Consider the following 60948-nt stretch of genomic DNA (forward strand, 5'->3'; position numbering starts at 1 on the left):
GAAATTTGTTTACAAGGATGATAGATAACAATCACTTCATGTGACGTTTCAATTAGGTAACTATTAACATGATACATCAAATATATAATAATACCCTGTAAAAAAAAGTGGCATAAATTACATTTACAAAAATAGCATAAATAACATGGAAAAACTTGTTTATATAATATCCTCAAAAAAGAATTAGCGTAAATTACAGTAGAAAGAAAGTAGCATAAATTACCACTTCAAGCAGCTTAATTCCCTTAAAGCCCAACCCCAAATTGACCAATCATGCACGCATTCCTCGCTCCGGCCTACAATGCCTGGATAAATTCCTTGGTCCCAAACCTCGCAATTGCACCCAAATTGTTCACCAAATCTAGAACCCAAAAACCAGAAAAAGTGTTAGCAATCTAAAATTACATTAAATATTACATTATTGGACCAAAATAGATAAAAATAATATATAAGTACCTACACGCATAAGTAGAGAGAGTCTTGTTGAATCAAATCATGCACAATGAGCTACACACGTAAATGCAAAACCAAGCCGTCTTAATTCTCATCCAAGTAGCTTAATTCCCTTAATAAAATACCGTAAATTCCAAAAAAATTAAAAAACACTACAAAAATTACTTTACTAGTATTATTTTTCAAGAAGCCATTTCAGGCACAAACCCTCCTATTTAAAATCTTGAAGTCAACCACGATAATAAGCCACCATGAAAAGATAGAACCTAAAAACTTGTTGAAGCCTTTGACAATAAATGTCTTCAATCTAAATAAAAATAAAGGAGGATGTAGAGCTAAATTAAATGTCTTCAATCTGAAGAAGAGTGAGAGATAGAAAGTGAGATAGAAATTAGTAGTGTACGTGAGTTTGTGGGTCTTAAAGTGTAGGAATTTTAATTTACATATTTATCCACATTACTTGAAAACTTGTAGGTGAGTATGATGAGGGTATTTTGGGCAATGTATTAGTGAGAGTTACAGTTGCATTGTTACCAGATTGTCTCTTAGTTTTTTCTCTACTTAAACATAAGACTGTGAGGGCATTTTTGAACTAAAATATGAGGAATCCAAACAGGGGGAGGTTGTATGCATAATAGTATAGATAACAGTGAGCTGAAGATAATAAACACCGTGATAATAAATACCATGAAGTTTAATGTTTTGTGAAGGACCAAGCACAATTAAACAGATATAACAGTGACCTCAAGCCACCAACATCAAAGCTAAAACACTTTTCAAAGTCAGTTCCAGTTGGGCTACACATGAAACTAGCGAGTCTTTGATTTAACTGCCGTAATCGAATGTATATGACCACGAGCTTTGATCGAACAGTCGAGTAAATGTGTATTCCAAATTTGCAGTGTCACATTAATTAGCTACGATTACAAGAGATATTTCAGTGTTTCAGGCTGTAGGGTTGCGTAATTTGTAAGAGTGATGGTTCTAAGAGCAAAGTGATGCTTTTAACCTCTAAATGTTTAATGACCAAAGATAATAAACACTGTGATGTTTACACACCGTGATGTTTAAACACCTTGAAAATGACCAAAAATAATAAACACTGTGATCTTCAGGATCTATTTTCTGAAATACCAAACACAATTAATAAATTAATATAGTGTAATTTTAGCGTGACAGACAAAACAGAATTAATATAGCGAAGTTTCAAGATGACCAAGTTCGAACTTTGAGGGCACGTCACTAGCCTGTTGCTGTAGCACCAACTGTAGTCAACTCAAATTCCTTCAATCACAGCACATGAGCCAATAGACGCGGCTGTTTAGCGAAGTCATGTTCGCAATTCTACACGTGCTGCTCAACAGCTCAGCACTATTTCACATCGACACTCACGTGAATACACAATTGTCAAATTGGATGCACAGATGTCCCATTTACATTTAATGTTGCAACTACTGCCCACCTTTGATGTGACATTGGGAACATTTAAAATCCTGTTGATATAGTGTTTTTCTAGCCTGGTTGTTCATTGACAAGCCTTAATAACTGAAATTGTAATGCTTGGACCTTGAAATTAGGTTATAAATGCACCACAATAATGATCTTCTATCTACCCCACTAACTTGGTAGATTGATTCAGCTATGAGTCGCAACGCCTCAACATCAAATCGTACAATGCAAAACAAGTTTGAATCTACTTCAACAAATGAATTATCACAAGTTCCAACAGATCAACAACTACAGACATACACAGACCACTATGGAGGGAAATGGGTTGGAAAGAAGAGAGATTTGATTAATATGTCAATATACATGTACGAGAGTCTTGGAAGTGTCGAGCACATCATGGTCAGCAAACCTCCAAAACTAAGTACAAATACCACCGCAATAGAGTTCACCATAGCAGAACCACCATGGTCAACCCTATACGAGAAGAGGTGTGAGTTAGAGGTGTATCGTCGATGGCACGGGTTACGAGTTCCTAAGGCACGCTCAGCCGAGTTACTTAGAGATGAACCTGCCAACGTACTTGCTCGTCTTGAACAAGAGAACAATCAAATGCAAAGACGACTAGACCGTTTTCACGCAATCCAAAAAGCTAGGAAGCAACTAAAGGGGAAGGCACAAAAGCGAGCCATCAAGTCTATTAATGAAATTACTGTGTTAGATGATGAAAGAGATATTTCAAACTTCTCAGATTCAAGCAATGATAATTTCCAAAAATTTCTACCTACGAACATTAAACGTTGTTATTAATGTCTACACATTCTGTGCAATACAGAATGTTGTTGTTAATGTTTGACAAATGATGATTATGTACATTCAACTTTTGCAACTCTATAGATTAACTGTTTATTAGTTTTGGCTAAGTTTATATGAAATCAGTTTCTCTTGTTTTCCCTACTGTTCTTTGTTGCTACATATGATTCTTCTGCTTTAGTTGGACAATGTCCTCTGCTTTGTAATGTAGGAAAAACCTTAGGAAGTGAAATGCCTCCAGTTAGATATGTTGATGTTTCCAATATTCTGTCTATGTAACTTGAAATGTTACACACATAAATTCCTTTCACCCAAATTAGATTTATTGCACATTACTTGTAGGAAAATTTAATAGATTCAATACATACAGACTCATCCAAACCACACAGACCAACCACACATATGATTCAATAATACGAATAATTCATTTATATGAGCTGTTTGAGTCGCTATATCATATACACATATCCGTGTATCTTACTTCTGCTAGTGTACTACTTTATATAGATACATTACATACAGGTCCTCAGGTCCCTAATGAAACATTGGTTTGTTGTAGCATTGTTCCACAGGTCCCTAATGTTGCAATTGTTATGATCGGAAGTCATTGATGTAAACCTTGGAAGCATAGTTGCACTCGTGTAATTTTACATTGATGTTGAGAAAATGTAACTACATCTTATACCCGTGAAGACTTGCTGAAAAGTTTGTAAAGGAATATGGGGATAAAACTCTCCAGTGTTGCTACACTCGCTAATCATAATACAATACAATGGTCAAGTGAGGTTGGAGAAGGCTGACACAACTCGGCGCTGTTCAGCCAAGTCATGTTCGCAGTTCTGCATGTGCTACTCAACAGCTCGGCACTGTTGAACCCTGTTCAGTCATATCATCGATGCTCACGTGAATACACAGATATGCAACCTTTTGCAATGCACTATTTTCAATGATGTAAAGGATCCCTCAAAAGTGTAAGCAAAATTTTGGGGGTGAGCTATCCACCATTGCTACACTGATGTTCGTAGTTCTACACGTGATGCTCAATAGCTCGGCACTGTTGAACCCTGACCACAAGTACCCATCCCCACTCACGTGAATACACAGATGTGCAACCCTTTGTAATGCACCGTTTTCAAGGAGGCAGAGCATCCTCGAATTCATTCATTATAATTTTGGGGGTGAGCTATCCACCGTTGCTACACTGATGTTCGCAGTGCTACATATGCTGCTCAATAGCTTCACACTGTTGAACCCTATCCAGTCATATCACCTACACGCACGTCAATACACAGATATGCATCCTTTTGCAATGCACCGTTTTCAAGGATGCAGAGCATCCCTGAAAATTTTATGATACATTTAACACAGCTTAGCACTATCTCGTCAAGTCATGTCAGATGAAGCACAGGAATGCTGAATAGTCTTCAACAAGACATACCAAACTCATAAGAGAAAAGTATTAAAACCACATCCATCAAATATAAGCATAAACATCACTAGTTTAAAATTTAAACAAGTTATCCTAGTATGAACTCTGATGGTCAACCACGTGAAATATTGAGACATTAAGCACAACAGGCTTCCTCTCGATCACCTCAAAGACACCGACATCTCCTTCTTCTAAATGATTGTCTTTCAAAAAATGCAACCCATCCCTTCTCGAAACTCATTGCTGAATAAGTTTTGATGGGGGTAATAGCACAAGACATTGAAGTGTGACAAATTGCTTCCTAATAATATACTTGGTAGAAAATTTAGCAAGTACATATTGCACAAGAAGGAGAAACAACTAAGCATTAAAGCATATATGTTTCAAGGCCATATTTAAGAGAACATCATGATCACATTATGTATAAAAGCTCACCATATTATGCGGCCGCGAGATATCCATGAAAGAAGGATTTTTAGGCTTGAACTTTTCGACTGCTTGGATTGCTCTCTCTTCCTCTAGACATGCTAGAAAATATTTCTGTAACAAACTTTTCTCTGACTTCATGTTTTGTGGGCAAATCATCTGAGGGAGATATGTTTGTATCATCTTCATCTAGTCTATTATTTCTACCTGATGATCCTCCAATTTACAGTTCTTGCTGGGTGGATATTGAATCCTAGTGGCAGTCTTATCAAATATAAGAACATCGAAGCTTGAATTTCCTTCATATTTGAAGACTAAAAATTAACCATAACAGATAGAATGGTATTCAACGAAATCCTCCCAACCAAGTTTCTAGTTTACAATGTTCTTATCAGCTTTCTTCAATCCCACTTGCCAAATACCACCACAGGGAGCAATGACTGTAGTGACAATGGATAGCTTAGCACTGTTGAACCCTGACCACAAGTACCCATCCACACTCATGTGAATACACAGAGCATCCCTAGAAAGTTTATGCATCAATTTTGGGAGTGAGCTGCCCACCATTGCTACACTGATGTTCGCAGTGCTGCATGTGCTATTCAACAGCTTTACACTGTTGAACCATGTCTAGTCATATCACCTACACGCATGTCAATACACAGTATGCAGCATTTTGCAATGCACCACTTTCAAGGATGCAGAGAATCCCTGAAAAGTTAATGATACATTTAACGGAGCTCAGCACTGTCTCGTCAAATCATGTCAAATGAAGCATAAGAATGCTGAATAGTCTTCACGTGAATAAATACACAACCTTCTTTGCAGTACACATCACCAACCCGCTGCTGTAGCACAAGCTATAGCCATATCAAACAGCTGCCTCAACGAACCACATGCACCAATAGGTGCCATTGTATACCCAAGTCATGTTTGTGGCTTTGCATATGCTCCTCAACACCTCACTGAACAATACACTGTCGAGTCATATCATCTTTATTCACGTGAATACTTACCCTTACATATAGTCACATCCACGTGAATATTTGCCCTTACAAAACTCCTATATAAAGTCTCATTTACATCTACCCTTACAAAACATCTACACATCTACCCTTGCAAAACATCTACACATATCGATTAGAAGTCACATTTTCCAATGTCAATGCGCAATTGGATGCTATCTCGTTTTTCAGATAACTATAGAAGGGAGAGAGATTCTGACAAGAGGGAATACTATGCTGGACTGCGACGAGAGTGAGATTTTCGTGTGAACGAGTCCAACGCTCTGCACGATGATCTCATGCGACTAGGAGTGCCTCTTGTTGATCGTGTCTCGCTTACACTATTGCGGCGAAACATGCACCAATATGAGCATGCAGTGACAACAATAAAAAAAGAGAACAATTTGATGATACTCCGTAGGTCCAGGTATCACATGCTACAACTGGCGGAAGAGCTAGCCGCCGTAACGAATAGGCAACTCACTCCAACAGAACGTAACAATGTCCTCAACTACGAGGACTACCTGTCAGAGTGAATGCCTATGTGGTATGTGTGTTATGTATAGGGTTAAGTTAATAATGTTAGTAGCATTAGTGTTCAATATGCAATGCATGCATATTGGTGACATCGTGTAAGTTATTTTAAGTTTTCTGTGTTATGTTGTAGGTGGTTATTGAAAAACATCATGTGTGGGAATATTTAACTTTTATGCGTTATGTGGGAATAAACTAGTTTACGAATAATGTGCATGCTCATAATGTTTACATAATACAAATGCAACAACAGTGACACACATACATTTAAAACATAGTTAAACAAAATAGTTCAACAACAAAGTCTAATTACACCACGACACGATTACTTTTCATCTGACATCTCCACGTCTAACTGATAAATGGGATCAGCAAGAAGTGATTGCATGAATTGTGCATGCTCGTACACCCTCCCTCCACTGACTGTCGAATCTCGACTTAGGTCCGATATCGATTAAAACGTATCTTCATTCGATTATTTTCTTCTCTTATGCGGTTCAATGCTTTACGAAGTTCGTCGATCGTGTCTTTGGGCATCTGCGATGCGAGTTGTCGAGGCACTAGCAACTTAAAATCAACCAACTCATCATAAAACATTTGTTGTTCATGAAATAACCAATCTCACTCCTATCTCATGGTATTGTGAACGTAAGCACTATTTCGCAGATTCGGATTGATTGAATAGCTGAACTCATCTTCCAATACCCAGCAACGACCCATAACAGTGAACACATCGTGAGGCCTATAGAGTTGTGTGTTGCCAGAACCAAACATTGACGCTGAATACAATAACAGCAAATGATCAAGATAACAGTGTGCATCAACTGTTGGTAAATAATGTGATGCTGCATAAAATGGTACATGACAAAGACAGTCATAAATTTGTGTACTATTACATGCTAAAAATGAAATACTAATACTAAGATTTGACCATATACATTAAACGTTGTTGTTAATGTCTACACGTTGTGTGCAATACAAAATGTTGTTGTTAATGTCTAACCAATGATGATTATGTACACTGCCTATATGATTATGACCAATGATGATTATGTGCGATACAAAATGTTGCTATAGTAAAGATTTCATTCTCTTGTGACCAACGTTTACTACAACAAACAACTAAAATCACACCAATGTACTTGCTTCACACTCATTCAACCAAAAAAAAAAAAAAAAAATTAGTAACTACAACAAACAACCAAAATCACACCAATGTACTTACTTCACACTCATTCAACCAAAAAAAATAAAAATTCAGTACAATATCAAATGAAAATCCCATTGCCATAAAATTTTGGTGTGAGTTTTTTACCTGAGGTGATACAAATTTTAGTTCAGTCCGGAAGCAGCTGTGCGAAGCAGATTGGAACTCAGTTCAGATAGAAAGCAAGACACTGTGAATGGGAGGAGAAGAAATATACGAGAATAACTCGATTTTACGGAGTTCGAGTATGCTTTATAACTCGACATGCATTTAATCGAGTTATATTAAATGACTTGAACTCGTACGCCTGACACCAAGACAACGCGAAACAGCTTTAACAAGAGCATAACTCGAGATCTACATAGTCGGTTATATAACTCGTTTTCTTTATAATCAAGTTATGTAGGGATTAAAGAAAGCAAATGCCACACTGGACAACCAGTGTGGCAAAAAGCTGAAGATAACTCGATTATAGTGTGATCGAGTTCTTCACATAACTCGATTTTACAATTATCGAGTTACAAAACAGGGACATTTTCCTAATTAGTTTGAGAAAGAGGGCACAACGCTGCTTATTTTGCCCAAAAAGGGCATTTGCCCATTTTCCAGTTTTCTAATCAAGTGGTCGTACCACCTCAAAACCAACAATAATTTACTGGAAACTCTCTTTACAAAAATCCAGATATGAGTTGAAGAGAACCACATTTGAGGATACAAAGTCTTTTACGTAACTCTTTCTCTCTCTAATCTAAATTGATTGGGTACAAATCCTCTCTTGTTAACGAGAGTAGTCTAATCTCAGGAGCAAGAAACCAACAAATATTTTGAGTGCAACAAAAGTGATAGGCAACAAAGATTCCCACAGTGACTACCATTGGTTCATGGCAGAGAAAGAAAAATGACCAATTTTTTTTTTTTTAATTTTTTTTTAGGAAAAAAATGTTTAATACAATACTTCAAATATTTGAAGATTTATAATGAAACAAATTTAAACATTTTTTCATGCTATTTATGGAACCATTGGAAACAAATCTGAACAAAGAAACATAAAGTTCTTTAGGAGATTAGCAGTTGATGGACATTCATGGAGATTGGTGAAGGACAAAGCTTGTGTTGGCTAATGCAGTGACAACAAAGACCATTTGGAGGAGTCGATACGGTAGAAGAAGAGCGGTGATGATAGCGAAGGCAGCTGCAGCCACAACGGTTGGGAGAATGGTAGGAGAGGAAGATGAAGTGTCATAGGAAGATATTGGAGAGTCTAAGATTTTTTTAGCAAAATAATAAAAAATAACGACTCACATGCAACTCATAATTTTGTAAAAGCACTTGTAAACTGTAAAAGATGTACCGGTTGTAAATAATTTTGTAATCTTTTTTATTAAAAATGCCACATCATTAAAAAAAATGACACCAAAGAACTAGTACCATTCATTTTTTAAACTTGTGGGATTAATAGCGCTCGCTTAAAACTTGAGGGACCGATTATGCTTACAAGATAAATTTTAGGAACCAATAATGTAGTTTCACTAAAAAAATTTCAAAAAATACTTTTTAAACCAATGCATTAGAGTATCTATTAATTTTTTCCATAGGGCAAGACTTAGGTACAGTACTTAGGTACTGTTCCTTAGGTTATCCTCTTAAGATTCTGCCATGTAGCTACTTAACTAAATGCCATGTAGCTACTTAACTAAAAAATACACTTCTATCTCATGAGAGTAACTAAAAAATACACTTCTATCTCATGAGAAAAAAGCCACATGATAGAATTTTAAGAAAAAAACCTAAAAAACAACACTTATGTGGCGTTTGGTACAGAGGAATCCACATTCCTAGGAATGTGATTTCTTACAATCTGGATGCTTAGGAATATAGCTATTTCTATGTTTGGTTTCATTAGGAATCTCTTAAGATTCCTAGGAATGTGAAATGATAATATTTGGTTTATTCCTAAAATCTTAAATAAATTATTTATTTTTCTCATTCTATCCTTAGATTTGAATGTGAACTATCAAGTCTTTAAAAAAAAAAATTCCTCTAAATAAATTATGAAAAACAAAATATAAATTATTAATTATGACAAATTCATTAAAATTGTAGTCTAACATTTTAAAATGACAAGTACAATACAAAAACAACTATTTAAATTCTCAAATTTTTTATTCTTAATAATAATTTATAAAAGAGCTTAATCCATAACAAAAACAACTTGACAACGTTTCGGTTTATAAGACAAGAGAAAAGATATTGATAATTTGTTTATATTTTATTTTAATTGCTTAAATGATAAGGAAAAAGGGTTAAAATTATCAATTTATAAAAAATACAATTTCCTTTAAACTTGAGAATCTGGATACCCACCTGTTTTAAAGGGAATCCACATTCCTACTGATAGGGGTTTAAAGGGGAATCCAGATTCCCCTAACATTTGATTTCCTAGCGTAATATGCAACTAAATATAGGAATTTTTAAACATTCTTGAAAATCCTAAAATATTACCATGTACAAAACGCCACGTTAAGATGTGTATTTGGCAAAAATTAAAAAGCCAACTTATTTTACTATTCATTTATTTTTGCTATTATTCATGATCCCCACTACACTTTTGGGTACTATTCATGAGTCTCACAGTAATATTTCAACTAACTTTTACCTTTATCTATAGTATTTACAGAAAAAAAAAATTCAATTTTATTAAAATAAGTGAATCTCAAATAGACCAAGGGTATGTTTGGATACCACATATTTTCTTAAAACTAAAAATACTATAGTAAAATAATTTTAAATAAATAAATAATATCGTAAGAACTATTTTTAATAAACAAAATTTAAAAAAAAGAAATTAATAAGTCTCGTAACTGTGTACTAGACCCACTGAAAATAATACACAGCCACAAAACGCGCATACTAAAAAAAAAGGAAAGAAGAACACGCACGCAAGTCGCTGCTTTTCATGAGTATAACCTAACGGGTACCAAGTGTCCATAATTTTTGACATTTTCCGTATACTTGACATTGTCAGTATCACTAGGCATGCTAACGGAAGAGGTCATAAAGTTTCACGATCATAGAAACATTGTGGCCAGAGTTTGATAGGATCTTTGTTCTTTCAAAAACACAGAGTAAAGCTTCTCTCTCTCTCTCTCTCTCTCTCTCTCTCTTGATATTGCTCATGAAAGATTTGTAAGACAGATCTTGATAATAATAAAAAAAAAAATAACCCCAGTTCTTTTCCTTAACGATTACATCTTTCTTCGCATGACAGTAGTCTCTCATTCCCTCTAAGTTTGGAACATTAGCACGGCACTTGAAGTCAACTTCGGAGTGAGCACAGCAGTAATATAGAAGCATAAACAATGATAAAATAGTTGATAAGGAAGATAATAGCAAAATAGATATAGTCAAAATAGATTAAAACAGAGTATGGAATATAAAACTGAAACAAATAAAATCTTACTTGAAAATACTTCTGTCTTTGATTAAACTTGAAAACAAACTGTCTTTCTTACAAGCTTTGAAAATAAGAACTGTCTGAAGAGTTACAAGATTACAAAGTAAAGGCTGTAAAGGGTTACAAGATTATCTGTCTGGGAAGGTAAGGTTACAAGCTGTCTGGCTATAAGATTACAAAAGAAAGTAAAGTACAAAAGGGAGAGTACAAAAGTCTTTCGGGGAAGGGAAAAGGAAAGCTAAAAGTCTTTCTGAGGATTGGACCTTGGAATGGAAACTAAAATTTGAACCTTAATTCTGGACCTAAAACTTTTGAACCTGTCTTCTGTCTTCGGAGTCTATCTATTTATAGATAAAGTGAACCATGGTAAGTCTTCAAAAGTAACCTGAGTTAGGTAAAGTGAACTCAAGTTATTCTGTCGGTAGAATCTTGAACAGTAAAAGGCAATCTGTCTTCTGTCTTTTTTTGTCTTTTCTGTCACGGGTCTGTCGTCTGGAAGCTATCCATGCATGTCGGTGAATAGTGATCTGTCTCTAGTGAATAGTGATCTGTCGCTGGTGAATAGTGATCTGTCGCCGCTGTCTGTCGGAAGAGTATTCTATCTGTCTGTGCCGTCTGTCTATCTGTCTTTCAATCTGTCTATCTGTCTATCAATCTGTATCCGCGTAGTTATCATAATCTAGCGGATCAGTGTTATCCTCATACTGCTCATGCTCGTGAAGCACTCCATAATCATTACATAGGGCACAATATGAAATAGGAATGAAAACAGGAACATGATCTTTGGCTGTCATCAATCTGGGATCTTTAACAATCCTTCTCTTCCCAATGAGCCTTCCTGCTGAAGGTTTTGGGCCATACACAGCTATCCTGTCGGTGTAGCCATATAAATGAAAACCTCTGTCTAATTCTTTCTGTTCTTCATAAATCTCATTACTCATGAAATTGGACCATTCTTGAGCCAGAGCACCTGGATCATCAAGTGGTAAGTAAGTATCACCTGTATACCAGTTATATTCAAGGATACCACACCAATCATGAATAAGGACTAAAATGTGTGCTGGTTGAGCTTCCATATAATAGCTAGTGTCCCAAACTGGAAGAGTACTCCAGATTTCTATCTTCATATAATTAAGTCCTCCAATCTGCGCTGCTGCTTCTTGGATGACTCTGGGAAATAGACTAATCTGATTTGCAGAAGTAATGATTAATTTTCTGATAAACCCTGCTTCTAGCATTTCAGATAACCATAAGGGATCACAGATTACTGGATCTTCTGTCTCTGTGTTGATGAGTAATCCCGGGTAGGGATCAAATCTGTCTCCTGTTCTTTCATACACTCTGTCTGAATTTCCAAAACTTTCATACCATTTAGCCTTATGAGATAGCCATATATCATCTGTCATGTCTTCTGTTCTGATAAATGCTGTAGAGACTAATAATTTAAAAAGATACATCCATCTGTCATAAGAACCTGTTATAGCTTTATGAGTTAATATATTCTGTTGGATTTCAGGGGGTAAGGTTCTAATAGCAAGTCTCGTTTTTTGCTGAATCTTAGGGTGGAGCTTTGAAAAGCTTGTTCCCATAAGATAGCTTTTTAGAGACTGTAGTTCTGTCTTTGTGGAGCTTGAATCTCCATCCTCCTTGCTAGGGAGTTGACAACCGAGTGCTTCAATAAATGCCCCGGTGCTAACAAGATGTAATTCCAAAGCCTGAAGGGTCATTTGGAATAAGGGTTTCTGTCTGAGGGTAAATGCTGCCTGTAAATTATCAAGAAGTAGTTTAATATGAAGGGGAAGGTCTGTAAATTCTCCGTCTTGAAACATAAGATCTCTGTCGGGTACTTTTTGCAGAATCACACTTTTATCACCACATGAATACATTGCCTCTGCTAGCAGCGTATCCTGAAGGGATATTGTCTCTATCGAGACGCCTTCATGCATATCCGAAATTTTGACTGAGGGCTTTCGGAAACCTCTGGGTTGCACCGCTGGTGCCTTGCCCTTGTCTGTCTGAGAGAATCTTTTACTCATGGTAGTCTGCAATTGGGTTTTTGGAAAAGGATTATATTTGGGACAAATAAAAACTTCTTTTGGAATTCTTCTGTCAATGTCTTTTTGTGAAATTATTTTGAAATATTTTAAAATAATAAAAACATTTATAAAACAAACAGAATTTATAAAACAAACTTTTCTTTGTACACTTTTGTGCTCTCGCTGAGTAGCAACAATATTAGAAAAGTCATGTTGGAATCTGTCAAGGTAAGTGAGATTCAGAATATTTAAATCTAGTATGATTCTATCTTCATAAAGTCTTTCATTAATAGGAGAATCTGTCAAGGGATTATAATTAATTCTACTTGTTGGGAATTTAAATCTGTCATTATTCAAGAAGTTACCATAATTAATTTTTTCTTTAATGATTAATAAAAGAAAGTCTGTCAAAGCTTCTTTTATTAAAATATCTGTTATATGAATATTTAAATATGCTATAAAGGGTGTGTATCTGTCATTTAGTGCTTTTATCAGTCTATTAGTATGTCTGTCATTAAAAGAAATAATAATTTTACTATCTATATTTTGTGTGGGGGCAATAGTCTCAAATTGCCATCTGTCAGTACATATACTATTATTAGTCCATGTAATCATATTTCCGTCTTTCATGGATTCTTCTGTAGATTGGACTTTATGTAAGAAAGGAGAACAAAAACAAGGAGAATAAAAACATATCTCTGTCATTCTGTCTTGTTTAAATTCTTTCTTGTCATTTTCTGTTAATTGATTGATAAATAGTGTTTCTGTCTTTAAAGATGACAAACTTCTTTCAGTTCTGTAGATTCCTCTATCGTTGATATCTATTAAAATAGTAATCTTTTTGGAAGGGTGTATTTCTGTCAGGACAAGTGGTAGAATCAATTTAAATAATATATCTTTTTCTAACACATTAGTTTTAATTCCTTTATCTGTCATTAAAAAAGGATAAATTAAAGCCATAAAAGGAGTTCTTAAAATAATTTTAAAAAGAAAGTCTTTAATTAAAACAAAGGCTGTCTCAAAATATATTCTATCATGGCATATATGAACATTAATTATTAGTCTTTCTCCACTGGACTGAATTAATCTTTCAGATGATTTTTCATAATACTTTAAGGGTATTAATCTTTCTTGTATATAATTCATATCAGCACCTGAATCTGTCAAAGCAATTTCTGTCAGGGAAAACTGTAAAGTAATTTCTGTATGCCATTTTTTGAGAATTACTCTGTCAGTTATACTTAAGAAATTCTGTCTATCAAATTTATTACTATTGTTTGAAATATTAATATCTATAACTTCTTTATCTGTAGGAGGAACAAGGGGGTCTATTATGGGATTAGAAAATTCTTTTATAATATTATATTCATTTCTGTCTGTCAGATTTTCTTCTTTAATTTGTTTAATTTCCTTTTTTACCATTTCTTCTTCTGTCAGTAGAGCTATTGGTTTTATCTTTACACCATGTTGTTTTAATTTTATTTTTACCTTTTCTTTCTTGGCTTTTTCTTTCTTGGCTTTTTCTTCCTTTCTACAATCCGTGACATGGTGACCATCTTTCCTGCACCTAATGCAAGCAATAGGTATTTCTATAGTGTCTTTCAATTTTAATAAATATTCTTTCTTGTTTTTATAGTGATTTGGTAGATTTTTTATCAGTTTTATCATTATGTCTTTTTGTTTTCTTTTTCTCTTATTAATTTTAAGTGGGTTGGTTGATTTTAACTCTTTCTTAGCTTGATCTATCTCTTTTTGACTAACATTAAATATTTCCATTAATTCATTTATAATATCTTTCTTAAATTCTAATTTACTAATTTGTTTAGTAATTATATTATGTCTGTCACATTGTTTTTTAGTATGTCCATATCTTTTGCATTTATGACAAATAATATTATTAACATGTCTATCAGTTTTCTCATTATCTGATAATTCTGTAGTATTTAAAACTGTTAAGTCTCTTAATCTGTCTGTTTCTATTGGTAAACTTAAAACTTCTATCTTTTTAGCCAATTCTATTAAACTGTGGTTTTCAGTTCTGTCAATTGTTTTAAGTCTCTCATCAATTTCTTCTTTAAAACTATTATTCTTTCTGTCTTTTACTTCCATTTTTGCTTTTACTACACTTTCACTATTTGGTTTTTCTTTTAAATTTCCATTATTATTTTCCCTACCATTGTTGACTTCATCTCTTTCATGTTTTATCTTTTCTTCTATTTCTATCTTCTTACGTAGTGATTCCTTACTACTATTATCTTTAGGCATGTCTTTCTCTACATTTTTAGTTTTTTGTCTTTCATGCAATTCTTTCAAGCTATCATCATGAATTATTAAACTATCATTTTTCTTCTCTTTCTTTATCATGTGTCTTTGTTTTACTATGTCTTTTCCTATATCTAAGTCTTTTAAATTAGTTTGTTCATTATTCTGTCTTTCATATATTTCCTTTATCTCTTTTACTATTCCTTTTTTTATTTTTTCTTTTCCATTATCTATCAATTTCTTATGCAGAGATTCTTTCTTTTCTGTCTCTATTAGGTTCTTTTGTCTATCTGTGTCTAGTACTGAACTAGAAATTTCTTTTAGTCTGCCATTTTCTATTGTACTTCTACGTGTTACTCTTTCGTTAATAGGGCCAATATCTCTATCAACTAATCTGTCAGTTGCTTGTAAATTCTTATCTTCAATTTCTTTTGAATTACTATTTATAAACCAATTATCTGTCATAGTTTCTGTAAAAGATGATCTTAGATGGGGTTCAAATTCTATATCTTTTTCAAAATGTGAATTTAAAGCTTTCGTTCTTTCATAGAGGTCCAAAAAGCTATCATTTTTCTTTTCAACTCTAGTATATATAGTAGATCTGTCAATATTTTCCAAGGACTTCATCTTTCTATTAATTCTGTCTAAAAAACTATTATTGTGGTTATTAGTCTGTCGGTTGATTTTATCATTTGTGAAATTATACCAATTATTTGTTTTACCATTATAGTTATAATTATCCATTTCACTGTCAGAATCAGAATCACTTTCATAATCCATATCACTATTAGACCAATTATCATCTATATCTGTCATGCTATAGCCTTCATCATAATCTATATCATCATAGTCCATGTTTCAATTAGTGTGTGCCTAGCCTAAGTGTGAACAAGCAAACAGATGATGAGCTGATAAATGTATTTATTCTCTTTCTAAACAATTAATAATTACTGGCGGAACTATTACTAACCACTGGTATCCTTGTCATCGGGACCACCTCCTCGGGAAAACACCATTGCGGGACCACCCAAACAACGCCTGTCCGTCGGCTACAACAAAGGGGCTGACCAACGCGAAACTATGGTTTGCCAACGAGTCTGTAGGCTGACCAACGCTAACAAGGAGCAAGTAGTGGCTGAAGTAGTAATATCGGTTCCTAGTAACTTCTTAATTGCAAAGAAATAAAACTCATACACCTACCATCCATGGCTCTGATACCATTGACTACCCAGGAGTGAGCACAGCAGTAATAGTATGTATGAGTTTTATTTCTTTGCAATTAAGAAGTTACTAGGAACCGATATTACTACTTTAGCCACTACTTGCTCCTTGTTAGCGTTGGTCAGCCTACAGACTCGTTGGCAAACCATAGTTTCGCGTTGGTCAGCCCCTTTGTTGTAGCCGACGGACAGGCGTTGTTTGGGTGGTCCCGCAATGGTGTTTTCCCGAGGAGGTGGTCCCGATGACAAGGATACCAGTGGTTAGTAATAGTTCCGCCAGTAATTATTAATTGTTTAGAAAGAGAATAAATACATTTATCAGCTCATCATCTGTTTGCTTGTTCACACTTAGGCTAGGCACACACTAATTGAAACATGGACTATGATGATATAGATTATGATGAAGGTTATAGCATGAAAGATATAGATGATAATTGGTCAAATAGTGATATGGAATATGAGACAGATTCTGATTCTGACAGTGAAATGGATAATTATAATTATAATGGTAACACAAATAATTGGTATAATTTCACAAATGATAAAATCAACCGACAGACTAATAACCACAATAATAGTTTTTTAGACAGAATTAATAGAAAGATGGAGTCCTTGGAAAATATTGACAGATCTACTATATATACTAAAGTTGAAAAGAAAAATGATAGCTTTTTGGACCTCTATGAAAGAACGAAAGCTTTAAATTCACATTTTGAAAAAGATATAGAATTTGAACCCCATCATAGATCATCTTTTACAGAAACTATGACAGATAATTGGTATATAAATAGTACTAAGAATTTACAGATGTTAAAAACAATTGACAGAGGAGCTGATACAGAAATTAGCCCTATTAAGGAAAAAGCAACACGTATAAAAGATACTATAGAAAGTGTCAGAGATATAATAAATGAAGATAAAGAAAGAAGTAAGATAAGGAAAGGCATAGTAAAAGAAATGATAGAAAACATAGAAAGACAAAACAGTAAAGAAAATAACTCCCTTAAAGAATCTCTAAGTCAGAAGTTAAAAGATGAAAAGACTAATACTATAGTACAAGACAGAACGAAAGAAATGTTTGAAAGACAGAATAGTGAATTAAAAAATGGAACTATACATAAAGGATTAGATATAGACAATCTAAAGAAAGATGATAGCTCAAAAAATTATGATGATAGTTTGAAAGACTTACATGAAAGACAAAATAGTAAAGGTGTAGGGAAAGTAAAGGACATGCAAAAACCAAAAACAAATAGTAGCAAAGAATCCCTACGTAGGAAGATAGAAATAGAAAAGATGAGACATAAAAGAGAAAAAGTCAAAGTCTACAAAGATAGGAAAAATGATAATGGTAATCTAAAAGAAAATAATGATAGTATAGTAAAAGTGGAAGTAAAAAACAAAAAATGTAATAGTGTAAAAGAAATGGTAGATGAAAGACTAAAATTAATTAAAAGATCTATAATAAAAACCCAAAATGATAGTTTGACAGAATTAACTAAAAAAATGAAAATTTTAAATACACCCTTACAGACAGACAGAAATAAAGATATAACAGTTTTAAATATTACTGAGTTATCAGATAATGAGAAAACTGACAGACATGTTAGCAATACTATTTGTCATAAATGTAAAAAATATGGACACCATGTTACGGATTATAGAAAGAAAAAAAAGACAAGAAAGAAAAGATAAAAATGAAAATGAAAGAAATAAATTTACAAGACTTAATGACAGAAGCGAAAATAGTAAAAGAGGAAATTAAAGAAATTAAGAAAGAAAAATCCACAGACATAAATGAGCAAAATATTGCAGAATTAATAAACTTAAAAGGATTCTCTAATCCCACAGGCAGAAAATTTGATAATAATAACAATAGACAGAATTTCTTAAGTTTAATTGACAGAATGATTTTCCAAAAATGGCATACAGAAATTACTTTGGTAATTAATAAAGAGTTTTCTTTGACAGAAATTGCTTTAATAGATTCAGGTGCTGACATGAACTGTATACAAGAAGGATTAATACCTTTAAAGTATTATGAAAAATCATCTGAAAGACTAGCTCAAGCTAATGGAGAAAAATTAATAATTAATTATAAAATACCTAGTGCTCACATATGTAATGATGGAGTTTGCTTTGAAACAGTTTTTGTTTTAATTAAAGACCTTTCTTCTAAAATCATTCTAGGAAACCCCTTTATGACTTTACTTTACCCCTTTTTAACGACAGAAGAAGGTATCAAAACCAATGTGTTAGGAAAAGATATCCTTTTTAAATTTATTTTACCACCAATTCCAAAAGATATTTATTCACTTAATACCATAGTAAAAGAAATTGATAAAAAAAAGAATTGACAGAAAGAATAGACATTTGGAATCTTTAAAGACAGAAATAAAATATAAAAGGATAACTGATCAATTAACTGACCCCATATTAAATATTAAAATAAATTCATTTAGACGACAGATTGAGACAGATATTTGTTCTAGTCTACCTACTGCCTTTTGGCACAGGCATCGACATATAGTACAGTTACCTTATGAGAAAGATTTTAATGAAAGACAGATACCCACTAAAGCTAGGCCAATACAAATGAATAATGAATTATTGGAACATTGTAAGAAAGAAATTGAAGACCTTTTAACTAAAGGATTAATCAGAAAAAGCAAGTCTCCTTGGAGTTGTGCTGCTTTTTATGTTAATAAACAGGCAGAATTGGAGCGAGGAGTTCCAAGATTAGTTATAAATTATAAACCTTTAAATAAAGCATTACAGTGGATAAGATATCCTATTCCCAATAAGAAAGATCTTCTTGACAGACTTCATGAAGCAACTATATTTTCTAAATTTGACATGAAAAGTGGATTTTGGCAGATACAGATAAATGAGACAGATAGATACAAAACTGCTTTTACAGTTCCTTTTGGTCATTATGAATGGAATGTTATGCCTTTTGGTTTGAAAAATGCACCCAGTGAATTTCAAAATATAATGAATGACATATTTACACCTTTCACAGAATTTTCCATTGTTTATATAGATGATGTTTTAATCTTTTCTAAAACAATAGATGACCATTGGAAACATTTAGATATATTTGTTAGAGTAATCAAACAAAATGGTTTAGTTGTTTCAGCCTCTAAAATAAGTCTTTTTCAAGATAAAATTCGATTTTTAGGCCATAATATTTATAAGGGAACTTTAAGCCCTATTGACAGAGCTATTCAATTTGCAGATAAATTCCCAGATGAGATAAAAGATAAAAATCAATTACAGAGATTTCTCGGCAGTTTAAATTATGTTTCAGATTATTTTCAAGGATTAAGAAAAATATGCAGACCCTTGTATAAAAGATTAGAAAAGAATCCTCCACCTTGGACAGACAGACATACTATGATAGTCAGACAGATTAAAAAATATGTTAAGCAACTTCCTTGTATTGTTATTCCCTCTCCTAATACTTTTAAAATTGTTGAGACAGATGCTTCTGACATAGGATATGGTGGAATCCTAAAACAGGAAGCAAAAATTGATGCTAAAAAACAAATTGTTAAAGAACAAATTGTTAGATTCCATTCTGGCTCTTGGTCAGCTACTCAGCAGAATTACAGCACTATTAAGAAAGAGATTTTATCTATCATACTATGTATTTCAAAATTCCAAAATGATCTTTTTAATCAAAAGTTTTTAATTAGAGTTGATTGTAAAAGTGCTAAAGAAGTTTTACAGAAAGATGTTCAAAATCTTGTTTCCAAACAGAGTTTTGCTCGATGGCAGGCTATTTTAAGTGTTTTTGACTTTGACATTGAATATATTAAAGGAGAAACTAATTCAATTCCTGATTTTTTGACCCGTGAATTTCTACAGGGAAGATGAGTTCCCCTGCAGATAAGAGCAAATCCCCAAAACCCAGAACCAGACAGTCTTATGCTGCTCCCCCAATTCCTCCTCCCCCTAGCAGATTCCTCCCTTGCCCCTCTTTCACCTCACCCACTTTCTCTTCAAATAAATCTCTAGACAGATCCCCATTAATCTGTAGCCCAAACCCTTTCCAACCACTCTCCCCTAGCCCCAATCCAACATCCAAACAGTCTTATGCCATACCCTCAACCTCCTCAACCCCTCCTTTAAAGAAACCATTTAATGTAGTTGCATCTTCTTTTCCTCCTCTGACCTCTCCTTCCAACCAACCAAAATATAGATCCTCTACCTCTCCAGAAACCCAAACCCAAATCCCAAAAGAAGATCACAGTGTTGAAATCCCAAAAGACTCTTGGAATTTTATTTTGTGGATTGAACCAGAATACCAGCACATGAAAGACACCCTCTCCCTAGTCAGACAGCTCATACCCCCAGGATGGGAACATCCTAAGACAGAAACTTTTAAGACCCAAACATTTTATGAGCATATTTTAGTGGATACAGACTCAATTATAGTTACACATATGCCTTGTTCCCAGGAACCAAACAGAATTGGTTATTCTAAAGTTGTTATAAAACAGATTCTCACCCCTTCTCAGTGGAAAGCACAACCCTGGATCACCAAGAACTTTTCTGTACTTTTTGAGCCCCAGTTTTATAATTATTATGACTATATGGAAGCTTGGGATAGATTCCTTTTATTTCAAAACAATATTAACAGGCATACTTGGTTTTTCCGGTTTGATATGTACAGAAAGAAAGACATGATGATTCCAAGATGGTTCATTGACTGGTGGAATTCCTATGGCCCTGAAGCTAGGATTCTTCCCCCTGATCTTTTAAAGGCTTATGAAACTTTCAAGAAAGAACCTAACATAATGCATCTTAGGGATTTCCCACATCTTTTACAGTTCTTTTACAGGTTTCCAGATCTCCCATGGATCATTAGATGGGAATACAAGATAGAAAAGCATCCTCAGTATCCTTTTCCCATGCTCACCAGAAAGTTTAAATTAAAATGGTGGAATAAGTTTAATTTTGATCATATTTGCCAAGAATTACAGAAAAAGACCCCTTCCTCCCAGACAGAAACTTCTAATTTCTTTTTGGAAAAGAGTCAGGTTCAGTGCCAGCTTGCCTCTGTTTCAGACAGAAGACAGCTTAAAAAGCAACTGCTTGAAGCTGCATCCCAAATATCAGATGATGAAGATGACACAGTAATGGAATCCTCTTCTCCAAACTATAGAACTCATCCGGAAGCATTCCAGGATTCCCAAGACCCCTATGACATGTGACAGAAAAAGACAAAAGAAGACAGAAGACAGACCCGTGACAGAAAAAGACAAAAGAAGACAGAAGACAGACCCGTGACAGAAAAAGACAAAAGAAGACAGAAGACAGACCCGTGACAGATAGACTTTTACTATTCAAGATTCTACCGACAGATTAACTTGAGTTCACCTTACTCAACTCAGGTTACTTTTGAAGACTTACCATGGTTCACTTTATCTATAAATAGACAGACTCCGAAGACAGAAGACAGGTTCAAATTTTCAAGTTCAAATTTTAAAGGTCCATTCCAAGGTCCAATCCTCAGAAAGACTTTTAGCTTTCCTTTTCCCTTTCCCCGAAAGACTTTGTACTCCCCTTTTGTACTTTACTTTCTTTTGTAATCTTATAGCTTTACCTTCAGACAGATAAGCTTGTAGCCTTACCTTTCCAGACAGACAATCTTGTAACCCTTACAGATTTTACTTTGTAATCTTGTAACTCTTCAGACAGCTCTTATTTTCAAAGCTTGTAAGAAAGACAGTTTGTTTTCAAGTATAATCAAAGACAGAAGTATTTTCAAGTAAGATTTTATTTGTTTCAGTTTTATATTCCATACCCTGTTTTAATCTATTTTGACTATATCTATTTTGCTATTCTCTTCCTTATCAACTATTTTATCATTGTTTATGCTTCTATATTACTGCTGTGCTCACTCCTGGGTAGCACAGCAGTAATATAGAAGCATAAACAATGATAAAATAGTTGATAAGGAAGAGAATAGCAAAATAGATATAGTCAAAATAGATTAAAACAGGGTATGGAACATAAAACTGAAACAAATAAAATCTTACTTGAAAATACTTCTGTCTTTGATTAAACTTGAAAACAAACTGTCTTTCTTACAAGCTTTGAAAATAAGAGCTGTCTGAAGAGTTACAAGATTACAAAGTAAAGGCTGTAAAGGGTTACAAGATTATCTGTCTGGAAAGGTAAGGTTACAAGCTGTCTGAAGGTAAAGCTATAAGATTACAAAAGAAAGTAAAGTACAAAAGGGGAGTACAAAGTCTTTCGGGGAAAGGGAAAAGGAAAGCTAAAAGTCTTTCTGAGGATTGGACCTTGGAATGGACCTTTAAAATTTGAACTTGAAAATTTGAACCTGTCTTCTGTCTTCGGAGTCTGTCTTATTTATAGATAAAGTGAACCATGGTAAGTCTTCAAAAGTAACCTGAGTTGAGTAAAGTGAACTCAAGTTAATCTGTCGGTAGAATCTTGAATAGTAAAAGTCTTTTCTGTCACGTGTCTGTCTTCTGTCTTCTTTTGTCTTTTCTGTCACGTGTCTGTCTCTTGTCTTCTTTTGTCTTTTCTGTCACGGGTCTGTCTTCTGTATTCTGACATCTTATCTTTTGGCAATCTGTCTTCTGTCTTCTTTTGTCTTTTCTGTCTCTTGTCTTCTTTTTGTCTCCTTCTGTCACATGAGTCCTGTAGTTTGGAGAGGATAAAGGAGGATGGAGGATTTCATCTGTCTGTATCTGTCGGAAACTAATCTAGCGCAAGGAGATAGGGACCTGGCGCAGTGTTTACCTTGTCTGTTATTCTGTCTAACCATTTGAATACACTGTCATTTCTGACCCTGTATTCTGAAGGGATATTATCTCTATTGAGACGCCTTCATGCTTTAATTGAAATCTGTAATAAAGATTTCTATTTTGGCAGGATTTGGTCTGAGATTTTAGCCTTAGAATGGCTATCTTGCTTGCTAGGCAATTGACCGTTAATTTTAAAATTAACTATTTGAAGGTTATTATGGAATGGTAGAATATATGATGAGAAAGGACAAGAATAAACTAAAAGTCATGAACCTATAGTACAAGACAAAATCCTAGCAAAGAGATAGGAGATACGTAGGAACAAAAGAAGGACTTAGAATAGTTAATAAAAGTAGGGATTTTTTTTTTTTTTTTTTTTTTTTTATATATATATATATATACACACATATATATACATGCTTAAGTATATATATACTTAAGTACTACTGCTACTGGGTAGAATAGTATTATCTACCATTGTAGGAATCTCATCATCATCTATCACTAAGTCTGCCATCGTAGGAATCTCATCATCACTCTTATCTTTTGAGATGGAAATTTCTCTCAATAAGTGTATATCTTTGGGGAATGGGGGTAGGAGGAACTTAAAGAAAACTTCTGTCTTTAAAATATTAGTACATATTCCATTATCTGTCGTGAAAAAAGGGTAGATTAAAGCCAAAAAAGGATTTCCTAATATAACTTTAGAGGACAACTTATCTGTCAAGAAAAAAGGTGTTCTGAACTTAATTCCATTATTATATATGTATGCCTTAGTTAGCTTATTACTTATTTTAAGTCTATCACCATTAGCCTGAGTCAATCTGTCTGTCGTTGATTCATAATACTTAGAGGGTATTAATCCTTCTTGTAAGCAATTCATATCAGCACCTGAATCAACAAGGGCAATAACAGTTAATGAAAATTCTTTATGAATTACCAAAGTTATCTCTGTGTACCACTTTTGAAATATCATTCTGTCAATTATATTTAAAAATTCATCTCTATCATCTTTTTTATGAGAACTTTCACCAATGTAATTATGTCTGTCAAGAAGAGAGGAGTCTGTTAGAGGTTCATTACAATATTTAATTCTATCTTTTATGCTAATTACCTGTGCAGTTATCTGTTCAACCATGCCTTTTAATATGAAATTTTCTGATTTTAATTTTCTCAGTTCATTTTTTAGGTTATTAATGTCTGTTTGCAGGTCTGCCACAGTTATGGGTTTATTGGGTTTAAATCTTTCAGTAATTTCAGTAAAATTATAAGTTGACTTATAATCTTTTAGATCTATTTCAAATCTATCAATTTCAGTTAAAGATTCTTTTAATTTAGATAAATAATCTTTTTTAGATTGTAGGTCTGGAAGTTTATCTATCAAATCCATTATTATGTCTTCTTGGTTTGTTAAGACACATATTTTTAATTTTCTTTTACAATAACAATTATCAGGATTGTTACAGTTACATAATTGAACATTTCTATCATGTGAAGAAACATCTGTAGAGGAGGAAGAAGTACTGTTAATATTATCTATCTGGTGAATTTCATTATCTGTTTCATCACTATCTGTCAGTTCCATTATACTTATTAATTTATCCTTTAATTTTCCTGATATATCAAGTTTATTTATCTGTCTTTGAAAGTTACAGTATCTGCTAGTGTGGCCTTTTTTTCCACATTTGAAGCAAGTAATGTCACTTTCCCTACGTCTATCATAATTCTTTCTTTTGGATTCTTCTTTCTTGTCTTTAGGCTTACTTTTATAATATCTTCTATTATTGTTCTTATATCTATCACTTCTGTCATCTTTCTTATATCTATCACTTCTGTCATCTTTCTTATCTTTTCTTTGTTTCCTAGAGGGAGCAATTAATGGATCAAAGCCATATTGCTCACAAAAAGTTCCTAACTCTTTTTTAGCAAATCTTTTTTCTTTTTCTATCTGGTTTTTTAGTCTTAAATCATTACATAGCCATAAACCTGTTTTATTAATTGAAGATATTATGTCTCCATATGTTAGGCTAGGATAGTCTATAGTTCCGTCATTATTAACTATATCAAGTCTAACTTTCTGAGCAAAGAAATAGGGTAAACCAGCAATAAATTTTTCTTTCCAATAGGACTGTTGACAATCATTCCTACTTAAAACTTTTGAAATAAAAACATCTTTATACCATCTAAAATCTGAAAGTTGTGGACATCTTAAATTAATTAAAACATCTGAAGCTCTTTCTTTATATTGATTGGGATCACCAACAAAATGTTTGGTTATAGTAAAAATTAAAGTATTAACTGCATCTTGTGAAGGCTGTCTATCTGTCATTATAACACTTCCATCTGTTTCTCTTTTAACGGCTGTCAATATTCCATTTCTGTCATCATTATTTAAATAATGATCCCACCAGCCTTTCAACTGGCCAGTAAAACCAGTGACAATTAAATGAGCTATCTGATGATCCTGTTTTCCATGATTTTTATAAACATTAGTGAGCAAAGTCATTTCATGTAAAAGGTTTATTATTTCATATTCTGACATTCCATCAATATTCCATTCATAAATTAAGTCCGGCGAATAAGATGAATTAACATAAGTATGTCTTTCTTCAAATTGTAAATCAGGGGGAGTAGGTTTAGGATACCAATTCTTTCTGGGGTATAGATCGTCAATCTTTCCTTTTTTACGATCTTGTGATGAAGATGCTAAAGTTAATTTATTAATTCGTAATTTATCTGTAAATTGTGATTCCAAATTATTTATATCTGTCAAATTCAAATTATTTGTATCTGTCAAATCTGTCAATTGATTGTCTTCTGATTCTTCATCCTCTGAAGAGTCAGTTCTTCTTTTTAATGTTATAATATTCTTATTTTTTAATGGCTCCATATCCTTTGATGATTCTAATTTCATTAAGTCTAATTTTTTATTTATCTCATTAAGTAAATTATCAGTTTTTTCTGCCATGGGTTTCTTTAAAGGTGCTCTAAGGTGAGGAGGTATCTCATGAGGGATAAATAAAGGGGTATTGGACGTGTTTTCTTTTTTTATGGAAGTAGAAGGGGGTATTAGTCTGTCTTCTATATCTTGTAGCTTTTGGCCAATAGTTTTTAGATAAGTTTTGGTGTAATTGTTCTGTTGAATTATACTGTCTAGATTCTTATTATCATCACTTAGACTGGGTCTTTTAATAGGTGTAGCCAAAACTTGGATTCCACTATTTTGACTCAATATAATTGATTCAAATGGTGGATAAGTCTGATACACTTTCTCATGATTTTCTGTCTTTGTCCATGATAATATTTTCTCTATTACACTTATCTTTTTGTTATGATAGTCCAAAAAGTCAAAGAAACTAAAGTGTGTCTGTAAGTCTGTCATCATTTCAAAATACTTAGTTCTTAAATTGGTTCTTTCATATTCATTATATTCTTCAAAAAATTGGTTCTTTCTGTCATTATTTTCAGGTTTTAAATAATCATATTTTAGTAGTTCTTTATCTAAAACAAATTCTTTAGATAACACATTAATTTGTCTATCATCTGCAAATCCTAATATATCTGTGTGGGTAGGAGAATCAGGTTGAGGTTGGGGCTGATAAAGAGGTTGGTGAACATTAAGGGTGGGTTGTGTGGTATCTGTCGGATAATAAGCTGGCTCTGTCTGAATAGGGGTTTTCTTAGTATTTATAGGGGGAAGGTGTATTACTGGAGGAAGAATCTGAGGAGGTAAAGGCCTGGAATCAGAGAAAGGTGTCCTAGAGGAAAAGGAGCTTCTAGGGGTAAACATCATTGGGGTCTTTCTGCCTGTAGAGCTACTAGTTCTTATGAGACTATCAGTATGTCTGTCATTATTATTGAAAGAAATAATAACTGTACCATCTGTATTTTGGGCTATAAAGTCTGGTTCAGTGTTTTCTATTTTTGGTGTGGGGGCAATAGTTTCAAGTTGCCATCTTTCAGGAAGGGTTATATCTTTCCACTGTATTTGTTGAGGTACCCGCAATCTAGTATTCCGGGTTGAGGCTTGCAAAAGGAGAGTCTGTCCTTTAGGGGAAGGGTCAACTATGGAGTCAGGGTCTAAAGTGGTTTTCATTTGTTTATAATAAATCCTATAAATAATAGCTAAAGGTTCTGAGCCTTCTTTCATGTAATAACCATTTGTTTTTACATTTAAAGTTAAAGCATCCATAATATTTCTGTCAGAAAGGCTTAAAGCAAAGTTAGGATAACAATTAAAATATACTGGTCCTTTATGTAAACTTGTTTCCATCATCCCAAGAAGTGAGTCATCAAATCTTAAATGTCTGTCATCTCTTAAGCAAAGTAAAACACTTGCATTTAAAGCTTCTCTTGTTAATGGTTTAACAGCTACTTGGACTAAACCAACATGTAAAAATGCATATTTCTGTCTATGTCTGTCAATTGAATCTATTGAGAATAACTGAATTGTTTCATATTCATTAAATAAAGAGTAAGTTCTTTCAACAGTTTTTATGGTATAATCTGTCAAGAAAGATAATTTAGAAAAAGTAGTCTGTCTGTAGATTTTATCAGTTCTTTCAGTTGGTATATTCCATTTATTCCATTCTAATAAATTTCTGTCTATATCTCTCATACTAAATTCTTCAGAATTAACTATCTTATCACTTTCCATGTTCAGATTAGTGTGTGCCTGACCTAAATGTGTCTTAGCAACAGATGATGAGTGACTAAATATATTCATTTTATCTCTAAACAATTAATAATTACTGGCGGAACTATTACTAACCACTGGTATCCTTGCCATCGGGACCACCTCCTCGGGAAAACACCATTGCGGGACCACCCAAACAACGCCTGTCCGTCGGCTACAACAAAGGGGCTGACCAACGCGAAACTATGGTTTGCCAACGAGTCTGTAGGCTGACCAACGCTAACAAGGAGCAAGTAGTGGCTAAAGTAGTAATATCGGTTCCTAGTAACTTCCTAAAAATACAATTTCCTTTAAACTTGAGAATCTGGATACCCACCTATTTTAAAGGGAATCCACATTCCTACTGATAGGGGTTTAAAGGGGAATCCAGATTCCCCTAACATTTGATTTCCTAGCGTAATATGCAACTAAATATAGGAATTTTTAAACATTCTTGAAAATCCTAAAATATTACCATGTACAAAACGCCACGTTAAGATGTGTATTTGGCAAAAATTAAAAAGCCAACTTATTTTACTATTCATTTATTTTTGCTATTATTCATGATCCCCACTACACTTTTGGGTACTATTCATGAGTCTCACAGTAATATTTCAACTAACTTTTACCTTTATCTATAGTATTTACAGAAAAAAAAAATTCAATTTTATCAAAATAAGTGAATCTCAAATAGACCAAGGGTATGTTTGGATACCACATATTTTCTTAAAACTAAAAATACTATAGTAAAATAATTTTAAATAAATAAATAATATCGTAAGAACTATTTTTAATAAACAAAATTTAAAAAAAAGAAATTAATAAGTCTCGTAACTGTGTACTAGACCCACTGAAAACAATACACAGCCACAAAACGCGCATACTAAAAAAAAAGGAAAGAAGAACACGCACGCAAGTCGCTGCTTTTCATGAGTATAACCTAACGGGTACCAAGTGTCCATAATTTTTGACATTTTCCGTATACTTGACATTGTCAGTATCACTAGGCATGCTAACGGAAGAGGTCATAAAGTTTCACGATCATAGAAACATTGTGGCCAGAGTTTGATAGGATCTTTGTTCTTTCAAAAACACAGAGTAAAGCTTCTCTCTCTCTCTCTCTCTCTCTCTCTCTTGATATTGCTCATGAAAGATTTGTAAGACAGATCTTGATAATAATAAAAAAAAAAATAACCCCAGTTCTTCTCCTTAACGATTACATCTTTCTTCGCATGACAGTAGTCTCTCATTCCCTCTAAGTTTGGAACATTAGCACGACACTTGAAGTCAACTTCGGTTCACTCTCTCTAAAGGCAGCAATCTATATATAAGGCCAAGGTATGCTATCTATTGTCTCTCTTCTTTTAGTTTACAAGTTACAATGTTGCACTGCTATATCTCTGAAGTTCAAGTGAACGTTTGAACTCACTGTACTGCTCTAAGTTGTAAGGATTCAATCAGAGCACAATACCTTGCTTAGTTGAAGAATATATAATAGTAGTATCTATATATATGGTAGCTAAACAATCAAGATTGATTATTGAAAAAACACTGCAGCTACCACATTAAGATTGATTTTAGAACAAGACCCCCTTTTTAATTCTGCATCTTTTTTTTATGAATCTTTTTAATTCCACATCTTAATCATACTATATTTATGTCATTTAAGTTGTTTAATTTAGTGAATATTATTCCTTTGCCTATTGTCCATCCTCATTTACTTACAAATAAGGTAGGAAAAGCTGTACTTAGCTTATTAAGATTCTAATAAAAAAATATTATAAAAAATAAAAATAAATAAATAAAAGCTTATTAAGGTGGCTACACCTACACACAGTTTTCTCTTATTTTCTAAGCCGTACAGTGGTTGATTTTTTTTTTTTTTGGATGAATAATACAGTGGTTGATTTTAATGTTCTGGCTTCTGGCCGAGTAGAAACTAGAAAGTATAGGTCAACAAAAAAATATATATATATTCTTTTTCTTTATTCAATTTGTAACTACCAGTCATAGGGACCCTGGGCTGGTAGTTGAGACTTGATTAGACTTCTATTTCTTTTTCCTTTGGGTAATGATCCACATCCACGTTTCATTTCACTTTATTTATTTCATTACATCCTTTTGGTTTGATATAACTTAATTTTTATATTTTATTTTGTTTAGAAAATAAATTGTAAAAAGTCAAAAAAGTACAATTGATTTTTTTTTTAGGAAGAGAGTACAATTGAATTTGAAATATATATATATATATATATATATGATTTTAAAACATGCATAAACAAATACCAAATTAAGCGCATAATATTTTCTTTTTTGAAAGAAGTGCATAAATAATTTATATTTTCTTTTTGTATTCCAAAATTTTAAACATATAATTTCAACCTAAAAATTTTAAAACACATAGATTTCATTGTAATTTCTATCAATTATTCAAAAAGAAAAAAATTTATGAACACAACAAAATCTCATAACATTTTTACAACGCCCTTATTTTGAATTATATATAGTAAGTTCAAGTATGTATATGTATGCATGTATGTATGTATTTTTTTTTTTTGAAAGAAGCACATAAATAATTTATATTCCCTTTTTGTATTCCAAAATTTTAAACTTATAATTTCAACCTAAAAATTTTAAAACACATAGATTTCATTGTAATATCCATCAATTATTCAAAAAAGAAAAAAATTTATAGACACAACAAAATCTCATAACATTTTTACAACGCCCTTATTTTGAATTATATATGGTAAGTCCAAGTATGTATATGTATATCATTATATGTATGTATGTGTGTATATATATATATATATATATATTTTTTTTTTTTTTTGAAAGAAGCACATAAATAATTTATATTCCCTTTTTGTATTCCAAAATTTTAAACTTATAATTTCACCTTAAAATTTTAAAACACATAGATTTCATTGTAATTTCCATCAATTATTCAAAAAAGAAAAAAACTTACGGACACAATAAAATCTCATAACATTTTTACAACGCCCTTATTTTGAATTATATATGGTAAGTCCAAATATGTATATGTATATGTATGTATGTGTGTGTGTATATATATATCATTTTATTTTAACCTATGATAGATCATCAATTCAACTTGTTATGTAATAGTTTTGAATTTATTATGCCCATAAAAGAATTCCTTAAAAAAATTACAAACATTACAAGTTAAATGAATAGTTGAAAGGATAAAATTATAGTATTTTAAATCATTTTAATACTCAATTAATAAGATGAAATGTTGAGATTTTATGATTCAATAAATAATTTGTTCTCATTTATTAAGAATTAGGGTTCAAATCTCCCTTATAATCATTGTAATTATCAAATTATTTTATAAAATTATGAAATGAGGTTGCATATACAAATTTAATCAAATTAAACTATCAAAAAAATGAATTTCTTTAGGGTTTTTGCCCCTTTAATTATGCACAAAATTTGTAGGGTGTTAGTGTCTGGAACTAATAATAAAATAATAATATTATTATAGAACAGAAGCAAAAAAATTTAAAATTCTGTCATAATTATCATATAATATACAGTCACAAGAAGACAGAGTAGAGTCAAGATCATGAGACAACGTAGTGCTTGGAAGCCTCGAACCATGCTAAGCGTGGATATCATATCACGAGATTCCCGACTGTGGAGGCCTTTGATTTGGGTCATGTTATGTTATAAAATACTAATGTAATTAATTAGTTTTAGACTTTTTTTTTTTTTTTTTTGAGAAAGAGTTTTAGACTTATTAGTTGCTTAGAAAATCGAATTATAGTATATATTATAGTATTATAGAACTCATCGATGCTCATTCTCGAGTAATATTATATTATACTAGCAAATTTAATTATTTTGAATATATATATATATATATATCGAGCTGGTTGGTCATGGGATTTTCGATTTTGACTGTTTGTTAAGCTTGGATATCACGAGATTCCAGACTGCGGAGGCCTTTGATTTGGGTCATGTTATGTTATAAAATACTAATACAATTAGTTTTAGACTTATTAGTTGCTTAGAAAATCGAATTATAGTATATATTGTAGTATTATAGAACTCATCGATGCTCATTCTCGAGTAATATTATATTATACTAGCAATTTTTTTTTTTTTTTTGAAAGCAGCAAATTTAATTATTTTGAATATATATATCGAGCTGGTTGGTCATGGGATTTTCGATTTTGACTGATTGTTTAGATACTTTTAGAAGTTAGAACCAACAATTTGTGGAAGGGACCACTTTAGATACTTTTAGAAGTTAGAAATTAGAACCAACAATTTGTGGAAGGGACCACTTTAGATACTTTTAGAAGTTAGAACCAACAATTTGTGGAAGGGACCACCTGCAGAAAACTTCTATAGTTCTGTTGTCTCTATATTCTACGTCGTGGCGCTTGCTTATTCACAAGTGCCAACTGCCCCCGACACTCTCCAGTCCGCGGCGTTCGTTCCAAAAAATTCAAAGCTCTTTATTACGAAAATTTATTACAGCATTCGTACTAAAAAAAATTAGGTTAGGTTTCAACAACAGTTTTGGTGGTTTCAACCATTAAAAACGTATTTTTACCATACATTTTTACTCACAATTATTTTTACAATATTTAAACAAAATTATTAGAACAATATTACTAAACCGGCCTTATTGTCCAAGTCCAACAACGATGCTATGCTTTTTATTTTAAACCCGAAATAATATATATATTTAGTTTTAGATGTTATTTTTAAAATGACAAAGTTAAACTGCATAATTAGTTGTAGCATAAGGCAACAACATTACTACATATTTTGAAAATATAACCGTTGAATTATATGGTCTTTATGTTTTTAATACACATGTTAAATTTTGTGTCAATTGGATATTATTTACTATATGATTTATAACCTTATACCTTATATTTAATACATAATTTTAAACTACAAAAACTTACAATTTAAACAATTTATTGATGGCATAACTATTAATCTTTAATATTCTAGAAATTTTGCAAGCATGGAGGATATAAGAAGAATATGTAATCCAATGGTGGATTTGTCAAAATTCACCTCCAATAAAAAGATATTGAGTAAGGTTGTAGATTTAGGGTACAATCAATTTTGTAACTAAATTTTATCTTTTTTAAAAAGACCCTTTGTAAAATATGTTTTAGATTCATATGTGTTCTAAATAATCTAATACCAATTGAAAATTCTTATTTTGATCAGAAACAATTTCAGGAAAATAATTCAACAAGTTTGTTATGAAATTCAGTAACACTCAAACACATGTATTAACCACATACATAAATAAAATACCATATCTAAGACAAATAACAAAAATGAAAGCAGTAAAAGCATACACAAATTTGGTAATGAAGTATGTAAAGATATAGTAGAGAATTGATTTGAGTTTTTAGTCTGTTAGGATTTTAGATCCCAGTTGTCTCAAATTCTATAAAATCTTAGCCAAATAATTAATTAAATTAATTATGCATTAGATCTGAATCAAATAAGCATAGATCATATGAACACCAAGAATGATGATCTAGGAAAACTTTTGAAACTATGGTTTCAAAGTAAAAAACCTAAAGACGATTTAATTTAAACAATCCTCAAGACAAAATTTTACTAATAGAATCGAAGTTTGTACAATAGACTTAACTCTAAATTTATTGCTACCTCATATAGTAGTTATTGGCGTGACCACACATAACTCCAAATCCATAGACTCTTCTATAGTGAAACTGTTGCACTCAAACTTTCTTGTTTGTGACTCCAAGAAATCCACTTAAAGGCTTTGACTAGCAACTGCTATAAACTGGATTTCTCTATGGCTTCATACAAGATCTACACTATGGCAGTAGCAACACCATGTTGATTCTTCTTTATGTGCTTTTGAACTCTCATAAATGGAGGCTCAAATCTGCTTTGAAAGTCTCCAATATAGTGAGACTGATAGAAATTTGGTAATACAAACTCAAGCCCTTAAAACAATGATTTCTCTCTCTAAAAAACTTCTCTAGGGATAGCTTATGAAGTCCTTCAAATATCACCCAAAAAAAGATCACGAATCAGGCTTGAAACATGCAAGTTATGGGCTTTTTCGCATTTCAAATTTTTGCTGATATCGCAATATCTATCAATCAAACTAGGCATTGAGCTACAATCAAAATTATTGATCAAACGAGCCAAATGTCGTGCCAACAATTGAACTAGAAGAAACTTTGTTTTCTTGCTCTAAACTTGATTATTTCTTGATCTGAACTTGGGTCTTTGTCTTACACATGAAGTACACATTTAACACACTCAAGACTTACTAAAAATAGTATAAATGGATTACATTGGATCATGGTTTGCCAACCTAAAAATATAGACTCTACACAACCTTACCAAAATACGGTGAAGGCTCTGCATTTTATATTATAATGTACAGATACAATGAGTTTGAAATACAAATAACTCTATCTTATCTTATCACAATCAACAAATTTGTTTGAGTTTGTATTTTGTATTATAGTTATCACTTATCACAACTACTTGAACTCTTGGAATCTGTAAGCTAGCTCTTATCCTTAACATGCCACCACAAGCTCAACTGTATGGGAACAACATTGAGGTTGGTCCAAAGAAGAGCACATTTGGAAGAAGATGACGGCTTTGTAAAGATATTAACTAGTTGATCTTGACTAGATAGAAAACGGATAATAAGAGAGTGTTGATGCCCACTTTTGACAAAGGACCTAATAGCAGAAGAAGCCCAACAATATGAAGAAAGTGAGAAAAGAAAATAGTAAAGCAAGCCCGGCAGGCTGGAATGGCAGGAATAATAGGTAACATGCCCACAAGAATAATAAGAGGTAGCGGAAGTAAATGGGTCGAGGAAACCCAAGGAATGAAGTATACTCATTGGAACAATAAGAGATAAAGAGGAAGTAAATGGGTCGGGAAAGCCCAGGAAATGAATTTGTAAATTCATTAGGTTAACCTAAAGGCCAATAAGCCCAAAAAGTAATAAGAGGTAAAGATGTGGTAATTGGGTCGAGAAATCCCAAAGGATTTAGCAAAAAACCCATGGGAATAAAAGAGGTAAAAAAGAAGTAAATAAGCCGAGGAAACCCGAGGAATGAAATGGGCTGGCACGGTAGGAATGTTGGCCAATAAAGCCCAAAAGAGGTAAAAATGTAGAAAGTGAACTGACATGGCAGGAGCATCAGCCCGTAAGCCCGTGGGTAACAAGAAATAAAAAATATGTAATGATATAGTAGGAACAATGAAGTGGCATGACAAGATCCCTAGCCAAGAAGCCCACGAACACAAGAAAGAAAAGAACATAGGTTAGGCAAGAAGGAGAGGGCCTTCCCCTAAGTAATACTCAGTCCAGGGAAGGAGTGAAAAGCAGGGAACACAAGCCCAAAAGCCCATATGACCTTCACGCCGCAAGAGTTAAAAACACCGACTAGAACATACAACAGAATTAGACAAACGCAGAGGCAACAGAAATGGCGTGAAGGCCAGAAAGGAACGGATTCAGACAGAAGTGAAGCCTATACAAAGGGCCCAGACACCACCTACTTGTACTCGGCCAATAGATGGGAGGTGGGCCACAGGTCAAGGGTATCAGAGGATGTGGTCTAGCGGTGGGGAGAAAAATGGGGTCTATTTTAGGGTTCCTGCTAAAACTTCTTTGGGAGAAATATCCTGCTAGGATGACATCTCACCCAAAAGAAGTAAGAATGAGCCGGGACCACTTGATGCATGCCATAGAGGTAGGTGAGGGAAAGGCTTAATCCTGATCCAAGTGAAAGTAGTGAAAACAGAGGATGGTAAGAAACAAGACAAGCCATTTTGTCTATGAATGAGGAGTGGTGCAACCAACACATTCAATGCAATGGGAGTGGCTAGGTAACCGGCAGGTCAGTGGGCAGTCTTGGAAGGACACCTAGAAGGAGCCAAAAGCAGTTTAGGGGTAAAAGGGGCAAATCCTTTCACGACAGATAGTATAAAGGGTGGTAGCTATAAACAGTAAAGGATCATCAGAAACAGAGGTATCATCATCACAGAACAAGGAAAAAGAAGAGAGAAAAGAAAAGAAAACACAACAAACTAGAAAAAAGCATGAGTGATAGGAATAGAGGCATGCAACAATAGGCTACCCATTTCTCTCCCTCTTGATAGACCCACTCTTTGAGGAATTAAGAGTTAAAATTTAAGCCATCTAGGTCTAGTTTTCAAAGTGCATAATCTCTATGGCAGAAGCCTTCTTTGAGATTACTCACATTGGGGATCAATTCCTTCTTTGTACTTGCATTTGTTGAGAAGAATAGGCTCATTCCTCTGGCAGACAAGTTTTATTTTTGTGATTAATGAATGATTAGCTTGTTACCTTATTATTAAACTATTTACTACAGCATTGTTCCCCATGGCTGTGCTATTCTGCCGAGACCCAGTTAGGTTTCCTTTTCATTTAAGCATTAGTATTACTTGTCAGATGTTATAGTTATTCTGTCATATTGTATTTCCTGTTGTAATATCTATAACAGTTGTTCCTACTGTGGGCATGCTACATACTTAATACTCTAGCCGAGGCGCGTCTGTATTGGGACGGCCCAACTTCTGCACAAATTTGTCTAAGGTGTGTTTCACTTAGGCTAGCCCCAGCTCTTCTACCCCAGAATCACAGGTCATGGTACAGCAAAAGAAGGTCAAAGTCCAACAACACAAAAGGTCCACCACATTTAAATTGGCGACTTCACTAGGAAGTTGGGAAAAAGATAGGCAAAGCAAATAGATCCCTGGCAAGTTATGCCTCCAAGATCAAAAACGATGCGAAATATGAGTACCGTGCCATCGTATGCAAAATCAAGGCCAGCCACGCCACATCAGCCCAACCAAGCAGAAGGTGTTAATGGAGTGAAGGCTGGGCCACAGCAGCAACAAAGGATCCTCGCTAACAATACTAACTTCTGTATTGAAGTGTTGCAGTTCGTACAACATTCCCAGCAGCAACTAATGAAGGAAATTTACTAGCTAAAGGCGGATAAGACTAAGGAAAAAGGAAGCCAACATGACCCCAAACATGTGGCAGACAAAGAAGAAACTCTTGTGGGTGGTGGCCCGCAGAATACAAAGTAGTGTTTCATCATCACAGCACTGTTAGAGCAAGAAAGGGCTAAGGCACCCAAAGAAAGGCTTTATGCACGAAGACCCCCCTCTATCCGCTAAGGATACTCAGCAAACCATATCCCAAGAGATATGAACTGCAAACCTTCGTGCAGTATGATGGCAGAAGGGGAAGCACTGTCAAGCACGTAAGTAAGTTTATTAACACCCTTGGTCCTTACGCAGCAAATGAGGACCTGTGTCTCCGAGAGTTCTCAAAGTCCCTATATGACTGGGCATACAACCGGTACACTAGTTTGAAGCCAAGATCAATCCCGACATGGGATGACATGGTAAACGTGTTCTGCACCAAGTATTTCCACGGAGAAGAGATAGTAACGCTTGCAACTTTGCAAGGAACTAAGTAGAAAAATGGTGAAGACTTGATGGAATACATAAAAAGGTTCAAGAACATAGCCCTCAATTGCTATAACCACTGTGAAGAGAAGACATTGGTGGAAATGTGCATGGGCAATATGATCATGGAATATAGAATTGTCCTAGAAAATTTGGAAATCTCGCAGTTTGCACAGCTATTACAAAAGGCCAAAAAGACCGCTCAATCAATTAGGCCTAGCTCTGACAAGCCCAAGAAGTGGAGATCCACGCTGCAGGCCATGACAGTCTCCATCGGTGAGAAGGAGAGGAAGTCAAATGCAAGGGAGTACGAGAACCCTCCGCCAATACCATGTACACCAAAGAAGCTGGATGTGCTCCTGGACAAACGGATTGCAGATGGGGTTTTAAAACCCAATCAAGTTTCCAAAAAGCCCACTGAGGAAGAACAAAAGGACCCACATTTCTACCATCTGTATAATTATGTGTAGCATGCCACTGCAGAATGCAGGGCATTCTGTAGACTAGTGCACCGCAGAATCAAAGAGGGAATTCTTAAGTTGTCCTAACCAGAAGTGTAGAGAAACCCACTCTCGATTCATAAGGGAAAAGGGGTAGTAACAGATCATTTGTGCAGATTTAGGAGAGGACGAAGAAGAAAGGCCGGCTCTACCTGCCGCAACCATTACTACATTGTAGAGGAGTTCTCGGTTCAAGAACTTGTTTGACCAACTGAAGCTCACGGCCAACGAAAGAAGGATTTCCACGAAGGCTTTGGTAAGCATTGCCTCAAGAGCGAAAGTAGAATGTCTTATAGAAAAAACCAGAGCTAACAAAGCTTTCCTGCAAGACACCAACGAGATTACTTTCAATGATGAAGATATAGAGGTGGGGTACTTAAACCACAGAAGACCCCTCTACTTGGCAGCCTCCATAATCCAAATCCCCATTAAGAGAGCCCTGGTTGATACAAGCGCCTCAGTGAATCTCATCCCACACAACACGCTGCAAGCAGTAGGAATCCCAGAAAGCAAGATTTAGGGATGCCCAATGGTTCGGAGGAAGAGATGAGTATACCGCAGGCCACATATTGCTATGGTTGAAGGTGGGTCCAATAGCCTTCTCGACTCATTTTCATGTGGTAAAGACAGAAGTTTCCTATCATATATTACTAGAAAGACCATGGTTACACAAGCATCACCTGATTCTGTCTACCTATCACAAGTATATGAAGGAAAGATTGAATGACAGGATGATGCGGATAACAACAAACCCATCACCATTCGAGCAAGTAGAAGCCCATCTAGTAGAAATCATGTTCTACAATGAATGGGCACCTTCTGGAGAAAGCTCAATATCCAAACCACAAGGCACTTTTGTCCCCAAGTGGGAGGACATTTAGGATGATCTAGAGCCTAACTTGAGAGAATTACTGATGTAGAAGAAGAAAAGGAAAGAAGCGCCAACTTTGGAGCTAAGCGGTATACCACGATGTGTCAGGGTCTGAACACCTAACAGTAGGACAGTATACAAATTATGAAGGTACGTAAGAGCCACTTGCGATATGCAAGGGGGTCTCGGAGGAGGGCCACAACATAAGAGTAGTACTACGAGGAAATGGATATGAGTGTCATATCATAGGTCAATGAGAGGAGGACATTCATTACCTGAATCACAACCCCCCTCCACCTCCTCGAAACAGTCCGATTCAAAGTAGGGAGCCTCTTCACCCATGGTCTTGGTAGGCAAATCATCAGTGGTAACCTCTTTCCCCTTACGGCAGGAAGAACCATCACCTTTTGCAGGCGACATGATGGATTGTTTGAACGGAGAAGATGGGTAATGAGGTTTTAGGGAAGATGAGACGGTGAAGGGAAACGAAAAGAAGAGTTATGAGAGAATGATGAGTAAGAAAAAAGCGCAAGGACTAAGGAAAATAAAAGTGACTTGAAAGGAAGCAACGGGTCAACCGTCAAAAGACGCATCGTATTAATGAAGTAGAGGCTGTATTCCAAAATAACTGCTAAACTGAGAAATTCGAAGAGATAAGCCTGTTCATGGCAGGAAAGGAAATAAGATGAGGTCCATTATTTAAAAAACCTGCGAAAAAAATTATTACGTAAGTATTCGCATATGAATTACAAGAGCAATTCATATGCTCAAGGGGCTAAATATTGATGTCCACTTTTGACAAAAAGCCCAATAGCAAAAAAAACCCAACAATATGAAGAAAGTGAGAAGAGAAAATAGTAAAGCAAGCCCAGTAGGCCAGAATGGCAGGAATAATGGGCAGCAGGCTCACAAGAATAATAAGAGGTAAAGAGGAAGTAAATGGGCCAAGGAAGCCCAAGGAATGAAGTTGTAAACCCATGGGAACAGTAAGAGGTAAAGAGAAAGTAAATGGGCCAGGGAAGCCCAAGAAATGAACTAGTAAATTCATTGAGTTGGCCTAAAAGCCAATAAACCCGAAAAGTAATAAGAGGTAAAGATGTGGTAATTGGGCCGAGGAAGCCCAAAGGATTTAGCAAAAAGCCTATGGGTATAAAAGAGGTAAAAAAGAAGTAAATAGGCTGAGGAAGCCCGAGGAATGAAATGGGTTGGCATGGTAGGAATGTTGGCCAATAAATTTCAAAAGAGGTAAAGATGTGGAAAGTGGACTAGCATGGCAGGAGCATTAACCCATAAGCCCACGAGTAACAAGAAATAAAAAAGAGGTAATGATATAGCAGGAACAATGAAGTGGCATGGCAGGATCCCTAGCCAAGAAGCCCAGGGACATAAGAAAGAAAAAAACATGGGCTAGGCAAGATGGAGAAGGCCTTCACCTAAGCAATACCTAGTCCAGGGAAGGACTGAAAGGCAGGGAACACAAGCCCAAAAGCCCATATGTCCTTCATGCTGAAAGAGTTAAAAACACCCACCAGAATGTACAATAGAATCAGACAAACGCGGAGGCAACAGAAATGGCGTGAAGGCCAGAAAGGGATGGATTCAGACGGAAGTGGAGCCTATACAAAGGGCCCAAGTACCACCTACTTGTACCCAGCCAATACATGGGAGGTGGGCCACGGGTCAAGGGTATCAGAGGGTGTGGTTTGGCAGTGGGGAGAAAGAAGGGGTCTATTTTGAGGTTCCCACTCAAACTTCTTTGGGAGAAATGTCCTGCTAGGATATCATCTCACCCAAAAGAAGAAAGAACGAGCTGGGACCACTTGATGCATGCCATAGAGGTAGGTGAGGGAGAGGCTTAATCCTGATCCAGGTAAGAGTAGTGAGAACAGAGGAAGGTAAGAAACAAGACAAGCCATTTTGTTTGGGAATAAGGAATGGTGCAACCAACACATTTAGTGTAATGGTAGTGGTTGGGGAACCGGCAGACTAGTGGACAGTCTTGGAAGGACACCCACAAGGAGCTAAAAACAATTGAGGGGTAAAAGCGGCAAATCCCTTTATGGCAGACAATATGAAGGGTGGTAGCTATGAACAGTAAAGGATCATCGGAAAAGAGGTATCATCATCACGGAAATAAATAGAGGTCGAACAAGGAAAAAGAAGAGAGAAAAGAAAAGAAAACAAAGCAAACTAGAAAAAAGCATGAGTGATAGGAATAGAGGCATGCATCAATAGGCTACCCATTTCTTTCCCTCTTGACAAACCCTCTCTTTGAGGACTTAAGAGTTAAAATTTAAGCCATCTAGGTCCTTTTTCCAAAATATGCAATCTCTATGGCAGAAGCCTTCTTTGAGATTACTCGCATTGGGGATCGGTTCCCTCTTTGGACTTGCATTTGTTGAGAAGAATAGGTTCATTCCTCTAGAAAATGAGTTTTACTTTTATGATTAAGGAATGATTAGCTTGTTACCTTATTATTGAATTGTTTACTGTAGCATTGTTCCCTGCGGTTATATTATTCTACCAGGACCCCGTTAGGTTTTCTTTTTATTTAAGCGTTAGTATTACTTGTCAGATGTTATAGTTATTTTGCCATATTGTTCCTGTTGTAATATTTGTATCAATTGTTTCTGTCATGGGCACACTGCATACTCAATACTCAAGCCGAGGTGTGTCTGTATTAGGATAGTCCAACTTGTGCGCAAACTGGTCTAAGGTGTGTTTCACTTAGGCTAGCCCTAGCTCTCCTACCCCAGAATCACGGGCTGTGGTATAGCGGAAGAAGGTTAAAGCCCAACAATACAAAAGGCCCACCACAGAGAGCCATCAGCAACCATATCATGAACAAAGTGAAAATCAATTTCCACATGCTTTGTGCAAGCATGGAAAATAGGTTTTGAAGATAGATAGGTAGCTCCAATGCTGCCACACCACAGAATAGGAGACTGTGACACAAGAGTACCAAATTTGGATAAAAGAACTCATAGCCATTTGACCTCTACAACAGTATTAGCAAGGGTTTTGTACTCACCTTCTGTACTGGAGCGACCACAGTGACTTGGTTCTTACAGCCCCATGAAATGAGATTATCACCTAGAAAAATGTAGAAATCTCCAATAGATCGATGATCATCCCGATCGACATCTAGCCCAATCTGCATCATAAAAGGCTTGAAAAGAATGGAATATAGAGTATCTGAGTTGCAAACCAAAGTGTAGTGTTTGTTTAAGATAACACAAAAGACGCTTGACATAGTGCCAGTGAATAGATGTGGGGCAATGCATGTATTGAGAGAGCTTGTTAACTTTGAAATTAATATTGGGGCGAGCAAGGGAGAGGTACTTCAAGGTGCCAACAGTGCTTCTATAAATGGTGACATCATCAAGAGGATCACCCTCAAAGGCAAAGAGACTAGTTGATTGTGCCATAAGGGAGCTTACTGGCGTAGCCTCCAAAATCTTGGACTTTTGAAGAAGAGCAAGAATATAGTGTTTTTGAGACAAGAAAATGCCAGCAAAATAGGCACAACCTCAAAACCAAATAAGAAATTGAGATTCCCCAAATCATTAATAGCGAAATCCAAATGCAAATTCCAAAGAAGATCATCAATAGCAGAGGGTTTGGAGCTGGTAAATAATTATATCATCCACATAAATGGGAAAGAATATGGTGAATGCAGTACCATGATAAATGAACATAGAAGAATCTGATCTTGAGCCTTTGAAACCAAAATTAAGCAAATGACCAGAGAGTTGTGAGAACCAGGCATGAGGAGCCTATTTTAGGCCATATAGGGCCTTCTGCAATTTGCAAACATGCTTGGAAAATTGGGGATGAGTAAAACTCGGGGGCTGAGTCATATAAACAGCTTTAGAGAGATGACCGTCCAAGAATGCATTTTGAACATCAATTTGTCGTATAACCCAACCCTTAGAAACCGCAATACATAAAAAACTATACGTACCGTAGTGGGTTTAACAATTGGGCTAAAAGTCTTACCAAAATCAACTCCAGGTAATTAATGAAAGCCCTTGGCCACTAGCCGGAATACCCATTTGCAGCTGATAACATTGCGAGCAACATGTGGAGGAACCAGAGTCCATATGGAATTTTTAAGAAGATTACAACAACCCAGGTTCTTAGCATTTCATATTATAGTTATCACCTATCACAACAACCTGAACTCTAAGAATCTGTGAGTTAGCTCTTATCCATAACAAAGTAGAACACCAACTCAATAGAAAAACTACTCTCGGGTCGCAATGTTGTAAAAAATATACTAAAAAAGAATAATTACAATTGAATATTTATAAAACCTTTGCACATTTAGACTCTCTATTGTAAGTTCAAACTCTGCAAACGCATTTGTTTGTCTTTTTACCACAGTAGTCTTAGAACTTCTGTACTCCTTGTATAGTGATTTCTTCTATAAATTTCTCGTCCACATGAACCAAAATCTCTAGCACTACAGGGAACCTCCTTGAAGATTTGTTGCAGCAAATTCAATATAAAAGATCTCTATGGTTTAAAGAAAGGTTTAGAACTCATGGCGTTATCAAGAACACACTTTGTTTTTCTTGTTTTTGCTCTTGGTACAAGGTTGATTTTTCTTTATTTAGGCTTAGGAAGAAGATTTTAAGATCTAAAGTTTTTAGCTTTGGTAAGGCTGCACTTGGCCCCTCTAAAATTTGTGCAAAAAGTGCTTTACATTAGTGCAAACAATAGTATTAGAACTAAAAATTTAGAACTTTACCGTTTTCACTTAAGGGAGTTATGAGTGGACTCTCAGGGACATCGTTGCTATATCAACTTCAATTGACTATACCTCGCTCGTTTCAAATTGAAATTGGGTTAAAGAAACATCGCTCATAAATTTATTTGTTGGCCTAGTAAATATTAACCAAGGGGCAACAACTTCTCATCTTTCAACAAATAGAAACCTACAAAAGCCATTTTTGACATGTTTTGGCACTAAAATTTTCCAACACCATATAGTGCATTTACCATTTTACTCTATTATGGTAGCTTAAGGACTTATTACATTTTTTTTTTCTAAATTATAAAATTATCATTTTGTGCCAAAATAGTAATCTATATTGCAATAAAGGAGTTGATAAAGAGTTTTGTTAGTTTATTATTATTTTGTCTATTAGTGAGAGTTTATAAAGAGTTAGACGACAATAGCCTAGGACTCTTTGACACACACACACTTAATGGGAGAGGAGGAGATAGGGTTCAAATTATAGATATGAGACATCATAAATGATGCTATTAGTATTGAGTTATCACTTAAACCCGACCCTTCAATTATTATAATACTTTGAAGTATTTAATATAACAAGAAAATCAATATTACTATATAAAAATATCAACTCCTTAAAGCTAGATTGAATTTTCAAAAATTCAATAATGATTTTAAAAAGTTGTATAAATGGAAAAAGATTTCTCTCCAAACTAATTTAGGGAGAAATCATTCAAACTCCTACTCTATCTTTTTCTTGGTTGTGAATTTTGAAAATTTAACCATTAAATTGCATGTTCTTATGATATTTTTTATACTTGCAAAATTTCAGGAAAATCTTTGAACTTCAAGTTTTTGTGGTAAAAAATAAGTTTATTAATCGAATAGTAAATAATACCCAATTTAAATGAAATTTGACATGCGTGTTAAGAAAATAAAGAGCATGAAATCTAATAGTTAAAATTTCAAAATTCACATTCAATCAAAAAAATATAAGAGGAATTTGAAAGATTTCTCCTTGTCCTATATAAATCATTGAATAATTTTCATATACAATGTAGGTGCATTATTTGTATTATTATTATTATTATTATTATTATTAAGAGTATTCACCTTTTTTTAGAAGGAAGAGTATTAACTATTAACCTAATAATCAATTTGTGAATTATTATTCAAATGAAAAAAAAAATTGTAAATTTATTTGTGATACTAAGGGTGTGTTTGTTTGAATGTGAAACAGAGTAGATGGAAAACTTTGAAGAAAAAATAGAAAGGAAAACTTTTTTAGAGTGTGTTTAGTTGGGTAAAGAAAAAGGAAAATAAATGATAGGGTCCAGAGAGAAAACACCTAGCCCACCAAAATGTTTTCTCTCCAAAATAAATAGAAAATTTAGTAGAGATGAATTTTTTCTTGATTGACAAAAATACCTATGTGCACATGGTCTTCTTCAAGTTGCCTTTTTTTTTTTTTTTTTTTTTTTTTTTTTTTTTTTTTTTTTTTTCTCTCTCTCTTTTTCTTTTCTTTTTTTCTTCTAGGCAACGTCGCCTCTTCTTTTTATTTTATTTTATTTTTTTCTATTCTTTTGTTTTTTTCTTTTGATTTTCTAAGCCTGGGCGTGCCTTCTTTCTCTGTTTTTTTTTTTCTTCTTCTGGGCAGTAACATTAATGTTGCCTTTTCTTTTTTCATTTTCTTTTTTTCTATTCTTTTTTTTCCTTTTGATTTTCTAGGCTTGGGTGTGCCTTCTTTCTTCTTTCTTTTTTTTATTTTTATTTTTTTTTCTTTTTCTTCTTCTGGGCAGTAACGTTGCCTCTTCTTTTTTTCTTTTTCTTTTTTCTTTTGATTTTCTAGGGCTTGGGTGTGATAGTTGGTTTTTTTTTTTTTTTAACTAGACGTGATTTTTTTTTTTGGACATGCTTTTTTTTTTTTTAAAATAAATTTGGGTGATTGCTCTTTTTTTGTGATTATTTGTAACTTTTTTTTTGTTTTAATTGGACATCATTCTTTAACAAGGGTTTATGAGTAAATTTATTTAAACTCATTTTTTTTCCTTCCCTCAACTTTTCCACTCCAAACCAAACAAAAATGAAAGAAAATAAAATATTTTTTATCCTACCACTTTTTAGAAAGGTAGTTGGACACGTTTAAGGACTTGCATCAAAAAATTTTGGGACTTGCGTTGGTTGCTCCACATTATTAAAGGGAACATTTACTAAATTTAGGAACTTGCATGATACTCTTAGGACAACTATTAATAAAATATCAATAAATAAAAAAACAGTTAATAAAATATGGGTCATGTTAACGAGTGCCCTTAGGGCATTGGTTAAAAATCCAATTAAAAAAAGTTTTGACATCTCTTTTATGGGAAATGAAAAAAGCTGTCAAAACATTAATTGATTTTTTTTCCTATAAAAACTTTCTTTAACTGGATTCTTAACCAGTACCCTAAGAACACTTGTTAGCATTTCCCATTAAATATAATAAAAAAATTTTGATACTATTTTTATAGAAAATATAAAAAGCTGTTAATAACATTTATTATTTTACCATTAAATTGCATGTTCCAATGGGTAACATTTCCCTTTTTTTTTTTTTTTATGATGAATTGGACCTGCATTGGTTGTTCCACATTATTGGTAAAGGGAACATTTATTAAATTTAGGGACTTGCGTCAAAACTTTTTGGGACCTGCATTGGTTGCTCCACATTATTGATAAGGGGAACAATTTCTTACATTATTAGTTTTTTTAAAACAAGTTTTTTTTTTTTTTTTTTTTTTTTTTTAAAGGTAGGAATTTTGAACTTTAAATATATCTCTTAAGAAAATTAGGATATGTCAACCCTTTAAATTACAAGTTTTTGCACTTTTCTTTTTTATTTTATGATTTATTGTAATCCACTGAGATTCTTTATAACTGGAGACAATTTTGGAAAACTCGTTTTGCTTGGGCTCCATTTTTAATTCTGTAATCCCTCGGGCTTGGAAAAGGGAAAACGAAATACTAGCCCAGTAGCCCTTATAAGTTATAACTTAGCTAACTTTATATTTTCAGAGGTAGAGAGGTCTAATATTTCTTCTTCATTGTCTATATATTATATTATTGGTATGATAGGACTAAATTTGGTTTTTCGATATGGGGATAGCCTCCTGTCTTAACATTTTTATATGAATCGTATTAGTAAAATAAACAAATTGTTTAAGAATGATGTTGGGATAGTACACATATTACTATAAAAATATTAAAAACTTATTTGTCATTAATTACTAAATGTATTTCAAGTATTCATTATATTATTATTTTTTTTAGTAAATAGTAATACTTATTAGAATATACATGAAAATAATAATACTACTTATTAGTATTTTAAACCGAGTTTATAATACATTACATAACTAGAGTACAACTACAAAAGGGCCTAACTTTTATAGTTGTAGACTGGGTTTATAAACAGCGGACACTAGACACACACAATCAATGTGGGATAAACATCCCTATTTTATTCATTATGTTGATATAAAGTTTTGAATTTAAGATTATCTACTCTAATATTATGATAAATTATTAGTTGTCCAAAAAGTTTAAATTGTTAAAAAAAAAAGTAAATTTATTCATTTAACCATAATTCTAACAACATTCATTGTAAGTCTTTTATAGTAAAATTAGTACTAGTTTGTGCATTTTTTTTCATTTTTCAATTGACAATTATCCTGCACAAAATCAGGCATGCTCTCATTTAGTTATTTTTTTTAATGGGGTCAATTGTTAAGAAGTTGAAAACCCAAGTGTACTCAAAACCGTTTCATTTTTTATTTTATTATACAGAACAATGGATAATACAGTGGAGGAGAGGCTTCTTGGATCAGAATCAGAAGTGCCAACTGATCTTAAAAGAAGGATTTGGGTTGAATCAAAGCTCATATGGAGGATAGCATTTCCATCCATATTGTCTAGAGTGACTTCATTTGGAATGATAGTGGTTACACAAGTGTTTCTTGGACATGTTTCTGAACTGGACCTTGCTGCATATGCACTTGTGCAGAGTGTTCTTTTACGATTTGTAAATGGGATACTGGTAAGCTAGTTAGCTGTTGATTTTGTTTTACCTTTACTTAAGAGCTACCATTGAGCGTAGATATAATCAATTTGTATAGTCATATACAATAAAAACAAAATTCTTTTTTTCTATTATTATAATTTTTTATTTTCTTTTTTGAAGTTGGGCATGTCAAGTGCGACTGAGACTTTATGTGGGCAAGCATTTGGGGCAGGACAGTATCATATGATGGGTATTTACTTGCAACGTTCATGGATCGTTGATGCTGTTACAGCAACAATCATGGTACCAATCTTCATCTTCACAACTCCCTTATTTAGGCTACTTGGTGAGGATGAAGCAATAGCAGTAGCATCTGAAGAAATCTCCTTATGGTTCATTCCTATATTCTATTCCTTTGTTTTTTCCTTTACCATCCAAATGTACTTACAAGCACAACTTAAAAACTCGATTATTGGATGGCTATCTTCTTTCTCGTTTATACTTCATATCCTTTTATCTTGGATATTCGTGAGCATACTTGACTTGGGGGTTGCTGGTGCCATGGGTGCGTTCAACATAGCTTGTTGGTTACCAATCGGTGGAGAGTTTGTGTACATTTTCGGAGGTTGGTGTCCAAATACATGGAAAGGATTCTCTACTGCTGCCTTCATCGATCTATGGCCTGTAGTAAAGCTGTCAATTTCCTCTGGCGTGATGCTTTGGTAATTACAAGTTGTTTTTCACATTAGAGCATTATCATTGATCAAGATATATTGCCAAATTGCTATTTTTAGTACCACAAACAACAAAAACTAAGCTACATCAATAGTGTTATTGTTAAAAAATTCAACAAAGGTATAAAATAAAAAAAAATAAAAAAAAAAATTTCTCTCTTTGTTCTTTTTTTCTCTCTCTGGTCTTCTATTTTTTTTTTTTTTTTCCTTCTCTCTTTTTTTCTCTCTCTCTCCGGTCTTCTCCTTTCTTTTGCCTACCTCTTCATTTAGGTTCGTGGTGGTAGTGGGTGGATCAGTGTTGGGTGAATCGGTGTGAGCCAGTGTTGGGTGGATTAGTGTGGGTCATTGTGGGTCGGTGTGGCAGAGTTGGTGGTGGTGGTGGTGGTAGTGAATTTGGTTGTGGCAGTGGGTTGTGGTTGAGATGGTGGGTTGTGGCTAGTGGTGGCAGCAGTTGTTGGTGATGGGTTGTGTTTTTTTTTTTTTTTTTTTTTCCTACCGTTGGTTGTGGTTGCCACAGTGGTGGTTATGGATGGCTATGGCTGATTGAGTGGTGGTGGAGGTTGTTGTGGCTGGTTCCTAAATTTTTTGTGGTAGATTTTTTTTTTTTTTTTAATTTTAATGAGTTCTTTATATTATTTTAATCGAAGTAGTAAAAAAAATAGAATCATTGATGTTAGGTGTATTAAAATAGATAAAATGGGTTTTTGAGATGTTAAAAGCTAAAAATTTTAGCTCCATCAATGCTAATGCTCTTATAGAGTTAAATTTATTTCACTATCTGCCCTTTTTTTATTACTCCCTTGCTAAGGTACATGACATTCTCTAGCAAAAAAAAAAAAAAAAAACCAGTTCCTAAAGGAATACATTAATTTACCGTAACTTCTAGGATACAAGTCCAACTGGTTTTAGGCATACCATATTTTACATGTCTCACACTCATATTATTTGTATTGAACACATACTTCATACTTGCACTACACTACTATGTCTACCTATATAAAGACAGTCCTTTGTATACTTTTACACATTGAATACAATATAATTGATTTACAATTCTAGCATGGTATCAAAGCGATCACTCTAACATTTTGGTTTTCAGGAATAGTCTTGTCTTCCTAGGCATTCCTCTGACACCCCTGCCTTCTCTGGTCACCATTGCCACCATCAAAGCTGTTCAACGTCACTTTGTAGTTGTTAGACATTTTGTTAGACATTTCTAGTGCTTCTGTTTCTATCAAAAGCTGCTCACTACTACCAAGATCATTGTCTATTCCAAAACCATCATCTTCCAACATCCAATCACATCTTCAATCGTATTGTTGGAACAATCTCAAGCCAATCAACTCAACATTGCGAGAATGAAACCAATTGATCCAACATGAGCTACCAAAAGCACTGGCTAAAGGCTTATAGGCATACCAAACTTGAGCCTCACTCTAGTCTTTCCTACTTCCTTAGGAACGGCGAAACTTAGAAGGTCTATTGTTATTATGATCCAGTTACTCATTGTTGACATGTCTTCTAACAACATTGACTTTTTACTAAGGTATTTAAATTTTGTCCCTCCTTTTAACTTTCTTCTTTTTATACCTTTTTCCATACGAGTCCTCTGATTTCTCTAGCTGTGTTTTTATTCAACCCTTCGAGTGCTACACCTGATCACTCTTTGAACATTTGAGCACTTTCCTAGACTACCCTCCGAGAGCTACCTCACACTACTATTGGGTCCCCTCCTATGTCAAACCCTACACTTCATTGCTCTTCTTGGGTATGATCCTTTCTTTGCCATTCCCATTGCTAAACAACTCTTGCTACATTGCACAAGCTGAGGCGACCACTAACCTTCTATGATATACTATAATGAATGAGGAACTTGATACATTAGCTAAAGACCATACTTGAGATCTTATTAATATTATCTACCTCTTAACAACTCTATGGTTAGTTATAAGTCGGTTTTGAAGATCAATACTTGAGCCAATGGGTCTATTGAGAGATACAATGCTTGTCTATGTTAAGGCTCTGTTAGTGCATAGAAAGGGAAATGGATTGGTCACTTCAAGGGGACCTGACCTCCATGGAAGATTAGAGAGAGAGAGAGAGAGAGAGAGAGAAAGAATGAGCAATGTATTATTCACAAGACAATGAATCTATTCTGTTACACAGTGCTTCCTTTATACCCATGGTGTAATCCTAACTAACTCCAGTACAACTAACTCACCCTCACAATACAACTAACTCACCCTCTTAACCACTCTTCACCTTATTAACTAGTGTGGTAACCCTTAACCCCAAAGTAACTAACTAATAACTACCTACCTATTACAATCAATAAGGTCCACATGTACAATTACACTACAATGGAAATATAGGTTCCTAACATTACCCCTCCCTTTCAAAGCACCTTGTCCACAAGGTGAGGGAAGGAGAGCTGTAGCTGATGAAGGGATTCCCATGTTGCATCATCAAGAGAAGCACTTGACCACTGCACCAAGACTTCTGTGATGACCCTAGACCTCAAAGATTTAGTCCTTTTCTGCAAAACAACCACTGGTTCAGTAAACACTTGACTAGATTCATCAACAGGAGGTAGAGTAGGTAAGGGTGTGACATGCTGACCCAGCTTTAGCTTCAAACATGACACATGAAAAATAGGGTGGATTCTTGACTCAGATGGCAAATCCAGCTTGTAAGACACACTACCAATCTTCTTCAGTACCTAAAATGGCCCAAAATATCTTGGAGATAACTTCCATCTGCCCTTGGAAGCCAATGACTGCTGTCTATAGGGCTGCAATCTCAGAAAAACCCAATCCCCCTCTGCAAAAGACCTCTCCTGCTTGTGGCTATCAGCTTGGGTCTTCATTCTAGCTTGAGCAACAGCCAAATGAACCTTTAAGGTGTCCAAAACAGCCTGCCTTTGACTTAACAATGAATCCAAAGCATCCACCCTAGTAGTACCAGGCACATAACCTTGGAGCTTAAGGGGAGGAAAGCCATACAAAGCTTCAAAAGGAGTTAGCTGCAAACTAGTATGAAATGAGGAATTAAACCAAAATTCAGCTAATGGTAGCCAAGAAGCCCACTGATAAGGTCTATCACTAGTGAAAACCCTTAGATATTGCTCCAAACTCCTATTAACAATTTCAATCTGCCCATCTGTCTGAGGGTGATAGGCAATGGGCATGGCCAAAACAGTGCCTTGCAATCTAAATGGACATAGCCAAAACAATGCCTTGCAATCTAAACAATTCAGACCAAAACAATGAAGTGAAGGTGGCATCCCTATCACTCACAGTAGAAGAAGGCATGCCATGTAATTTAAAGATATGATGCACGTAAAGAGAGGCAATCTTGGCTGCATTATATGGATGTGAAACAGGAACAAAATGCACATACTTGGTCACCCTATCCACCACCACCAAGATAACCTCATACCCCATAGATTTAGGAAGACCCTCTACAAAGTCCAAACTCACATCAGTCCAAGGAGTAATAGGGATAGACAGTGGTTGAAGTAGGCTAGAAGGGGAAGATGTATCAGACTTGATCCTTTGGCAGATGTCACACTCCCTAATGAACCTCTTGAGGTCAGACTTCATTCCATGCCAATAAAAGTCACTCTTAGCTCTCTAGTAAGACTTCAGGAACCCAGAGTGGCCAGCCAAGAGGCTGCTATGAACATGATGCAAAAATCGAAGCTTAAGGGACAAGATGGACCAACAAAGAACCTGCCCTTGTAAAACAATAACACATTCTGAAAAGTGAAGCCTTTAGGAGGAGAACCAGCTTAGACAACAACAATAAGTTGTTGGACAAAAGCATCTAATGAATAACTAGCTTTCAATTCATCCAACCAAGTAGGGTTAGCGACAGTCAAGAGCATCAAGCAACTTGTCCTGGAATCAGAACTAGAAGCAGGCAAGTCAAAATCAACCCAAACTGTCTGGACAAGGCATCAGCTACCCTATTATCACAACCCCTTTTATATTCCACAACAAAAGCATATCCTAAGAGTTTAGCAAGCCACTTCTGCTGAGATGGGGTAGCAATTCTTTGTTCAAGAAGAAACTTAAGGCTCTAGTGGTCGGTTTTAACCACAAAAGGCCTTCCCAATAGATAAGATCTCCATTTTTTGCTGCAGAAGCTAAAGCCATCAATTCAATCTCATAAGTGAATAAATGAAGGTATTTGGCTTTCAATGCTTGACTATGGAAAGCAATAGGTCTCTAATCCTACATAAGTACAGCCCCTAAACCCCTCCCTAAAGGATCACACTCAATAATGAATGGCTTTGAAAAATCAAGAAAAGCCAACACAGGAGGATGAGTCACAACCTCCTTCAACCTTGTAAAAGCTTCCAAAGCCTTATCACTCCAAAGGAAAGAATCCTTCTTGAGGAGATCAGTTAAGGGTTGTGTAATGGAACCATAACCCTTTATAAATTTCCTGTAATAGCCAGTTAGCCCTAGGAAACCTCTCAAAGCCTTGACAGAATCAGGTATTGGCCATTGCACCATAGCTGATATTTTCTTGAGGTCTACCTTAACACCCTCACCAGAAATGATATGACCCAAGCACAAACTTAGACTGCTTAGCAAATATTTGGTGTGACAATAAAACCTCCAAAACAGTCCTAAGATGAGATAAATGAGCATCTAAGGATTGGCTGTAAACCAAAATGTCATCAAAGAACACCAGGACAAATTTCCTTAGATAAGGTCTAAAGATGGAATTCATTAAAGCCTGAAAAGTGGATGGTGCATTAGTCAACCCAAAGGGCATGACTAAAAACTCATAATGCCCTTCATGAGTTCTAAAAGCTATTTTAGGAACATCCTCACTCCTCATCCTAATTTGATGATAACTTGACCTAAGGTCCAACTTAGAAAACACTGAAGCACCTGCCAATTCATCCTACAACTCATCCACAACAGCTATAGGAAATTTATCTTTAATAGTGGTCTTATTAAGAGCCCTATAATCTATACACATGCGACAACTACCATCAGCCTTCCTTACAAGCAAAACAGGTGAAGAAAATGGACTCTGGCTAGACTGTATTGACCCTACTTCCAACAATTCATTCACTATCTTTTCAATTTCAGACTTTTGGAAATGAGGGTAACTGTATGGTCTCTCACACACAAGTTGTGTGCCTTCCTTGAGATTAATGCTGTGCTCATGACCTCTAATGGGAGGCAGGCCAGTAAGGATAGCAAAAACCTAGGAGAACTCACCCAACAAGGCAGCCAACTCTGGTGGAAGAGGTGATTGGGACAGAAGCAACAGAATCTGTAGTAGTGATTTGCAACACCAAGCCCTTTCTAGTTGACCCACCAAAAAACTTATTAGCATCAGAAATAGTTAAAGAAGCAACAAGCTGCAATCCTTGGAGAAATACACTCTTACCCCTATATAGGAACCTCATAGTCAACAAGTGAAAGTCCCAGCTGATTACCCCTAAAGTACTCAACTATTGTGTACCCAAAACCACCTCACAGCCACCCAAATGCAAGATATTAAAATCTACAACAAACCTAGGCCCTTGTAAGGTGATAGTAACCACATGACAGCTCCCTAAGGTCTTAAGAATTGTGCCATCAGCTACTCTAACCTCCAATATTTGAGAAGTATCCAGCTGTAAATGTAAAACTGGTAACACAGCAACATCCAAGAAATTATGGGTGCTCCCAGAGTCAATGAGAGATACCACATCATGATTTTGAATCCAACCTTTTATCCTCATGGTATTAGAAGTAGGATTCCCTACTAATGCATATAGTGTAATCTCAACAGGGTCCACTCCACTCCTTAAACTGACATCCTGATTATCAAGCAACACTTTATCCTTATTAATCTCCACCAATTGTACCCTAGAAGGTTTAGGTTCCACCTCCATTACTTCTTCCAACAAAAACAATTTAGCACTTTTACATTTATGCCCCATCTGCCACTTCTCATCACAATTATAACAAAGCCCCAATTTTCTTCTTTCCTCCATTTGTGCTCCAGTCAACCACTACAAAGGAACTTTAGTCCTAGACTCCACTCTAGCCTCCAACTTAGGTGTACCCAAAACTGAAACCTTACCAGTATCCATTAAATTCCTAAACCCCTTCCTACCATTAGATAGGTATTCTTCTTGAATTTTTCCCAACCCAAAAGCTTCATTAAGAGTTTTAGGGACAAACATTCTAACTGGTAGTCTAATTTCATCATTCAATCCACTTAGAAAACAACTCAATTTGTGTGACTTAGATAATCCAAAAATTCTATTAGACAAGATTTCAAAGTTACCTTTGTAAGCAATCACAGTGGATGTTTGCTTAAGTTTGGTGAGTGACCCTATAGGATCATCATAAGCCATGACACCAAAACAAGTCTGCAATGCTTTGATGAAGACCTCCCAGCTAGGAAAACCACCTACTTGCTCTGCATCTTGGAACCAAGTGAGAGCTTCTTCCTCAAGATGATACAAAGCCATCATTACCTTCTAATGTTTAGGGGTATTGTGATAGGAAAAGAATTGGTTAGCTTTATAAACCCAACAAGTTGGGTCCTCTCCACAAAACCTTGGAAAGTCCAATTTCAGATTCTTGAGGGAATTGAGAGGTGAAGACTCTAGGTTTCCTCCATTACTGTTGATGAGAAGAGCTCGAGAACTTGAATTGGAAATTTGGCTCTTATCCTTTGCTTCAGCAATTTTTTGCATGAACCTAGTAATGGTCTGCAATTGCTTCTAGATTTCTTGTAATGCATGTTCGTGATTTTCAGAAACCTTAGCTAAAGCTACAATTTTCTCTTAATTCTGTTTCTCAAAGTTTTGTGAATTGGAATTTTGGGAAGTGGAACGAGTTTGACCTCTATGGAGAGAGAGAGAGAGAGAGAGAGAAAGAGAGAGAGAGAGAGAGAGAGAGAGAGAGAGAATGAGCAATGTATTATTCACAAGACAATGAATCTATTCTGTTACACAGTGCTTCCCTTATACCCGTGGTGTAATCCTAACTAACTCAAGTACAACTAACTCACCCTCTTAACCACTCTTTACCTTATTAACTAGTGTGGTAACCCTTAACCCCGAAGTAACTAACTAATAACTACCTACCTGTTACAATCAGTAAGGTCCACATGTACAATTACACTACAATGGAAATATAGGTTCCTAACAGTCTGCTTGCCAAAGGTTTCACACCAGAGTATGGCATTGACTATAATAAACCTTTGCTCTGGTTGCTTGTCCCTTATTCTTTTGCACACTATTGGTTGTTGTAGCCTCTCGACAGTGGCTCCTCTTCAAGAATGATGTTAAAGATATCTTTCTTAGTGGGGGATTTGAGTGAAGAAATCTATATGCAACCTCCATGTAGTCTCTTTCATCCTCAGACAAGGACGGTTAACTCTTTTGTGCACTTTATAGTCTTAAGTAAGCTCATCGTGCTTGGTTTGCTAGTTCAACTCCATGGTTTCTCATTTGAGTTATTTTACTAGTTCTTATGACTTTGCTATTTTCTTTTTGCTATATTCCTTCGTTGCACTAATAAAGGCGCCATTTGATTTCTTCATTATGCTGATGATATGATAATTATCAGTGATGACCTCAACAATAATGATCTCGAACTTAATGCGCAACTTTCCAATGGAGAACCACTGCCTAATTTCACCCTTTATCAGCAATTGGTTTGTAGTCTATTATATCTTAGTCACTCGTCCAAGCATCTTCTATGTTGTACACCAAGTGAGCTAGTTCTTGTCTACTCCACAATTAAATCACTATGTTGCAGTCTTGTGCATTCTTTGATATTTTAAAGGCACTCTTTTCCATGGTCTATACTTCTTTGTCCAATCTCCTTTCGCTCAATGAGTCAACTTTAGTGTTGATTGGATAGGGGATGGTCCATAATTGGTTATTACTTTCTCCTTGGCTCCTCTCTAATCTCATTGGCAAAGTAAGGAACATTATGTTATGGCCCATTCCAGTATCAAGGAAGAATATCATGCCTTAACTAATACCACATATGAACTCCTTTGGTTATGTTGCTTACTCAAGGATTTAGGTGTCGCTACTTCTTTTACCACTTCTATCTATTGTGACAACTAAAATGCCATTTAGATTGCTCATAATGATGTCTTCCACGAACATACTACGCACATTGAAATTGATTGTCATTTTGTCTGGCATCACCCCTTCAAGGTTCTCTCTGAATGGTCTCTACTTCCTCTCAAGATCAGCTTGTCAACATCTTTACTAAGTGACATCTTAAAGAAAATTTTCGTGATCTATTGTTTCCAAATTTAAGCTATTCTCTCATCATCCTTGAGTTTGAGAGGGACTGTTGATGTATAAGCCTCAATTTTAGGCCCACTATAACTTACTTGTCTTTTACTTATATTACTTGTACTATTACACATACTTATACAAAATGAGTATATTTTCTCCACTTCATTTGGGGGTTTTCTGGATTTTACATCACTTTTTTAACAATTATTAATGTCATGACCAAGACCTAATCATATCTAGAACTGAAACTCTTATCCGCGATCAAATTGGCTTGCATTTCACTTAAGCGATATCCAATGCATCAATCATCTTTAAACAATAAAACAAGGCATAACAATCAGGAAACGCAATAACAATGGGATCATATACAATGTTGTCCCATACTCAAAAGTTAATCTAAAATTCTTGCCTTCCAAGTATATAAAATACTCAAATAATGGTTAATGATTAAATATTACATCTGTTTTAATAGTTTAAAATTTTAAAATAAATATAGTTTATCATGTCATAGTAGGTGATTCTCAGATCAAACCTCCACATCTCTACTCTATCCCATTTAAAATTTGAAAATTTCATGTATTGGGCCTCAATTATTGAGGGCTTTTGGGAACCAACAGATTATGAGGTTGCTGTGCAAACAAACACACAGTTGTGTGGTTCAGGCAGTAATATCTAATGCCTCTCAATGATTTTTATTTTATCTTCAACAGCTTAGAGCTTTGGTACAATGCTGTCTTGGTTTTGTTGGCTGGATATATGACAAATGCAACTGTAAGCATATCAGCTTTCTCTATCTGGTAAGATTTATCTCATTTTCCATATTGATCTTCTTTTTCTATTCAATTTACTTGAAAAATAGAATTCAACTTTTAACTCCTTTTTGTAGCCTTAATATCGTTGCATGGGAATTCATGATGTCCCTTGGATTCTTAGGTGCTGCTTGGTAAGGCTTTCATGATTTCATCTCTCTCTCTCTCTCTCTCAATTGTGAAGCTGCCACTTTTTGTCTCCAAACTCAATCCTCTTGTTATGTAACTTGTACAGTGTGCGCGTATCAAACGAGATTGGCAAAGGAAATGCTAAAGCTGCAAAATTTTCCATTAAAGTTATTCTTTGTACTTCAGTAACTATTGGAGTGATTTTTTGGGCCTTGTTTTTAGCTTTTGGGAATAAAATTTCTTACTGGTTTACAAGTGATGAAGAGGTTGCCGAAGCTGTGTCAAGTCTCTCTACTCTACTTGCTTTCTCAGTCTTACTAAACAGTGTTCAACCAGTACTTACAGGTGAGTGTTTCGTCTTCTGATTAGCTGAGAGCAATAGCGTTTTCTATTTTTTCATCATATTGAACTTTTAGCAAGCATATATACATATATACATTGATATATGTAAACATGTTTTCAACTTTTACTCACGTTTAGGTTCTTGTCATCAGGTGTGGCCGTGGGTGCAGGTTTACAAGGTATTGTTGCAATTGTTAACATTTGCTGCTATTATGTGGTTGGCGTGCCAATTGGAATTCTGCTTGCTTATGTGGCCGATCTTGAAGTGCAGGTAGGAAGTGATTAGTGCACCTAGAGAATGTTAGATCATCACATAACGTAAAATAATTTTCCTCAACTGATTTAGTAATTTTCATATATCAAAAAGCACAATATATTTTTACAAATATTAATTAATTGTGTCAATGGTAGATATATTGTAAATTATAATTGTATATGCTTGCTTAATGGAAAAAAGGAAATTAATCTTAGAGATAAAAACTTATTCTATCTGTATTATTAAACCATGAGAAAAGAACATAAAATGTATAGTAACTGAAACACCATTAATTGTTGATCGATTGAAATTTGAAAAGAACAACGACAATGGTTTCTCATCATCTTTTAATTAATCTCTCTACATTTATTTATTTATTTCATTTTTATTAACATGTTTAATGTTTCCCCTTAATTTCTCTTTAGTTATATGCTAAAATATTTCAATATTTGATTTAAAGAAATACAATCTACCTTCCTAGTGTTCCAGTCACTATTTCTGCATTTTTGTTATTCTCATTTTGATTTTTGTCTTTTTGAAGCACCCTTATCCTTTATTTATTATATATTTGGAATTTTGGACTTGAACCCTTAAAATAATCACATTTTTAAAAACTTCGAGAGTAGATTTGGCCCTTTTTGCATTTCGGCCTTTGTCACAAAACCGTCCTTGACACACCTAAGATGACAGATTTTACATTTTGCTAACAAACTTTCAATTACAATTTACCCTTTTGTGAGTTTACCCTATCATAATTTAGTTTAATAATTTTTTTATAAATTATTAAAATTTTCCTCCTAACTTTTAGATTAAAATGAAGTGGTTGAGGTTTTTTCGACTAAATCCCAATGATGTCATATTTTAAACAGAATTTAAAAAATACTATGATTTAAAACTAAGATAAAATTTTCTTTTTTCTTTTTTTTTTTCGGAAATTAGAGAACAAAATAATAAATACACTTTGTTTTTTCTACTTTCTGTTTTCCTATGCTTAAAGTTCACTTTTCTTTGTTTAATTTATAGGGTCTATGGATTGGGATGTTATGTGGAGTGCTGATGCAGACAATTGTTCTTTCCTTCATTATATGGAGAACAAACTGGGACAACGAGGTAAGTTAAACTATGAAAGTATTAAATAAAGTTATACTAATTAAGACTTGAAGTCTAGAAAGCACGGGTGCGGTCTAGGGCCGTTGCACCCATACCAGACTCGCCCTGACGTGGCGTCCGACGCACCAATTCGCCTTTTCTTTTCAATTCAGGCCGAAACTAATCGATTCGCTCTGATTTGAGCCAATTCCAGCAAAAGTGAGAGCTAAAACAGCCGATATGGTCCAATTAAGGCCAAAATGGCCGTCGAATCAGACCGATACGGCCTGATTCCAACCGATACGGCCGCTAAAACAGGCCAAAATGGGCCGCTGGCTGCCATTCTTCAACTTCATGTGGCCTTGTGAGAGAGAAAAAAAAAAAAAAAGAGAGATAGAGAAGGAAGAAGAAGATGAGAAGACACAAAGAAATGGTTAGAACTTAGAAGAGGTGAGGAAGAATAAAGGTTTATAACAAAAGAATATAAATTAAGTAAGTGAGAAAGTCAATTGTTTCACGTGGGTGGGCTTGGGAATTGAAAAATGAGCAAAGGAACCTTCTTGGAAGGTGGTTTTTTATTTACAATTACCAAAAATATTGACTTTATTAAAAACAAATCATAAATAATTGTTTTTTAATAATAAACTCTACCCCTTTATTTGAATTTTTTTATATAAAAAATATGAAATTCACTATATAAAAATATGTTTAATAATTTATTAAAAACGTGTCCCGCCACACCCGCACCTTATTTTTTCAAAAATTGCCAAGTCCTACACTCACATCTGAATCCGAATCTGCACCGTGCTTCATAGCTTGAAGTCAACAGTAGTTTCCAATTATCATTGTTGTATGAATTCTAACAGTGACTGTTCAATGCATATCTGGTGTTAATTTAAGGTCTATTATATATATATGCTATAATATATGATCAACAATTTATTTTTGCCTTCTTTTCGATAGGTTAAAAAGGCATCTGAACGTCTGAATCGGTGGTATTTGGATTCGCCTGAGGAAACTAATTAGAGTAAAGCGTCGATGGCGTTTTTAAAGGCTTTTTATCTTGTAATTTGATTTTGTTTTGACAAGGATATCTATTCGTTTTGCCTTAATGAAAAGTACTTTTTAATAACAGTAGTGAATTAATCAAGGAGTGACAACTAACATGAATTGAACTACTTAATTGCATTAATGTCTTACACTCAATTTTTTTTTTTTTTTATTGAACAAAATTTCATTAAATATCAGAAGCCAAATTAGGCATATAGAAGTGAACAAAAGAAGGAACTTCCTTTATCCACACTGTTAGTTCATAAACATGTTGAACAGATCTGGCTAGTGTTGGTTTTGCAATAGTAGGGAACAATGATTTTTTACAAGTTTCTCTAAGATTTGATATCAAAGAGAAATTTTTTCTAAGAGGGCAGCAAGTATTTTCTGAACAAGTGAAAGAGAATAGGGATGTAATTTTCTTCTTCTTCTCGTTCATTTGATTCTCTACCACACAAATTGCATGAATTTTTTTTTTCAAACATAAATAACAACTCTAACACCATATCTAATTACATGCAAGAAAATCACCATAGTACAATAAAAAAAACTGCAAAGCATTAATATTTTAAAAGCTAGCTGATGACATACTATATTAGCTTCTCTCCTTATGCAAGAAATTTCCCCACTCTTAATAAAGCATTGGCATCCATAATTATTTTCCTAACCAGTGGCAGAGTCAAAAATTTATCGTAGGGGCCAAATACAAAATATGTTGTCCACATTGTAATAACAACACAATTAATTTGTATTCTATTAGTTTGGTTTGGTTGGAGCTCTTTTCATCCATGGTCTCTTTATCATGTTGTAGTTCTATTTCTCTAAAAAGGGTTCATATGGAGTGGGAGGGGAAGGG

At 34.5% G+C, this 60948-nt stretch overlaps 1 protein-coding gene across 4 annotated transcripts; it reads left to right on the plus strand.

Annotated features, from left to right (window-relative positions):
- The first annotated feature begins 10283 nt into the window (after positions 1-10283).
- LOC126693154 (protein DETOXIFICATION 24-like) lies at positions 10284-60176 on the plus strand. 4 transcript variants are annotated; one of them, XM_050389036.1, is made up of 10 exons: positions 10284-10437; positions 28981-29079; positions 47189-47438; positions 47583-48124; positions 57128-57214; positions 57304-57360; positions 57462-57700; positions 57850-57968; positions 58977-59063; positions 60006-60176. In XM_050389036.1, exons 3-10 carry the CDS (start codon positions 47193-47195, stop codon positions 60066-60068), a joined length of 1440 nt encoding a protein of 479 aa, XP_050244993.1. In that variant the 5' UTR covers positions 10284-10437; positions 28981-29079; positions 47189-47192; the 3' UTR covers positions 60069-60176. The 4 variants fall into 4 exon arrangements, with proteins under 4 accessions (XP_050244993.1, XP_050244995.1, XP_050244992.1 ...); XM_050389038.1 differs by having other exon boundaries at positions 10288-10437; positions 28984-29079; XM_050389035.1 differs by lacking the exon at positions 10284-10437 and adding an exon at positions 28676-28839.
- The last annotated feature ends 772 nt before the right edge of the window (positions 60177-60948 follow it).

Source organism: Quercus robur, chromosome 7, assembly GCF_932294415.1.
Source record: "Quercus robur chromosome 7, dhQueRobu3.1, whole genome shotgun sequence".
NCBI classification, from domain to species: Eukaryota; Viridiplantae; Streptophyta; class Magnoliopsida; order Fagales; family Fagaceae; genus Quercus; species Quercus robur.

Bases quoted from the DNA above. Each gene is read 5' to 3' on its own strand.
- LOC126693154 (XM_050389036.1), top strand. From the start codon at position 47,193: ATGGATAATACAGTGGAGGAGAGGCTTCTTGGATCAGAATCAGAAGTG. The intron at 47,439-47,582 runs GTAAGCTAGTTA...TCTTTTTTGAAG, and splicing joins GATTTGTAAATGGGATACTG to TTGGGCATGTCAAGTGCGAC. The intron at 57,215-57,303 runs GTAAGATTTATC...TCCTTTTTGTAG, and splicing joins ATATCAGCTTTCTCTATCTG to CCTTAATATCGTTGCATGGG.